Source organism: Pholis gunnellus, assembly GCF_910591455.1.
Source record: "Pholis gunnellus genome assembly, chromosome: 21".
Classification (NCBI taxonomy): domain Eukaryota; kingdom Metazoa; phylum Chordata; class Actinopteri; order Perciformes; family Pholidae; genus Pholis; species Pholis gunnellus.
In genome coordinates, this window is record NC_136548.1 from 6,943,282 (window position 1) to 7,004,229 (window position 60,948).

Here is a 60,948-nt window from a genome sequence, read left to right on the forward strand (position 1 = left end):
AGCCTGGACCAACCTCCTCGATCTGGCCCGCTGCTCTCTGCCTGACTCCCGGCCAGAACACTCCTGGTTGGATCGCTGGTGAGCTCCAGAATTCATGGTCACAAAGAATCTTGCCTGGTTCAAGCCACCATGTGCAAGTTTTTGTCCAGAGGCAAGCTGAACGTTAGGGCCGTCCCGTCTTGTACACGTTGGTCGTCTAGAGATCAACGGATTCCAACTACAGTGCTGTCTACATGTCAGAGTTCCATCAAGTCCTGTGCCCCTTCATCGGCACCACCCACCATGTTCCAAATACGTCTATTTCAATTGATTTTTTAGTGGATGTTGACACAAGAGTGGATATTGTTATAAATAATGTTTTCATACAATTGATTTGACAGTTTCAGCAGTAAGTTAACCATTTTTTTGTTCATTACTTTAAGCTAATTATTTCGACTGTTTATTCATGACGTTTTACTCCATTCTCAGTAGTTGCCATGCAATCTCAGTGGCAGCATGTGACTTCTAGGTGTCACAGCTGAATCAGGTTGGTGGGAGTTGTGCAGGTCTACCAGCTGTTATCTTAGTGGTTATTTAGACAGTACATCAGCATCACAACAATTTCCTTCCACACAAACAAATATGTGGATCTTCTTTGGTCAAACCACATTTCTTTTTTCAAAGTGATTTAACTACTCACACTATCCCCTCACGACTGCAGAAGTACCCCATTGGGTGCATGGGAATCACTGATCTAGCTGAATTGTCTGTTTTGCCATAAATTGCATTTACTTTACTAGATGGAATAAATCAACACGCTCTTCAAAGTCAGCTGTCAGACCTTGGATTGAGTGAAAAGTCCTTGAATACTTCACCATCAAAATGTCCTTTTTCTACCACGAAGGTCGAGAAAGACAAAGATATTCCTTGAGGAGCAAAGAGATAAGACATACACAAAAGGTGCTATAGATATGTGTTGAATGCCTCTGAATGTATCTGCTGCATGTCTGTCCGTGAGTGTGTGCGTCCATCCGTGCTTGTGTGTCTTTTGACAGCAGTCCAAGGTTGTGCAGGTGCGTGTGTGTGTCCTTCCACCCCCGCCTGCTATCCAGGACCTCTTCAAGCCACTAGACTGCCTCCACCACCCCTTCCTCCAGACACACACACACACACACACACACACACACACAGAGTTCTCCCATTCTTCGCCCTATGTCTGCGCGCTGCTGAGGGCTCTTATTTGATTAGCTGCGATTTGCTTTGTGAAGCAGTGGAGCCTTTGGCTCACCGGGGGAGCTGTACACAGCACACACACACACTTTCACGGGCGCATGCAGGGGGTCTCAGACAAAACACACACAAAGACACATATACAGGATACATGCGCATAAATAAAAAGGAGCACAAACATGCAATTATGTACATGAGCTTGACAAAGGAATATCCTGACAATAGCAAAAAAACGATTCTCAATCTCCAAAAGCATGTGGACCTGACACGTGAGGGTCACAGTCTTCACTGTAAACAGCTCCTTTAACAGTGACTAACCAACGTCTGTTTACTGGCCATTACCTCATACCGGCCTTCTCAGGAAATGACCTCTGATTACATAAGGATGACTGCGGCGCGATACCCTATCTACCGAGCCTTAGACGCGCTAACCACCTCCTTCAATAATGAATGCCAGGTCAGTGTGTTGGTGAGGGTGCGTGTCTGTGACACAACACAAACAGTGGCCGCCTTTGTGTCAATGTCAGACTCCCTATGCCTTTGTGTTCTCTTCACTGATCAGGGAAGACGCACACGAGGTGACGGATTAAAAGGAAACCAATGAGAAGTGTGCCAGCAACAGGCTGCCGGTACAGTTTCAACACAGTCTCACGGCAGTTCGTGAAATAGTCACAACATTTTTTAGCTATTGATTTGTGTATTTTTTTGCTTTTGTCACTCAGAAGTATTAATATTCTACATCACTACCTGACTGTTGCATAGTCACATGGTTGCCTTTAATTTCTGTGTCCACCACACAGCGACACAAAAGAAATGTAAAATTGATGTCACTAGATGTCAATCTCGTGACTATTTCACAATCTGCTGTGAGACTGGGCTGGTGGAGCACTAACACACTGATCCAGGATCTCTTGTAGATGTTTCATCGGGATGAGGTTTGTGACTGCAGTAGCATATGTTTCACATCCTTTTCATACTTGTCCAAGCATGTCCTTTGTGCATGGTGTGGAAGCATCTGCATTTGTTATGTCTCTCTACTTATTTATTCAGGTTTTTCCTTTACCCATCTCCATGAAGGTAAGGACAGAAACTCTGGACTCTGCAGTCAAAGGGGATTTATTTGTAGACCGAAATGTAATTACACTATAATTACACATTGTATGATTACATCTGATGATTCATGAGTACTACAAAATGACAACAAAGTGGAATAAATTGCATCAGTTTTGATTTAAAGTTGTCCCTCGTGATTCTGACAATGACTGATGAGATTGATAAGGATGAGATATGCAATAAATTGTCTGCTGAATTTGAAAAACAGTATTTCCTCTTAAACAATGCATGAAAATCTTAAACTTATTTTAATTCTCTACCTTTGTACATGGCAGATTATGACCATTCATGTGTGGTCAAGCTTGTTTAAGATTAAAACGTCACGTTTGAATGTTTTTAACATTTTAAGTCTTGAGACCCAAAAGTAAGTAGAGTGTCATCACAAGAAACAAGACGATCTCTAAATCCAGCAGCAAAGCCAAAGAACATTTCAACATCTGACTAACCAACCATTGTTGTATTTTGGATGTACAAGGAAGGCAAACAAGATGATTTTTACACAACTCCACTGTGGATCAACCTCATCACAACTCACACATGCACACATTGCACTGCTGTAAAGTGACGTCCATTCATCCATCCCTTGTCATCCGCTTAGCAGGCTAAGCAGCGTATTCCAGACATTCCTCTGCCCACCAAAAATCTGACGACATAATTCACCATAATCTGTGGTTCATCACAAGCAGTTATGTTTTGTGCCTTTTCTGTTTTGTTTCCTCTTCACACTGTGTGGAGCATGGTTCCTTAAAAGCAAGTGTAATACGGTCACGCAGTGTGTTCAGAGTAATGTCCTCTCAACGGTTGTTTGTTAAGTATAAGATGGGCTTGAAATAACACACACGGCTTTGTGTAGTCAAAGATAGAAGCTATTCATCTCTCATTCCTGCAACTTCGACAATGTTAGTATTTATTTATGAAGAGAACACAGAAAGAACAAGAAAACGTGCGTGTACCTTTGCCTTGCTCAGAGACCGTCCGTCAGAGAAGACATCGGGAACAGACATCTTTAGGATTCATCTGAAAACCCACCGGCCAAATAAAACCTACAACAGGTCTAAGATGAGAATGCAATGCATACCGATCGGCCGCATCATGTTCACAAAAGAACGCAGAAAGAACATGAAAGAAACCGTGCACATGAATCTTTCAGGATCTTCACCTCGCTCACAGGCCACTACTTTAGGTGCAACAAAATTCAGATGGCGGCTTATGGTTTTGCAGTTTTTTCCCCCCTAAATTCATGATTTTATAATCTCAGATAATACACAAGTCTTCTCTCGTAAATGTACAACTCTAATCTTGAAAATTCTAGGTTCTTTTTCTTCAGAATATCACCCCCCCCCTCCCCCATTTACTTATTTATTTTTTAACCTATAATTGGCCACACTCGTGTCTCCTGCAATGACCATGAGCAGAGACTTCTCCTCCTCATTTCTCGTTCTCTAATCTAGCACTCCCGTCTTTCTACCTCTCGCCCGCACCCCTCCCCCGTCCACCACAAGGGGTTAATTAAAACTGATTGGGTCCTCTGAGACTACACCTGCCTCTGACAGGTGAGGTATCGGGCTCCTATGAGCAGTGTGTATCTGTGTGTGTGTGTGTGTGTGTGACTCTATGCGGATGATATGTGCTTAGCACATCAGTCTGTTAGCACATCATGTGCTCTGCTGCTCTGGGTTCAGAGCGGTCCCATTAGAGCACGATGATAGCTATCAGCGCGCATGTGTCTGTTGGTTTAGACATATGCATCTGCGTGTGGCCTTCAGCAGTTATCTCCGAATTTGCATGTGATTTGCGTTGGTAGACGCCTATGCATTTCATTTGTGCGGGCCCCTTTTCTTTGCAGAGCCACTTAAGGGTCTCACGCTTGATGTGCTGATTAGACTCTGCTGGCTGGAACCAATCGCTGCTCTGCTTTAAGTTCACGCCTGTCTGCCTGTCTGTCACGTTGAGAGCCACCGAAGGAGGAGACATACAGTTTAAACCCTCAGATCATCACCTTCGCCATCTCTGGGATCAGAAACACAACATAAAGTATCATCCGTTAGAGTGTTATTGCATTCCACATGGATGCTGATGGAGCAGAAGCCTGCGCACATCCATGTAAACGGTCAAATGCATGATTGAAATAGTGATGTAAAACATCATGGTCCACAGTACGGCTGTGATTTTATGTGTGTGTGTGTGTGCATTGTGTGTGTGTGTGTGTGTGTGCATACTTGCTGGCAAGTGAGGTGTTTGTGTGTAGAGGCAAGAACCAGTGTTGTATAACAGCAGCTGGCAGGGGAGAGGTGCAGCGTGAACACACACACACACACGCACACGCGCGAGCGCGCACAGAGAGATCCCGCTGCTAGGTTGGCAAGTAGAACAGTCAAATTAGCCACTGGAGAACGAACCGATCCAAGAACTCTGCTGGGAAAAGGTGAAGGGGAAAAAAGTGATAGAACAAGGGGAGAGAAAGAGAGAGAGGGAGATGGAGACGGTGGAAGAGGTGAAGAAAGAACAGCACGGACATGACAGAGAGAAGGAAGATGAGAGGCAGCACCGCCAGGCGAAGCCACGACAGAGTTGTAAACGAGTCTGAAAAAAAGAGAGCGGGGTGGAAATGAGAGACGTAGAGGAGGTAATTGACAGAGGGGAAGACGGGCAAAGTGAGCCAGTAGGAGTAAGATAATGAGGGTAGAGGGGGTGATGGCAGTAAGGACATTTGCATTATGACACTATAAAACACACAGCACAGAGGGACTTAGCTGATGTATAATGCAAGTTATTTTAAGTTAAGTAAGAAAATTATTATTAATAATGTTAAAAAGGTTAGAGACGACACAGATCATGCAAAATATAATGATGTATTCCACACAATGTGTGTATCAAAGATCTAAGAGAATGTCCACAGTCATCAGCAGTAATACCAGAATAACTGGAGATAAAAAAAAAAGCAAGGTGAGAGTAAACAAGTTGTCCCAAATGGTGCAGCGTGCCCTTCATGGCCAATTAGTGGCCCAACCAAATGACACTGTCGTGAACCCTTGAGCCAATCATTGTACTTTTCGCCATGCATATCTGAATTGCATTGCTCATCAAAATTGTATCCAAATTCACAGTGAGTTTGCATGACAAATTTACAAACTGATCCACATTCTCAAAAGTGATCAATTACCTCGCAATAAGTGAGTGTTATTGCAGAGCCAATCTTTTTTTTTGGTATTAACTTCATGCTTTTATCAAAAAGGTACGTGAAGGGTGGTGTTGGAGAGCACTGCACACCCAGCACTCTGAATGGAAAGCAGGTTTCGCCAATAAGGTGGATTTGAAACTAGACTGTATGTAAGAAGTAGACGTAGTCGTGACGTCACCTGTTAGTTTGTGGACTGCTGTTTTGAAGCCTCGAGTTCGGCATTTTGTCTGTCGCTATCTTGGCTTTTGAGCGTCACCATCTTGTTTTTTTTGCAACCAGGAGTGACACAAAAGGGTGGAGCTAAGCGCTGAAAACAATTTACAATTAACAATTAACTCTCATGAACTGAAAACACACTGTGAAAGGGTTAAAGTTCTCGGACCAATAACTCACAGACCGGACAACGTGGTGGTAGCGACCTGTCAATCACAAGGTAGCCCCACCCTAAAGCATACCCTGCTTTATCGCCTATTTGACTCTAAATGGACCATCATTTACTAAATGAACTGCATACTGTATTGAAGAAGACTTGAAACTAGCGATTGAGACCATAAACTCATGTTGACAATGTTTACTGTGGTAATAAATCAAGTCAGGGTCATTTTCTCGTATCTTCCATTCAATCGGACTTCTTTTTGCAAACAGAGGAGTCGCCCCCTGATGAGGTCACGAGGTCCGGAACTCGGCATCTTCTGCCTTAAAATAAATTGATTTTGCTGCAGCAACGATATCAAGATTACCGACCTGCTCATCTGATCACGGTCATTGCTAGTGTGCGTCTTTGTGTGTGTGTGTGTTTGTGCTGAGATGGTCTTGTGGTGACATCAAAATCCGTACTCAACGACTTGACAGGGAGCCAAATTCATGCAAAGCGTGATTCAGGTAACTGGATAGTTTCCCTATAGCGGTTTGCTTGTAGTTCCATGCCATTCTTCCAGAGACCCGTGGCCAGTGATGCCAGCTAGTTAGTTTCACTTTCACCCCTGAACAGCCTACATGCGTTTACTTTCTTCACTGAGACGGACAAAAAAGAAACGACTGTCAGCTTTGGGCAATGAATAGACACTGTACAAGATGTGGAGACTGAGAGAAAAAGAAAGAGAGAAGGTGATGGAGATGAGAGAGGAGGAGATGCAGGTACTGCCCAGTGTGCGCAGGACAAAAACACACCTGATCAAATTCAATCTATGTAATTACCACAGAAATATATATGTTCTTTGGTATATACAGTGGAACCTATGGGCTCAATTTGACAACAGAAACACCTAGCATGATTATAGTGTAATAGTAAAGTATTACTGGATAAACATATTAGTGTAAAACACACATTTTGCTCACAGTCTTGCACTGTTTGAGGCATATTTGAAATCTAAAATGATGCAAACACAAAGATGAAATGAAACCCCGCGTATGGCCATGGTTGGCGCCTGACTTGAAAGCGACATGCCAACAGTCAGGGATGAGCAAGTGTGAATGAAGAGAGAGACAGGTTGCAATTGTGCTGGACGGCCTACTTAACATGACAGAGAAGTCACACAAAGTCCACCGCGAAGCCATGAAAAAGACACAGTAGTTGTTTCTCAGTCTGTATCAAAGCCTTCAATGCATGGTTAGACACTTTGTAGAAAAACGTCCACGAGCAGAAATTACAAAAAATAATTGTCTGGTTCTGTCCTTTTATCTCTTTGTCCTTGGTTACATTCACTGGCCTTCGCGCTCAATGCTGAGGGACGTTCTTAGTTGTAAGCTATCATAGAAAAGTATGTGGAGTCAGCAGAGATTTCGGTATAATTCACTATTAAATTAGAAGAAAAAGAGGAACATTTTCAAAGAAAATGTAGTTTTGACATATTGGACAAAAAGATTTGGATTTAAATTTCTTATTTGTAGATTTGACTAAAACTGAAAGACTGAAATTGGCCGTTTATTGGAGTGTCAAGGTATCCAAATCAGGACAGAGCAGCTAACAATGCACCAAAATCTGAGTTTCCCTCGAAATGTAACGCACAATGCAGTTCTGTTGTTCGGGATCGTCATTTTGACGAGACAGGGCTGACACATGACATGAATCTGAAGGGGTACACTGTGAGTTCTAGTGCGATCACACAATACCTCCGTGTCTTTGATCCCAGAGACACTTGCTTGTGTCTTTTTTTTCCATCTGAATCGACACGCTCACCCCGTGTAGGCCCTGGGAGTAAAGAGAGGCAGAGGAGGAGAAGAAGGCAGGACAGACAGACGGGGGTATTCTCTGTAATGAGCCGGGTTGAGCCTGAGCCAGACTTGGACCAGACCCACGGCAGCTCAGTCCAGCTAATTATGCAAAGGCTGCAGACAGCTCTGGCAGACAGAGGGGGACAGCAAAAAAAAAAAAAAAAAGACGAGAGGCAGAAGATGAAATGGAAGAAGAGAAACAAAGGGGAGGGAAGGAAGATAGAGACGGCGGGACTGACACGTTCAGAGAACGCGAATGAAAGACAGTGATGTGTCAAAAGATGAGGACGGTATAGCGGTGAGGGGAGAGGATGAGAGGGAGCGGGGGAGGGGGCTGAGGTTTGTCCTTTGGCCGATGGTCAATTAGTGGTGGCGAGAGCAACAGGCCACGGCGGTCTGTGTCTGCGGCTGCAGAGAGGCTCTCAGCTTGTTTATTCTTCTGCTGAAGGAGACAGCTGGGACAACCTCTAACACTGAGGCTCATCATGGGAAATATTAACGAGGCAAATGTGAGATGAAATGTTTTCTGTGTTTCATTGAAGGAAACAAAGGATGTCGCTCTAAAATTAGATACCCTGTGCTTAAAAAAACGGATGCATCTATGAATAATATCAGTTGTGCGTGCGTTACGGCAGCATTCTGGATTGAAATTAATTTCTACATTTTGTTAAAGATTTTGGCTTGTTAAACACATAAGAGGGTTAGCGATGTACTATTTTGCCTTCTAGGTCAAGGATTCACAGGTTCTTGCTGTAATAATAAGGTGAGACGTTTTAATAAGTCATCATTTTACAATGCGTTTGACAGTCTCTTAGCTTTCAGGTTCACTGTGACACATTAATTTGAAGCTCCATTTCCTGAAATAGTAAGTTAAGTCATTTATAGTACAACATCAGTCAAGCTTTAGTAATACTCGCGCTTGGCCTCCGCAGACGGCGTTTATACTCTATACTCCGAAATGCCCAAATTAACTGTGAATAATCAAAAAGACAACGAGTGTAACTCAGAGATATGCCCACAGACTGTAAGTGTAACCGGCAAAACGCCATAAACCAACTTCCACAGTGGCGAGGAGGGATTACAAGTATCTGTAAACTCATATCTCATATTCATGGTCTACTTTTTTGCTTTTGTACCAGCCCTGTAAAGAAAAAAAGTCAAGTACATGATTTATAAAGAAACGAAGGTTGAATATCCTGTAAAGAATTTGATTTGGCTGCAAAATATAAACTCAAATGAAGATTTTTAGGACCACCTGTTTCCAAAGCATTTAAAAGCAAATTGTCCTTCTCTGTTCAATCCGTAGACATGTAAATAGTGTGTTTTTATCAGTGAACTATTGGTGACAGTCATGTGATCGTGCTGGCGGCAAGTTGACAAAAATTCAGACGTGCACGACCGAGCGCCGCGAACACTTGTAGGCAGCAACATAATCTGTGAAGTGAATGAATGATTTGAATTGATCAGACCCTCTAATGCAGAGCTATTGGTCTGTCTAGTGCTTCCAGATTGAACGCAAAGTGAATTTTATAGATGGTATACAAGGTCAATGACAAGTACAAGAAGTCATGTGCAGACAGAAAGGCTGCTCTACGTTCATATTTCTATTTTGTTTCAAAACGTATACTTGCGTTTGAGCTCAACATTAGAACCTTCTGTAAAACGTCATGTCTTTCTATGCACACAAAAGGTAAAAAAGTGATGGCTTCACACGCAAAACACACACACACACACACACACACACACACACACACACACACACCTCCATGCCCACTGCAGTTTGCGGGTAGTTGGCCTCTTCCCCGCCGCCTCCCAGAGGAACATAGATGTTAACAGGCTTTGTTGGGTGGGGGGGCTGAGCTGAGGGTGGTTTTTAATAGCTCATGATTACTCTGGAGAGGGGGAGCCCATAATTACAACCACAAATGATTTCACGCCCCTCACCCCCATGATGTGCTCTGTTCCTAATCACAGGGAAGCACAGAAGGGGTGTAGCGGAGGAATCGGAGCTTCGACAAAAGAGGTTTCCCCTTTGTTTGCTGACAGGATATCGTTTCGCCAGGTAAACGCACTGCACCGCTGCAGGTTCGCCAACATTTGGGATCACGGGTGGTGAAAAATACCCTAAATGCATTTAGATATATGATCTATATCCATATAAGTGAAATAATCCCCTTCAATTACACTAAGTACAGCTGTTTAAAAAAAAACACAATTTAAAGAGCACATTTGTTGTTGTGGGGTACATATTGATGAGATGCACTCCTTTAACCAAAGCCAGAATAAAGACCTCATTTCCCAGACATATCACTGTGTACCCGGCGTCACTTGTGATTGTCTCTCATTTTACCCCGCATGTCTCATTCTTTCCGCCCCAAAACGATTCCCCTCGTTTAACTGACTGACATTATCCTTTCACGTCTTCCCGAAAAAGCCTGAGAGGGATTTGTTTGTCATTGCCTCATTAGTGTTTGCTCCTTTTATCTATTAAACGTAGGCTAGGGGGCTTCCAAACAAACCACAGTGAGACAAGCACAGCGGAGCAACAAGGCCTCTTGATGAATTATAGAAAGAAGGTTCGGCAACACTTTCGCAGCAATTTTAAAGACGTTTTTTTTCTGAAAGAAATCATCACGATCTTGACCTTGGGTGTCCTCAGACGTGGCTACAGTCTTTCACACACACACACACACACACACCTTCACATGCTTTGATACTACCGAACAATCAGACTGAGTTAGCATTCTGCCCACACGTCTCTTTTGCCCAGCCCATGCCAGCCAGACACACAAGCGCATAATGGCCAGACTACATGTCCTTAATGGAGCGGCAGACAAACAGAGGAATGCTGCAGAACCGTACGTCTGCCCACATCAGCCGGCCCTCAATAGAGATTGGCCAGGAACGCATAAACCGCCCTCCCTGCAGGAGTAAAATAGTTAAATAGGGCTTCTCTTCTTCTTCTCTTTCATTGTCTGGCTCTTAAGTCTGAAAGAGGAAAAAAAAAAAGCTGGAACGCGAACAAGTGTCTGACACCTACCAACTGCTTTAACTTTTACTTACATTACATTTACAGTTTTATGGGTATTTGCAACAGTAGAATAGTGTTAGTTGTAGGAAAACAACCAATAGTCTGAGGAAGAACCATGTTGCCAGGATGAAGAATCCCTGATGTTTATCCTTTCTCTTTGGTAATAATCCAATTATATGGTGATCCCTTAATCAATACTTGTGGGTCTCACATTTCCTAATAAGCCACCAAGTTTGTGCTTAGACATGCTTATAAGTTGTTAGTAAAGGGATTTTTGGTCAAGATTCCACTGCATTTCAACCCCAGAGTGCATTTTTGATTCCAACAAGGACTGTGGGTTTTGTCCTCAATCTCATACAGTGCTGTTGTATATGGACAGATGGGAAGGACAACAACCACCACCTAAAGTGTCACCTCAACGTTTCCGCTTACCAGCATCACAAAGTAAATTGCTTCCTTAGATACTTACGGGATATGTTAAGAACGAGGGTCAGTGTGTCTCTTTCGACCGCTGAGTCCCTCCCTCTCTCTCTCTGACAGGTTCACAGGCTTTGTGCCGCCCCTCGTAGCACCCTGGTTGAATGAACACAATCCCATTATCGGTGACAGTCAATTAAACACCTAAATGCCAAATTCTGAATGCTTGATGCTGTGACACAGAGGGCAATTGAAGATCGTTGGCCAGAGACTGATTGGCCCGTCTGAGCCCGGGAGGGGAGAATTACGGTGACGGCAGTTTCTGAATGTTTAGTGGCGTATCGAGGCACCTGATAGTTGCCGTTCATACGAAAGTATTTCGTCAAAGCTAGACTTTTCTTGTCCACACTACAACTTGAGAGTTTGTGTCTCACCAGGGACTACAGAGAACGACACAAGTAGAAACGGAGTGAAGAAGAAGACAGAGGAATAAAAGACTGGGAAGAATGAAAAAGGTCATATCAGTGTGTGTTTGCTTTATTGAGAGGGAAGCCTAGTGAACATTTCTTGTCACATTGTGTTGACACAGCATGGAGCGAGGGGGGGGGGGGGGGGAGAAGATGAGGAGGAAGGGGCTGAGCGGAAAAAGAGAAAAAGAGTGAGAGGAGGAGTGTTTATTCTCTTCTCCTTCCCTCCTCTACTCAGTCTTTTCCCTCCCTTTTTGTCCATTCAGTAGTGTATGTGCTAATGTGTGTTAGTGTGTGTGTGTGTGTGTGTGTGTGTGTGTGTGTACGCACTCTCTGGCACACTTGAATCTTTTACTGATTACCTCACACACATGAAGTCTTTCTGGAGGGCTTTTAACGGAGGAGGATTATCAGGCAGCCGGAGCCTTTTAACCCTTTCTCTGCCCTCCCTGCTCCCACCAGGCAGCTGACAAAATGCTCCCCTTGTGTCTCCATCCAGAAAGGTCCAATGTGCAACGCTTTAGACTTGAGACGACCATGCTGAATAGATGGAGTAGACCACTCTTTTAGTGTATATTAGCAGAAGGCAGAAAGTAGCATGCTCCTCCTTTACGGACTTTGAAGGGGAAGTGACATAAAGGAAAGGCCTGTGTACAATATGTTCAAAGTCAATAACAGAGGAAATGAAATGTTAACAAATGCAGGCATTTATTGTCTTTGTATATATGTGTGAATTTTACGCCTCACAAGCTGTTCAGTAAAACTAGATCTGACATTTCTTATATAGGTAACAATAACATTAGTAACCAACGTGCAACCCTTCGAAATATTGCGTAAGTATAATACGACCTGAGTGCATTTGCATTAGCCGGGTTGAAATAGATAATATATAATAATAAACAGATAACAGGCATCCTGAATATCAATGAAACAGCTTTTTGGCGCATAAAACCACAGAATATTTATCCCTGCTTCTATATTGGTAAAACCTTTTCCAACACCTGAGGCAATAATGGCCCATTTCATAGAGTATGTGTATAATTTGCAATCAGTTTTCATAATTTGATATAAAAAACTTTGTAACAGCAATAATAACAGAGGTAGTTTGTCCCATTAGGTTGGTTGGTGTTCAAAATGTTGTTATTCCTTAGTAATAATACCGTTCTGCTTCCATATCACGGGTCGCTATAGCTTGTTTGGGTTTGAGCACAATTTCACTAAGTCAGGGTCACATTTGCTCGTCCTCACCTTGGCTTTGTGTTTTTTTTGGTAAAGGGTGAGGGTACAGCGTATTATGTGCCCGAGCTGAAGTCCCTCAGAGAGACAGACGCACAAGGCCTCTCTGCTAGCCCACGTGTGTGCCATCTCTGAGGTGGTCGGGTGTTTGTCTCGTCTCCCTCCCCTCCTCATGTTTTCCTCTGTTTTATGTGTGTGTCCTGCCCATCCTCTTCCATTCAATCCCCCCCCGTTTACCATGACAATAGCTGCCTGCAGAGACGCTCTCCCATGTATAGCCCTGACCACCGCTGGCTACTGGCAGGGGCCCATTCACTGCTGCAACCCACCCCGGACCATAAAGAGCCTGGCAGGACCGGCTAGGCCCCCCTGTAAACGGGCCAACACCACACTTGTTGTGTCTGCCGTCTACACTACCGGGGAAGGAGGCAGGGTGGTGGAGCTGTTGGGGTTTATGTCAGGGGTGATAGAGGAGGGGTCTGGTTTTATGTACCCAATAGGATAGACCTGCACTTTGAATGGACAGGAAAACTGTTAAGGACAAATTGTTCGGCGTTTAACTCGAGAGGAAGAATAAAGGAAATGGTGGATGACCAGATTGTTTCAAGGCCAGACATGGTAATAGCAGTCTGAGTGCTTGGTACCAGCGTGTACCGTTTGTATTTTGTTTTTTCCTCCAACTGTGGAAGAAATCCATCTACTTTATATATCCTTGGTGCTCTGTACTTATGTGGTCTCAATAAGGACTTTAAAAGGCATTTTTTTTTATTTTTTTCTGCAGTGACAGCACCCACTTTCTAACGCACTTGGTAGCCCAGCGTGTCAAACTATGATTCTCCACTCGCAGTCAAGTTGAGGTTAACGTTTTTTTAAAATTCAAACAAAAACACTTGTTTAGGTTGAGGCAACAAAACCACTTAGTTAGGTCAAGGAAAAAAGATTGTGTCGTGGTTGAATTAGCATGGCCGATAAGTCTAGCGGGAGTCAGTGCTAACTTCAGCAAGCCAAGCTAACTACATTCAACCTTCAACACAGAGTTGAAGCTTCCACTTCCTGAGGTGGAATACAAGCTTAACAGTGTTACATGTCCTTTCAAATGTTTAATGTCGCTAACGGTAGCTACGTAACCAATGCTATGTGAGCTTGTCATGAAACGGGGGGGAAGACATATTGTATCAGCCTTGGTAGACTATACAGGGCTATGGCGTGCTGCACAGATTCTGGAGAGGATTCTGTCTTGTGCTGATGATTGCCAAATTAGGGGGGACAAAAAAACAAAAAAATGCCACAAAATGTCGCCCCCCCCCCTCTCCTTGACGGTGGCTGGAGGTCAGACGGGTTAGCAGCCGATTGTCGCCTCTTTACCAGAAGCCACACATGATTGGCCTCATCTGAAGAGTTGCGTTCTCTCCAAAATCAGCAATTTAGTTGTGGGGCATTCACAAGGCCTCGATGTGATTGGAGGAGAGGTTGTGTTTGTGTGTGTGTGTGTGTGTGCATGCCTCAGACCTTGGGAGGGCTGGCTGTGCAAGCCCAAGCTTGCCCCGGCGCTGCCACAAAGCCTGTCAGAAATGAAAGATGATGGGAGCAGCGAGCCAAGAAGCAAAGGAGGATATTCACCGTTGATTCTTACGAGGACAAACGCACGCCCATCCGTCACACAAAAGCTGATATATGATACAGCCACGCTTATTGGAATCCATCCGTTGCAAAACGTGTGTTTTAATCGCTCCGCTTAGAGAGAGATGAGGAAACAAAGAGCGAGGTTCTTATCTCGAGGAAGAACTGCATCCAACCGTTATTGACGCAGGTGACCCACAGTAAACAGATAAAACAGATGACTAGTACAGGTTGTGTATGTAGCAGTGTGTGTGTGTGTGTGTGTGTTCCATCTACCTCACACAGGTAGAACTCCTATAAAGAAAACTGATTAAACAACAAACTAAAGTGGAGTTTACAGATGTCGCCTGATAAGCAATGAGCTGTTGATTTAACCTTAATCCCTTTAAACGTATTGACAGAAGCTGTTGCAGAGGGAGCGATCTATTGGAGGCGCGGGGGTCACTTGTGGAACTTTCCACCGGTTTCACACAGTAAACGCACGACTTTTCCTCCCAAACCAAGTTCTTTTTTTAAGAGTTAGATGCTTCAGACTGATTCCAGACTTATCGGACGATGAGTGGCTGATTGAAGTACGAGATCAATTTTAAACTCCTGGTGAAATTGAATTTTCCCCAGAGGAGACCAATCCATACTGTGGCCCATCAACATCAGAATATTCAAGAAAGTTTCAGAAATTGAAAGTCAGGGAGAAAATGGCAATTTTGTTGAAGATAATGATGATAATAGCGTTTTGTGCGGGCTCATCTTATGGCGCCTTCCAGAAATGTACATGAGACATTGATTTGGTGTTCAAATTGTATTTTGGACAGAGGAAGCTCTGATTTGTTGCTCTGGAGGAATAATGAAGGACAGAGAGATATGGGACGTTTAAAATGTTTGGAGAACTGAAATTGAGGTTGATCAGCATAGTGAGCAGCACACAAATGCAGGATGAACGCTTTCGCTTTGCATACACTTGTTTAATAATTATCGAAGCAAATATATACGTAATCTGATCCAGTTTCACGGTTGTGTTATTGCAGAAAAACGCTGATGATTGACCAGCAAAAGTTGTCCCTCAGCCATGCTCGGGGAAGTGGAACACCATGTCCTTCAGTGAGACGTGAAGGTATGTCATGCTGCATTCATATGGAGTTTCATATGATTTGTATTCTGTGACTTTTCAAAACCAAGCGGGGGCCATCTATTTTTCATCCTTCATAAAACGTCTTCCATCACTTTTCTTTGTGAACCAAGTGCAACAACATGACACCACCTATATGTCACATGAGGTGAAGAAGGCTATACATTACCCATATGGCACTTGCATTTTTGGGGCAGATCGAAACAAAAAAACGCTCAACTCTAGTTTCAAATTCAACCAACTGCACAGTCATTGTGATTTCACCTTCACTGAGTGTGCATGTCCTTCTCCTCCACCTGTGCTGAGTCATAATGGCCCCATCACACTACCTCGACCGACTGGAAACAGCCAGCAGCGGCTCCTCTGTCCAGGCAGGCCTGGACTTGCCTTGTACAATGATTAGTCCTGCTTGTCTTACACCGGACACAATGGTCCCTTCCTTCCTCGAGGCCGTGCGTCTCTATTGACCCATTGCTAACTAATCGGAACAGAACGAAGCGAAGAGGGACGAACCAAAGCGTTTCATAAAGAATAAGAAGAGGAGCGCAATGTGGGTGAGCCACATTCCACTGACGGCTGTAATGACTGGGTACGATACTGGAAATGCTTAACACTGTACAACTACATGTGTAAGTGGGGTCGTATGTGATCTTATGTTACACATTTAGGTGGACTTGACTGGAGTCTGTTAAAGAAGGCTATCACTGCAAAAATATACGCATTTTAAGTCTTTTTGTAGGTTTATAGTAAAAACAAAAGTCTTAGAAAAAGCAACAACCAGTGCAGTAAATCATTTCAAATGGTTTCCATGGTGGGAAGCCAGTGAGGGATCACATCCTTATGGCTGTTTTGGAGATACGTAAATTGAATTTTTTTTATTTTTTTCATGTACTTTTTTGTAAGGGACCATGTATAATACTAAACATAAATGTTACCATTTGATGTATTGTACCTGAGTTTGAAGCTAATCAGAAGCAGATTCTGCATATGAAGGCAGAGTTGGCTGCATGCAGCTAAACAGTCCGTGTGGAGAGCGAAAGAGGCGGAAAGCATTGGCCGAATCTGACAAGGATTACAAATTAGCTTGTATACCGATGGGTTCCGAGATTGGTTTAAGGATAATTTAAAATACTGATATTGAAATGGCTTTTTATCCAGAATTGTTCATTTTAGTGGTTTAGTGTATCGACTAAATAATTGGGAGCCTAACCAGTGGTTGCGATAGACTCTCGTTGTCCATCTTTTTGATGGACACAGTTGTATGAATTCCATCATAACCATATACAGTATATATATATATATATATATATAGTCTGTTATTCTAATCCAATACACTTTTGTCAAATTCAGCAAATATCTCCTCACGGTCCGCTACCTGTCCATTTGGACTGAGAAAGCTGTGGCAACCTTTGGGCCTTACATTGATCCTTGAGGTATATGCCCATAGTGTGCACGTCATGTTACTGGTCAGTGCGTTTCAGTTTAACATACTAGGGGCACCTGCTCAGAGATTTTTTGCTTTCCTCTCCTTGTGTTTTTCGTTGTTGTTGTTGTTGTTACATTCACTTCTCTGTCCTTTCTGGGTCACACATGTTCTGTGTGAATATCAGACAACAATTCCATAAAAATGAATCCGGTGAGACATAAGCCACACAGACGGGGGGAGGATTGCATGCACAGAGTGAGAGAGAGAAAGAGGGAATTACTAACCATCAGAGAGTTCTGCCAGGGCATCGAAGGAACAGCATTGTTAGAGTGATCACTAATGAGTCGTGTGCGTGTAGGTGCACCTGTGTGTGTGTGTGTGTGTGTGTGTGTGTGTGTGTGTGTGTAATTAGTGACTGGGAGCCAGTGAGTGAAGGATAAGAGCAGGTTTTAGGGCCGGCTGGAGGACACATGGCAAGAAAGAAGAGTATTGTTCTCTGGAGATGACAGAGAAATGTGTTTGTTTGGAGGGAGGGGGGCACTCAGGAAGTAAGTCATATTACAGTACTGTACAAGACACGTCCCATGGCTCTGTTGCCGCAAATCTCCAAAGAGTTCCGTGCAACCTGATGTTGCTGTTGCTGTATGACAAACTCCATAATAGCTGTTTAATGCCCGCAGACAATTAGGTCTAAATAAATTCTGTCATGGCAGCCGAATAAGTTAAAAAGTATCGTCACTTCATTCCCTTTGGTTACTATCCTTTTAATTTCCATTATTGTGTTGTATTTTGTTGTTTATAATCCGCACCATGTAACCATGTTTTTGGGGGTCAGTAATATCTGAACCTGTAAAAATGATGGATGTTTGAGTGCAGAACATGAAGAATAAATAGTGAAAGTATTGGTAAAAAAAGTTTTACCAACTACTTAAATACCTGAAATAAATAAGTATGCCTTAAACACTTCAATGGAAACACGCACAGACACACACACACACACACACACACAGGCAGTCAGTGTCAGTCCAGGTGGTGAATGGGGCCATGTGGTTTCAGTGGGCCTATAACATTACTCTCCATCAACTCTGCCATAGGTGGGATCATCATCAGACAGGTGCATGCTAGGCCTGCCCCCCCCCCCCCCCCCACACACTCTCTTTTACACACAAACACCCCTCCCCCCTTTGGGTCGGCCTCCTTCACCTGATGGCCTGGGTGCTGAGTCTGAGGAGTTTGTGTGTGTGTGTGTATTTAGTGTGTGTGTGTGTGTGTGTGTGTCTTGGTTGTTCCAGGCACAATGAAGAGAGAAGGGTCTGTCAGTGGCCACCTGTTGGCCAGCTGTCAGGGTCCCATTTCAGGGTCGCCTTTCCCCGCAGACACCACAGCAGCTACATCCATCCGTCCATCCACCCATCTACCACGATCCATCCTTTTGCAGAACCGCTCTCTGCTTCAGTGTTTGCCTGCAATTGACATGGGGAACATGAGTTTAACCGTCTCCAAAAAAAACGACAACAACCATCTGTGAAAAGATGAGCCGAGGAGAACGAGGATGAGTGGGGTGGACCGTGGGGTATCTAAGTGTGTCTCGTTTGATGCCGATCAATGGCTCGTAGATACCATCCTCTTCATGTCACATTAACATCTCTATAGCAGCTGTGATGGAGAGTCGGGGGGGGGGGGGGGGGGGGGGGGGGGGGGGCTTGGAAAGGGGATTGGAAAAACCAAATGATGAATGAGTGATGGCAATTTGGAGGCATGACACAGACAGGAGGAGGAGGAGGACATGACAGGATGGAGTAAGATTGGAGAAGGGACAAGTGTGTGTGTGTGTGTGTGTGGGAGGGGGGGTGGAAGGTGGGATTGGAGGGGAGAGATAATTTCCTATGAGGAGGCTGCAGGGGATGGGGGTGGGGGGAGGGGGGTCTAATGGCTTCGGGTGCTGCCTCTATTAGGCCGAGCACCCAGATGACAGAATAAGAAGTCCTGAGATGATTTGTCAGGGTCTGCATGTTGGCAGGGTCATTAATTTGTCACTATTAACTGCTCCAGCAGCTTTTATGGCGACAAAGAAAAGAGGAGGGCGCCAGAGAATATTAGATCACATCGTGCTGTATGTGTAATCTATGACATATAGATCTTGCTTAACGCTGCTATGATTGATATTTCTATTGGAACACTGCATCAAATGACGATGCGAAAGGGGGTCGGGCAAAGTGACAAACCCACCCGAGTGCAGATTCTCTCAGCTGTGCAGAGCATTGTAGCAACTTTACTGCTTTGGTTCACTCTCACTGCTCTAAAATATTTTCGATTATCCCTCTTTTCTTTTGGTAATATTGCCAATATTGGAAATCAGAGTAGAGCAGAGTAGGGGCGAGTCTTCCCCCCCCAGGCATTCTGGGTAGGCGGTCACGCACATGCGCAGAACGGATCGAGCAGCTGGAACGGATCCCGGACGATATTTCCGTCTGGAGCTGGTGGAGACCAAACACGGAGCTTACAGAGTGAATATTGGACTTACATTCATCACTCCAAATAAATGCTACAATTGCTATTTGTGCTTTTGTAACGCCTGGGCCACACTGCCTGCCTGGACAACGTGTGACAGCTACCTCACGTAACTGCTGTTGTTTACATGTGTGTGGTGTCCACAACTCTGCTGCTGCTGCCAGCCCTTCTTTATAGAGTTTGCTTGTCATAATGTTATTTATACAGAAGAGGGTTAAGAAGCACTTTGTAAATAATAATAATAATCGTCAGTTAAAAGCCGGCACTTCAATAATGCATGGAGCTGTGCAACTCATTTTCCATAACACTGTGGAAATATTTCAAAATAAAAGCCTTATGTTAACCAATGAAAGGATTCTGTCCACCGAAAAAAACATTCATTTTGAAATGGAAACAGGAAGTGTTGAGTAATAAATAAAAGTACATACTTGCTTTTTCAAGTCTGTGACATATTCTACAGATATAGACATTGAAACTGTTGTTACTGGTATGATGTGAATATACTGTTAAAAGATGCAAACATTGTGAAAACAATATTCTTATGACTTCATTGTGTCCACAAACTCACATTATCGACTCATTTGATTTGAGAAATATTTGATTGACATGACTTGTATTTAATCGCTGTTGGGGGATACGGGCGGACCTTCTTTGTGTATTCAGTTGTCTGACTGCTCTGTGGGTTGCTATAGTTTTGTCATCTAACATTTCATCTTTGGTTATTTGGTGCAGGTATTAAGCTTTGTATATGCTCATAAGGTGTTTCATATTGCACATGTAATGGTTTTACAGTTTCAACATGTTTCTGGTTAAGGTTTTTTAGAATTAGACTAGTTTTAAGTTGTGATCGGACTGGAAACTGTCAATCCGATCCGGCAACACTGGTGAGATCTTGAATCACACAGAGCCGATGTGCGCCGCTCACACGGGCTGTGTGGCTTGTGTATTGATGGTCACCCAAGGACATGCAATGTCGAAGTTGGTGCAATTTGGACACGCAACACATTCGATATTAATAAACTTTCAATAAAAAAAAGCAATAGCGCTCTGTGCAGCAGCAGGGGAGGGGCTTCAGGGCTCTGCAGGACCGAGTCAAACACAACGGGCCCTTACAGGCCACGGCTCAGTGGCCGCAGTTCACTTTTGCAAAATCTATGACATTCAAACTCCTAATGTAATGCTAGTATATTAGTTTATGTAGTACCATACTCATTCAACCCACAAAGTACCTGGTAATCTTTAAATAGATGGGGTAAACTGGGCTGTTACAGCAGAGCAGATTGATGAACCTCTCATTGAACTCTCCCAAAGAAAGTCAATAAGTGTATTTCCCACAACGTCAAACTTTTCCTTACAAAAAAATCGTTTCTCTTCTTGATTTGTCTCCTCGGTCAGTAAAATGTCAGCTGCAGGCTTAACACACTCTTCAGCACACACGATTGACAAGACTTCATAAAAAAAAGGTCACCGCAAAGAAATTCCGTCTGCCCTCAAATAACCTCATGAGCAAAATGTCAAATAGGTTTGACAATCGACAACACTGGCTGGCCACGGCAAAGGTCTCCATCACTCTCTCCCTCTCTCTCTGCAGTGTTTCTTTAATTACTGTATTCTTATTAAATATTTTGAGTGTGTCTGACCTCTGACCTCCCCGTGTAGAAGGAAGGGGACAAGTATGGCCTTTGAAGACATTACAAAATTAATAAATTACAACTTTATGCAGCACTAAGTGCAAATAAGATACGTTCTGCTGTTCTATCTTTTCTGCAGATCAGTATTGTCTGTGTTTGTGCTCTCAGAGCTCCTCTCCAACATAAGTACCGACTTATCTAGACTCAATTACAGACGAGACTTAATGAATGCCAGAGCAATCATGTGTGCGTGCACGTGTGTGTGCGTGTGCACAAAGAGAAAAGGGAGAGGAGCGCAGAATGAGCACGGCGGCACAGGGAGCACCGACAAGAGTTCTGCACGCTAATAAACCTCCTGCTTGAATTAATGACACTCGGATCCCAAAAGAAAGGCCCAAGCAATGTCGCAGTAATTCAAGCTTTATGCCCCCAAGCAAGCAGTCGTGTCCAACCTGAGAGTTATTGGTGCCGGGTTGCCATCTAGTGGGGAACCACAATACACACCGAGCCTGCTTCCTTTTTCTTATGTCTTTGTTTGACCTGAATCCTCAGGTCATGGAAGGTGAGAGGCAGGGGCAGAGTGACGTAAAGGAGAGGATTGCTAGCGGTTCTTGACACACAATGTGCATGTTTGTTAGTGGCACTTGGTACTGCTGTCCACAGTGCCTTACAAATGCTACAGCAGAGTAGGTCGATAGATTGATCTCTTTTATTTTGGTGTCATGCACATAACGTGCCCAACCCTCATGGGGTTTATAAGACACCAAAAACACGGCTGCAGTGGACACACATTCCATTAAGTTTCATTCAATTCTAAAATGTTTACTTCACCGCTCGATCTGAAACGAAACATTCTGCCTTCTGTCATCCAGTCAAAAGAAATCAACATAAATGTAAGTCATTTTACTAAAGAGAACATCTGGAGTGGAATTAAATCTACCAGTCTCTGAGTACTCTGTACATAGGGATCTTTTTCTTTTGTTTAAGTTATACTTCACATAAAGTTCTGCTCTATAGTTATTCTTTATGAGACAATAGGTTCGTAACTTTTGTTTGTATCAACGGACCATTTTCTCCAATGCATGAGAAACAGTTTGGTCCTAATCTCCTGAATAACACAAAGTAACCTGTTCTGTAAACCGAATGACACGAGTAACCACTGTGCTCCGTTTAGGTTAAACGTAGCATACTGTTAAAAAACAATGCCTTAGCTATTGTTCTCACCAACAAGCTGTTGATTAAAACCACAAGGCCCTGTTATGACCCCGGTCTGCTCATTCACTAAAGTAAAACATGTTTTGCATAATTGACAAGAAAAGACAAAAAGTCACACATTCAGCAACTGCCCTCTGAAAACATCATGGTGCATAATAAGCGGCGTTCAGTAGGATACATGGTTCCAGTGTGATATTTTGGCAGAGAGTTTAAAAGAGGACATTGTTTCACTTTGAAGGTGAGCATCAACAGCAGGTCGTCTCTTTCTTGAAAAGGGAACACATGCACACCTTTTCTTTAATGAAGACAGCGGCTGCCATGAAGGCCCGGGCCTGTAGTCTTTGTTTTTGTTTGAGTCATTCAGCCATTGGAAGAAGCAGTGTAGTTATCAGGACTTACCAGCTCATGGCAAAATCGTGACTTATCAGTCTTATGTCTGTCGCAGGATACAGATGTGTTCTTCAGAGAGTTATTCTTAATAAACTACTGTTGGGTAAAACTACGGAGCCCGTGAGGCGACACGGACCTCATGCTATAAAACGCACGTTTTAACGCTAGCGCCCGACGGCATTTCAGTGCTCAGGTAGCTGTTGTCAACAGCCAACTGCTGTTTGAATTTTGACGCGTGTCTGTTCGCGCTATTACGGTACCGGTGCCTCCGTATTTTACATGGTTGTATCGTCATTCTAAATAGGACTTAATTGGACATTTCAGAAAACCTCCTCAGGATTAGCACAAGAGTTAAAATGATGTTGTAATATTATAATGCAATTTGAGCAGACTTTCCTTAACGCAGTATTGACCTGCTATGATTGATATTCACATGTGTTTTTCTGCTGCTCTGAGCACCACGAGGCCAGTGCCATCTAGTTCCAGTATATTAGAGAGAAGGCAGACATCTCTATGGCTGTTATCTCCCAACACTAGGCAACCAGTAACTGACCAAAAAAGCGATATAATAAAACAGCTGCCATGACTGGTGACAAACTGATGCCACCTCCTGCGTTAGTCACAGCAACAGCAACACCTGCCGGCATCCGGGTGCAAACTGCGTAAGCACCTGGCAGCAGGTCCTGACATGAGACTCCCAGGTGCTGTGTCTGCTTCCAGAACAGATGTTGACCTGATGCTTTGTAGGGTTCCACTATGGCAGATAACAGTGGGTTTTCAGGCTCCAGTGGCGCAATCGGTCAGTGCGCGGTACTTATAAGACAGTATTCAGCAGAGTGATGCCGAGGTTGTGAGTTCGAGCCTCACCTGGAGCACTGAAGTTTTAACCTGGACGTCAGTCACAGCAGATACTCTGAACATGATGACACTCCACATGAACAATAGCATTCACACTTTGTCATTGTTGAGGAAAACCAAACATATGTCAGTCCGCATGTGATGCTCATTACACTCATTGATCACACATGTGGTAATATTAAGCTTTAGACAAATGACATGCTCAGGTGTAAATAAAGATATATGTTTCATGTATTGTAATGAGTATCTTTCCTATGAGAAGGCCATCTTGTGTTGTTGAAGACTCACTGCTGTCCTTCTGAAACACCACTAGATCGTCCAATTTGGTCCAGCTGTGGCCTGCATCACCTCAGGAGCACCTGACACCATGCCTTTGGTCAAGGTGACGGAATAGAGTTAGCGCACGGTGGGCGTAGCATGAGGTGCTACAAGCCACACCTTCTCTCTTCTCACAATTTCCTCTGAAGAAGCTCCAGTGGCGCAATCGGTCAGCGCGCGGTACTTATAAGACAGTATTCAGCAGAGCGATGCCGAGGTTGTGAGTTCGAGCCTCACCTGGAGCACTGAAGTTTTAACCTGGACGTCAGTCACAGAGAGATACTCTGAACATGATGACACTCCACATGAAGTGGACTTCAGACTTTGTCGTTGTTGAGGAAAACCAAACATATATCAGTGACCATGTGATGCTCATTGCACTCACCTGCTTGAATGTTGAATTAAGGTTTATATGTGGCAAATTTTCCATATTGTGAAATTATCGCCTTTTTTCAAATAAGAGCATATTTTTCTAGACACAACTTAACTGAACACACAACAAGCTGCTCAAAATATTAAAACCATATTCTTTTTTATTGAGTCATGGCCCATTTGGCTCAGTCCACATCTTATTTACCAATCTGCTCAAGCTATGAACCACCAGCAGTGGATATACAGCAGCTCATCCTGATGGATATACGCAGCTGCTTGATTCTTGTTCTCATGTCAGAGCATCAGTTAGTTTTACCAGTCAGGTGTAAATGAAGACATATGTTTCATGTATTGTAATGAGTATCTGCTAGACAGGTAAACAGGAGAATGACAATGCATTAAAGAAAAATAGTGGACACATTAACTTCAGTTTCTTGTAAGAAGAAATGCTGCAGTCATGGATATGGATGTGATCGAGTAATAGCATCCCTTTCTGTTCCGTCTGTCTCTGTTCATTGAGGCCATATGTGTGAGTGTCTCAGTATAAGAAGAGAGCCTTTCCTATGAGAAGGCCATCTTGTGCTGTTGAAGACTCACTGCTGCCCTTCTGAAACACCACTAGATTGTCCAATTTGGTCCAGCTGTGGCCTGCATCACCTCAGGAGCACCTGACACCATGCTGCCTCCGACTACGGTCAGGTTGAGGGTCAAGGTGACGGGATAGAGTTAGTGCACGGTGGGCGTAGCATGAGGTGCTACAAACCACACCTTCACTCTTCTCACAAATTTCTCTGAAGAAGCTCCAGTGGCGCAATCGGTCAGCGCGCGGTACTTATAAGGCAGTATTCAGCAGAGTGATGCCGAGGTTGTGAGTTCGAGCCTCACCTGGAGCACAGAAGTTTAACTTTCTGGAGTGTCGGCACAGTCATGAAAAAAAGAGCTTGACAGTTTATCTTGTTGTGTTTATTGTCAGGTAGCTAAAACGCCACCACCTTGAATAAAAACACAAATTCACCTCAGTAAAAGGTGGAGCATTCACAATGGAGCAAATACAAGTGAGTTATTTAGGGATGTAACACACGGTGAGTATAAAAAAAACAACAACAATCCATTCGTGATTGAAATGTGTTAAAGGCTGTGGCGGAAACTAAAGTTTCCAGTGTGGTAAAAAAACAAGTGCCAATTCAGCCACCAAATACTGAAGTAAAAACATATATTAGTTCGTCATAGTTGGTCAGATTGTGTGACTGCTGACACAAACTGATACGTGTCACAAAAAGACATCATGTGTGTGGTTTTGTGTCTATAAGGCACCTTTTATAGTCTCATTTCTTGGCTAAGTTTCAAATCCATTAAATGGACAACACTGTTTGGGCATCAGTAAAAAAGTACAAAACAAAAATCCTCCGCTCATCCATTGCAGCTGTGTCAAGTTCTACTGTTCCTTTTGGCCACTAAGCGGTGTTGTTAAGTCCAGAAAGGTAAATAATTTGGCAGGAAATAATTGTCTTTGAAGCTCTCTTCCAGTGTGACTGGTCATTGATTAGCCCAGCTAGAGGTCAACGACACATGAAATCAATCGTTAGTCCTTTTCAGTCAACTTCACATCGATAGTCTTCTTCCCATGCGTGTGATTAAATGCCTGAAGGCTTTCATGCATAGCCTTTGTTCATGATGGGTCTGCTGCACCTTTCCAAGCAGTGAGACGAATACATCCACGCGACATCCTGAAAGGGCTGCTCATTATTCCAGGAGAAGCGTCGCAAGTTGCACTGCAGCTCAACATCCAACTTTCAAACCTCATCAGCGCACGTCCAGAAACAGTCCAGCTGACGTTTACCTCTCGGTAATGATGTTCAGAGGAGGTGAGCGTTCAGGTCGTACTTCTCGCAGAACTTGTCCGTGATCGGGATGCAGGTCAGGAACTCGCACCAGTCACACTTCACAGGGTAGACGTAGAAGAGGACGGCCAGGGCGGAGAGCAGACCGAGGAAGACCAGCAGGAAGACGCAGATCTGGACCCGCTTCCGGTACGTGTCGGTTTGCCCAAAGCTGAAGAGAAGAAACCTGCGTTATTCGTCTCAGAATGGAGTCAAAAGTCCCATTAAACACATCTGATTAGACTCACCTTCGCTGTCATTGCGCAAAGTAAAAGAACTGAGACAAACAAAATGTAGTAACATTAACTAAGAGAGTGGCAAGCTCATCCAGGACTTTTAAAAACCTCAGGCAAGACTCATAGAAACGTAGACCGATGGTGCTCATGTCTCTTTAAAGATGATGTGATACGCAATGGTTCATATTGCAGAACCTACCTTTCTAAAAGAGTTTTCTAGCTTTCCGGAAAAAAAGACTTTGGGGAATTATTAGGGAATAAGCTCATTGGGTGAGAATATCGATACTATTCTTATGTATTTACATAACATATGAAGTTACAGCCATGCGCTTAGCTCAGCAGAAAGACTGGAGTCAGCAGGAAACTGCTAGCCAAAGGGGGAAAACACTTTTGAGATTTAGAGGTGTAGCTAAACAGTTTATTCCTTCTTTGGAAGGAGCCAGGCTAGCTGTTTCCTACTGCTCCCAGTCTAAAGGCTAACCGGCTATACGGGCTCCAGCTTCATATTTACAGCACAAATATAACAGTGCCATTCATTTCCCCCCGACTAATTCTTTGAGATCTCTCTTCATCTACCTGATGTACGGCAGGAAGGCGAAGGACAGGAAGAATCCCGAGACAAATCCGCAGATGTGGGCAAAGTTGTCGATCCATGGAAGCAGACCGAAGGAGAAGAAGAAGACTGAGATGGCCAGCAGCTTGGCGAATGCTCGCCACGGTCGCTCGAGGATCTGCCAGCTCTGAAACAGCTCCACAAACAGACAGGCCAGGATGCCAAACTGGCTGCCTGCAGGACCCACCTGAGAGAGAGGAAACAGGTCATTGACTAAGCTTTTTTCAGGTCTCAGATGCAGCAGCTTGTTGACATTAGGTTGTGAGGGAGACACTGTACCTCCGCCCTGTAGGGCAGGAAGATGGCCGAGGCCAGGTTGCCAGTGATGCCGCTGAGCACGTAGATGATGGAGATCCTCAGCCAGCCCGCCAGCTTCTCTATGTCCCTCAACACCGTCATCTGGAAAAACACTGACACCAGGCAGTGCAGGATCCTACAGACACAGACGAGACAGACTAAAACCCAACACATCTTACACATCACTGGTTTAACTGATAAAGCAGTTCTATTTCACACTTAAGAGCACCTCTCTTAGTGCTGCTTTGAATACTGAGGCCTGTCGTGATATGAGCAAAAATAATTAAAAAGTTCAGTTCACCCAGCATGAAGAAAGAGAGACAGCCAGAGTCGGGAGAACTGGTCTGGAATCTCCGGGTTGAGGAAAGGCAGCAGACCACACACGTCATCCATGCAAGCCACCTGGAAGAGAGAGTGTGAAAAGAACAGTCAGGACTGAAAGTGCCATCAGTCAGCCCGAAGATCCATTGCTGCCCTGCGGAGCAACACGAGGGGCGAAATAAATCCAAAGTGCTTTCAAATCACATATTTTATAGGCTCCAGTGGCGCAATCGGTCAGCGCGCGGTACTTATAAGACAGTAACCTGCAGAGCAATGCCGAGGTTGTGAGTTCAAGCCTCACCTGGAGCATGTGTAGCAAATGTCTGCAGCAAATCAGAAACCCTTTTATATAGCGGCTGGGATGTAGAAGCCTTTGCTCATAGCCAATATAGCAGCTGTGGTGGAGTTGGTGAATGAAAAGCAGCAGTCAGTCACACTGATCTGAGGATATCAAATGAACATCTGTTTGTCCTACCTGTGAGCAGAGGGTAGCCTCCTCGTGGAAGTAGCCGTGCATGAAGTCACAATACTCTCTTGAAGTGATTTCACATCTACAACATGAAACATCAGCTTCATCAGCAATCACTCGCAGAAAAAGACGACCAACTATCAGGATGTTAAAAGTAGATGAATACATCCTTGTTTTGATTCTGCAATGAAATCATACTTTCTACGCACAGTGTTCTCATGTCAGATTCTTCTGAAGTTAATATGATCTAGTTAGTTAAAAAGGTCCAACATGCTTTAGATTTTCTATGTCATTTAAGAGAGCAATGAGTCAATAAGCGACGCCGTTTTTAAGCAACTACTAATCCTAAATATTTAACATTTAAGCATGAAAATAGCCCACTTTGAAGATAATTAATACGGAGCAGCTTTAATACTAAATTACTGGTGATTTATAAAATCTATGCTAGTGGGACTCCTGTGGCGTTCGGTGCTGTTGCTCCGTACCGTCCTTTGGTTCCGATGCAGCAGGGCCGGCCTGTGATGGTGCAGTCAATGTGGGGGAGGTTGGTGTGATTCCCAGAGTTGTACCGCGTACAAACCTACAGATCACGAGCACAGGAGACATTAAATCTAGCCATCTAGTCGTCATGTGTGCGTAGAAGAAACTCTTTCACTCGCTTTTGCTCTTAAGACAATGGCTAACAAGGAAATGATGGACTTAGATGCTTGAACTGTTAACATGTGAATGGACTCACCGGCCACCTGGAGATGTCATCCGGCCACTCATGAGGTGAAACTGAGGCTGGCTCCAGACAAATTCTACAAAATCAAGAGCAAAAGTGAAAGAGGAATTAATAACAGTGTTCTGTTCATTTACATGACAGTCAGCTGGCTGAACAATGACTGAATGTGTACTCCGCTAACACACGAGAATCGTAAAGGCTTTTGGTGGAGTTACCTGGGGTCCTGATGGCAGACTGCACCATGTTGGCGGAGTGTACCATTCAGATAGGGAGCACTGGGGTGCTGAGGCCACTTCACAAACACTGCCAGGGTGCTCTGCAGCAGAGGACGAGCAGAGGGAGAGAAATCATTGTCAACACCAGAGACCATCGTGTGATGGGATCACACGGCGCCAAATTGGACCAAGGGCCCCTTTCCCACTTTCTACCCTCCTACTTCCAATGACTTTGCTCGGACCCCACCCATCTTTCTTCTTCCCATCAATCTCTAAATCAATTTGGTACATCTTAAATCCAGTGGTTGGTTGGTTCCACTGACCGAACACTCCTCTTGTAACGTCTGCAGGCAGCCGGAGCGATCGTTCCTCACGCAGCAGCCCGACTGCCTCTCTCTCGCTCTCTTCTCCTGGATCAGTGCCTGGATCTCTGGGTCTTGACGCATGCACGGGGAAAACTTGGCTCCCAGGTGGATCAGCGCCTCCTGCAGGGGGTGACATTACAGCCCGGTGAAGTAGTGGATCTAGACCGGTGGTTCCCAAACAGACGCAGTCAGATGGGCTCATGTAATCCTTCATCGACACCACCTGATATGTTCCAACTGTTCATGAGATGGGACTTTAAACCGGATGGTATTCAACACTATTCTTTATTCAAAAGATGATATTGTTTCAATCATTTTGGGGAATAGTGAATGTTTAAAACAGTTTGGTCTGTTTGTATTAGTTCTATAACCGCATTTAATTGCATTGCTAACACTTGGAGTGGCAGAAACTAGATCTTTCAACCATTACTTTTAGCTATTTCAACCATTACCATTAATCCAGCTATCTATATTAAACACCAATTCAGCACTTGACTCAATATGCAGGTTTTTTTTAGATTAGTTGAGCTACTCTGCAATTTTTCCAAGTACCCCTTGAAACTGCAAAAGCACCCCTGAGTAAGTACCACTGGCAGGATCAGAGATCTAAACAAATTGAGCTTAATAGACCGGAGCTTTTCCCATGTTGACCGCCACACTTAGGAGCTGAGTGAAGCACAATTACAAACAAAACATACTTACTGAGCTTGGACCCACCCAGAAGTTTTGTTGTTGCACAAACTTAACGTTTTCATAAACTCCCTTGTTCCTCAACACCTCGAAAAAAGAAGAAGAAAAACCAGTACCGTCATACTAATATTGCTCATTCATAGATTTCCAGGGGAAATCCAAGACAGTATAGCGATCTAATCATAATAAACGCTGTAAAATATCCTTACAGAGTCGACGGTTTCATGTTGTGAGAAGCCCACAGGGGCAATGCCGTAGATGGTGACAGCCAGAATGGTGATGAGCAAATGGACACATGTGATCCAGTAAGTGAAAAAAGGCCTGAGGAGGACAGGAGGACAGTTCAGGCTCTCCGTTATCTGGTGACATTGGCAACAACTCTATTTCATTTCACATCACAGTCATCCTCTCACGGAACGATAGAACCAGCTGTCTTACCTGTGATCGCCCATGTCCTCAATCTGCCTCTTGACAAAGCTGTCAATGCGTTTGCGGTACGTCCGGTTTGTGAGACGGCCGACCATGCCGAGCCCGTAGGGCCTCTTCTCTCTGGCAAAGAGCTTCTTAACGGGAACCACGATCCTTTGTCCCCGCTGCTGATTGCTGTTGACGCTCACCACTTCCTGTTTCAGACGCACCTTAGGTTGGACCAGAGAGCCATCTTTTGCCTTTCGCCATCCTCTCTCCAAGGGCCTGGATTGAGGAAGAGGAAAAGTGGAGAGTTTTTCTCCCCTGCAGCATGTCAGAGGTAATGTGTGCACGTAAATAAAACCGTCAAAACAGAAACCCACAGCATGAGGTGACTCCTCTCCAGTTCGTTCTTATCCAGCGCACTCCCTGTGAGCTCGCTCTCATCCAGCTGTTGGAGGTCGGCCTCCGATGGTGTCTCGAAAACTTCGTCTGCGTAGCTGTACAACTCATCCTGCAGACCGTCCTGCAAAGATAAAAACCGAGTCAGTGCAATGGGTCCTAAAACGGCAAGAGACAATACATAGAAAATAGAATATATATATATTGTGTGCTTAGAGCACGAGAACGTGCTTAAAACCAACACATTCATGTTTTCCCTCCAAAAAAACCCAGACTGGCTCCTCATTGATTGCTTCAAGCTAAAGTGATATTGTTAATTGAAATCCTGGCATTGGGTGGAAGTGTGTCCACTGCTCACTCTGGTGAAGAAGGAAGTGTCCAGATCATCAGTGAAGTCTACGGTGTCGTCTTCAAGGAAACTAGGGGGCATGAAACTCCTCCGGCGACATCGCCCGGCGGTGCTGTCGGCGAATGTCCGGCCCTGACGAACAGAATCACACCCACACACACACATTATTGCTGTCAATAACATCGACTGAAGTGCACAATGATGTTCTGGACCGTCTGTTGAGTGAGAACCAGAAACCCTCAGATACCCTCACTTCCATTCATTCCTTTATATTATATGTGCGAGATCAATCTCACAGTCTGTTTGAGACTAAAGAAAGTAATCTACGGCTGTTTGCCTATAACGGTATGTATTGCTCAGGTACAGCCGGTCCCAATGTGCAACAATACACAAAACAAATACAAGTAATCTTCATTTCAGAACAACGGGAGCTGAAGGTAGTTTTGAAAAGTGAGAAGCACAGATTTTGCAAAGCACAGACTATTCTGGGACAACACTACTGCATGAAGAAAGAATGAACAAACACCTTCATCAAAGCTGCAGCGGCCTTGAGACTCATGACCGCGACAGACTCCCGTTTGCGTCGTCGCGGCAACCAGTTGAGGGCGGAGCGGGAGCTGGAAAAGGAGCAGAGGGAGGCGGTGCCGGGCGTGATGGGAGTTTGCGGGACACTGAAGCCGTCCACCTCTTCCACCATGCGGAAGGCACGGCCCCGAGCCAGCGGGTCTACGATCTGCACACACACACACACACACTGTGTTGGTTCTCCACAGCGTGTTTCTTTTGTACCCGATTGTCAAGCCACGAACAACAATAGACACACAGCGACATACAAATGAAAAGGAGGGATAACACACATCTAAACTAGGGTTAGATTGATGTTCCAGGTTATGGAAAGAAGCTTTTTTTTAGAGACAAAAGTGCTTAATCGGTAGTTTTTAGTGATAGAGAATTGCAGATTGAGGTATTCTAAACCAACACTAAATGAAAGTTTCTTGCAGTTGCTTTAATCAGATTACAGAAATCATTATTAATACTACCAGTGCAACAGTAGTTGTTAATGCCTATTGTCGGGAATTTAAATATACAAAGACATCTGCGCTCTAAAAATGTCCTAATGTGTGAACAAGCCATCAACTGAACCCGAGGCAAGATCGCAAAGCAAAGAGGTAAAGCAAGCGCCGAAGATCTAAAGTGACGTAAAAACTCAAAGTGAAAGAGTGAGGCAGAAAAGGTGACCAATTGTCCCCATCTCTTCCTCCGTGCCTCTAGCGTGGCCCCCGGCGCCGCCCTACCCTCTGCATGCCATAGTGGTGGTGACTGGGGTGGTGGGGTGGGAGGTAGAGGGGAGGAGGGGTCTCAGTGCTGGCCAGGGAGATGTTGTCCTGGCTGTGTAGCTCCATCTCCCTCATCACCTGCGGCTTCAGACCCCCGTACAGGTGGCTGCAGTGCTGCAGGCTCTTCCTCCTCCATCGCTGGGTGCTGTCGCTGTCTTTGCTCACGCCAAACCAGTCAGCCGTACCCCTGGGGGAGAGGAAGGGATTCTGGTTAGCAAATTGAGTGAAACGTGAATATTCTGATGTAGGGATGGCACGTGGGAAATGAAACAAACTTCTGACTTTCACTGGAGCTCTTTTATACAATTCAGGTATCAAAGAATGAAATCATGTCGTACCATTTTACTGCTCCAAGGCAACAACACTGCCGCTAGTTACTTCTGCAAATCAGGACAACGGGCTGAGATGAACTTTCATATTTTTCATATTTTTATACAATTTCTGTTTTCGCCTTCAGAGAATCCTGACACACACACACACACACACACACTAAGTATTCTTCGTCAGATTGAGCCGTACATCCCTCCTGATTAGCAGAACAATATGATGATTACTTGATTGATTGCAGCTGGTTGTTGAGGATTAGTTGACGGCTTAATTGGTTCATTTGTTGATTGCTTTCTTGTCTGTAACGATGAAGAGACAGAGCATCTTTTTTTCTTTGGAACCTTGAACACTAATATAAATATAGCCAAAATGCACAGTTTAATGTGGTTAATAAAAAAATTAGACAACAAGAAAAGAGTTTGAGCTACTTGAGGACTGCGTGGGGCAAATTCACCCATTTCAATCGCACAAATCAGCTTTAAACTTTATTTGGATGACAAATCAAGTTGAACTTGGGCCGCCATCAACGGCGCACAGTGAGCACAATGATGAGGCTGCGGCAGGTCAGCTTCTTAATCCAGTGTCTCTTGTGCAACATATCAGACGGACAAATCCTCATTGATTCAGCTTCCTTTTAGCATTGTGCATGTTTGATTACATGGACGCATGCCCGTCCAGCTTAGAGAGCCTGAATGAAAAATACTGTCTTTTTCTCACACGAACTACTGCTCAGTCGGCGCTGAAGAAGCAGATGTTGCCCGACAGTCCTGCAGTTCATGAACTGACTTTGGCTGTTTTGTGTGTTTCTCATTCCATGAAACAGTGCCTGCGTGACAGGCTGCTTTTTAACCGACGGGGAGGGAGGAGGCCACACGGGGGAAACTGTTTGGAGAGCAGAGCACTCAGTAATAAACACTCAGCCCTCATCGTCGAGAAAGACGCCAGCTGGGGAAGCCTTTTAAGGCTGCACAGGGGCAGGGAGGGGGTGGCGCGGCCCTGATTGTTGTCCTCCCTGAGAGGAATGTTTTGGAAAGATTGAAGTCAGACTGGGCCTCTGACTGGAGAGAAATATGAAAATATAACCTTTGTAAAATACAGATAGCAATCAAGATGAACTTAACATCCACTGCTGACGGTAAAACGCGACGCAAACTCTCTGACATTTTGTTTGTGTGTGTTTGTTTAGATAAGCAGGTATTTGTCTTTGTGCGCACATGCACCGACGAGCGGGAATGTCGTATTCGCCCACACAGAAATCATAAACGAAGAATTCACGACTGGCTGACAGCACAAATCCGTCACCCATCGAAGATTAAATCTAATGTCAAGCCACATCTATTAGCTTGTTTGTCCTCAAGGTAGGGCTGGTGCAAAGGAAGCAGCAATCTACTGTAGCGTAATTATAGGCTTAGACAGCGTTCATTTCATCAGGGGAAACAGCCAAGGGGCAAAACTTATAAGGATAAATATGAACGTTGATGATAGTTATTACGTTTTCGGATTTGATAAATCCCAATACCATCTGAATCATTCTAATGAAACACTGGAGTATATTTTTAGACAATGGTGGAACGCTACTAACAACATTTATTCAAGAACTATCGTTAAAAAAACAAATTTGATGAACTTCCAAATGCATCTTTATACTTCAACTCCAGTTTAATTTCAGAGGCAAACTTAATTCCTCGTTACTTTGCGGATTCAGGTATAACACAACAAAATGAATGCAAAAAAAATATGCATTTTTATCTATTATCCTATCACTACCAATATATGAGGTAGTTAGAATGACATCCACCTTGACCAGCTCCAACACTACTTATAACATATACAGAAATACACAGTATATGTAATGTAACAATGATAGGGGCCAAGGGCTGCTTGTGATCATTTAAGGTACATTTTGCAACATGTAGCTTTACTTGGGCGACATTTTAAATGCGGGACTTTTACTTTTGTACACTGTGGTACTGCTGTTGTGTTAGTGTTGAGCGGTGTCATTCTTCTCATTTAACTCTTGGTAACAAGTAAATAAGCATATTCCCGAAATGTCAAACTATTCCTTTAATTATCCGAATACCTTCCAGACTCATAAAAAAAAAGACATCACAGTTATTACAGTTCAGTAAAACGTAAAACATAAGACTAAAAGCTATTAGATTATGAGCTGCCAGTCTCAGCTAAATCGTATACTTTATTTTAAGAAAACCTTAATCCCTCCACAATGAATGAAGTACATCAACAGGGGCTTTGTTCAACATTTCCATCCACGAGCCAAAGTGCCTCAAAGCGCCGCACACTCACCTGTCCAGAGAGCTCCAGGAGGGGTTTGGGGTCTGGGTCATAACTGAGGGGGGCAGGGACTGAGGAGCTGCATATCCTCCATCGCCAGCATCCCTAACATACTGTCCTCACTTACCCTTAGACCCGCATATTAAACCCTGATCCGCTGAACGCAAACTGATCCTCCAGGGATCACACGTACAATGTTCCATGAGGGGATTTCCTAATATTCAGGCCAGCAGTACCTTGTAACACTCGCTGTTACGCAAAGAGAGGATAATCACCACATGTCCAGACTCTGGGTAACATCCCCCGTCCCTGCCCAGTGAGCTCCCGGTTAATCAAAGGTTAGAGGAAAGCTTGCGTTGATCTCCTCAGTCAGACGGGAATCTGATCCCGATACGATGAGCGCTCTAAAGAGGACTTCCAGTCTTCCACCAGCTGGACTCGCTCACTCAGCGCACTGATGAGCGGGAGGATCTCGGATTTTCTGACCTTGTGTCCCCAGCGCACACAACACAACATGTCTTGTGTGTGTGTGCGAGAGAGTGTGCGAATGTGTCAGTGGCTGGCGGGCCTCCCAGTATCCCTCCTCGAGAGTTTGCGTTAAAAGGATGTGACCTACTGGGCAGAGAAGACAGCGGCTCTGGTCCTTGTCAAGCTGAATACTTCCCTCCTCCTCCTCCCGCATTCAGAGCCCCAACGATCACTATCAGTGAGGCCCTCCACTCTCTTTTCTCTGCCTTGTTTCGCAGGAGTGTGTGTCTAAACACCAGTTCCACACCAGCACTCCACAGGAAATGGGAGATTAGAAGGAGGGAGAGAGAAGAAGGACGGGACATCACACATACTAGGAGGGAGGAGAGACGGAGGGAGGGCACTGGGACATGCCCGAACATGACACACGCATACGCCAGAGCAGCGGCACAGCAAAGGGTTTTCCTTGAACCCCACCTTTGCTTTGCAGCGATATATTTGTGTCAGCACTTGGAGCGTGGGACCGTAAGTTTAAACACCTATCATTACGAGCATCAGTGTGATTGAGATAAAATGATTAACGGTGAAACTGAATGGCTCCTTAAAATGACAATTACTCATAAAGAGATTTCTCTCCTCTTGTCTGCCAGATCAACAAACATCAGGGTGTCCTCCTAGTTACTCTGCAAGCAAACGTTTGCAGCAAATCGCCCACTGACATAACACTTTGTTTGAAGAGTGATGATTTATCCGGTATTTGTGCACTCTTTTGAGGGCGAGGTATCTCAGCTAACCTCCCGCACACACACGCAAACTTTCTCTAAATCCCATTAATTCTCTCATAAACATCAAACGCATTAATTCAGTGTCTCTCTCTCACACACACACACACACACACGTACAAGGCTAGTAAACCTTGGCATGATAAAGTTGAGACATTAAGACGCTCCTTTCAAACACAGTGTTTCTAGGTTTTAGTCTTGGCCCCCGTGTTCAAACATTTGTATTCAATTTAGTGCTTTGATGTGGCCAACATGCTGTGTGAGGCGCACAGATAGCCCATATGAGTAATTGTGTTATTTTGTTTGCCTCAAACCATGTGGTCCTGTGCCACCTGGACTGATACTGATACACCGTGTGTGTGTGTGTGTGTGTGTGTGTGTGTGTGTGTGAGAGCTTATGTGTCATAGACTTTGTTCACGGCCTCACATCTGTGGCACAAAGAGTGGCTAATGGGATTTTTGTGCAAAATAAAACAGTATGCCGTTGGTATGTTCGCTTTTCCTCAACCTGCCTCGTACATCATTAGATAGTTCATTTTTCAACAATGCTGTTTTTCTGCAGTGAATCTTTATTTTATTTGTTCTGAACATTTCTGGTCAAATATGGTCCGCTTTAAAGCTGCATCGTCATATTCTTTGGCCACTTGGGGGCAGCAGAAACAAGCTGTAACTTTATTCTGACATATACTCTGATGGGTCACTACCAGCAGCCCCTTCCAAAATGCACAAAGCCATTTGATTTATGGTTAACAAAAATATTCCTCTTAGCTTTAAGGCTGGAAAAACCCTCTTCTCTTAAAATATTATATATATATATATATATATATATATATATATATATATATATATATCATTGTTTGACCTCCTTATTTAAGCAGGATGATGGTTATACTGAAATATGAATTATTACTTATGAGTGCACCATTCCTTCCATCAAATCAAACTATTCTAGATTGCGTGTATATTATTATCATACACACTTTCTCAAAAATAAACCTCACATTCATTTCTTTGGAAACTTTTGGTTCTTTACTAGAATTTAAATGAAAGTACTGTGGGTTTAAATGACAGGCACACCGCTCAGTTTGCCTCAAAGCATTTGGTCAATATTGCCGTCCAATATACTGTTTTAAATAGAAAACCGGACACCTTTAAACTGCTGTCATCAGCTCTGTCCCTCCCTGCTCCAGCTTTTCCTGTACCTGATGATCTGTTTGGGTATAGATGAACGCCGTCGGGTCAGTATCTTGGGGATGCAGGACCGCCTTCGGGCGGTTGACTCCCTCCTGGGCTCCCTCTGGCCCTTTGGGGGAACTGTGTTGACCCGCTCAAAGCGCACCCTTTTCCCACTTAATGCACAATGCAGTGTGTGGAGAGGAGGACGGGGAAGCCAAAGAACGAAGGAAGAAGGAAGCAACATGAGAGAAAAAGGAGGACAAGAGAGAAGAAAAGAGAGCAAGATTAATTTGTGTTAAATCAGAAAGGAGGCTGCAGCTTAAATTAGTTTCGTTAAAGATTTATTAGTGGAAAAGAAAGTATACGACAGGCTGAAGCCATAAGACATTAGCAGCCGGAGGAAATGAGCAGAGAGGAAAGAAGAGTGTGTGTGTGTGTGTGTGTGTGCGTCTAACCTCTTCATAGACTGTGTGAAGGAAGGCAATCTCTCCAGAGGAGGTCTGAGGTAGTTGTTGGATGTTTCCAAGGCAGCGATGCACGTCTGAGGGTTTTCGCCTGGCATGCTGACACTGCGCAGCCGTTTTACCGGCTGCATCACACAGACAAAACACACACACACACAGATCGATGATGCCCTCTTTGCCAAGTTGTGTGGATTTTATGTTATGTCAAACTAAAGTGTCTGAGAATGAACTTTTATAATAAAAACTTCAAATTTAGACGCCAAATTTGGCTGAGTAGTCTCCTCCACTCGTCTAAACTACGACTCTAAATGCAGAGCTGCTGTTCCGACGTGTTTTTACCTGGTGTGTGGGCGTGTCGTCCGGTGTCAGCCGGATGGTGGGAATGTCCAGTTTGAGCCATGGCGGCTTTTTCCTCTGCAGGCTGCTGTTCCTGCATCCCGGCTCAGCCATGCTCGCTAGGCCTCCCCCAGCCCTACGCCTGCCAGCTGGAAAGCACAAACAAAATAATTGGGTTTGTAGAACAAAACGCGCGCACACAGTCAAAATACGGTCACAGACACATGGCAGGCGAAAGCAACCATCAAAAGCCAAAAACTGACCAGCTTTGTTGAGTAATTACAGACAGCGGACAGACGGTAATCCACATCTCCCCGTTGTGGGCTCAGACGGATCCAGTGTGGAGGCAAAATGCCCGAATAAACAAACTGCTTAATCCGAATGTTTAAAGCTACTAGTCTGCCGTCGTTTTCAGCATCTTCTCTAAATAAGCTGCATCAGAAAAGCAGAGCGTCGCAGGTCTAGGTGGTGTTTCACTGCATGAGCTGATGAATGTGGATTTAGCAGAATGATTCATCTAGAATAATCTCCCAAAGGATGGTCAGACAATCTCCTGTGATGGAGAGCTTAGATTAAAACTACTGTGCTCCAGGTGAGGCTCGAACTCACAACCTCGGCATTACTCGGTGAACTGTCATATAAGTACCGCGCGCTGACCGATTGCGCCACTGGAGCCTTGTTTGATGAAAACTTAGTGCACAACTGCAGCTTCAATGCCACAAGATGGCGTCAGGATTCTCAAAATCAGGTTCTGTCTTCTTACACTCAGACAAACACACACACACACACACACACACACACACACACACACACACACACACACACACAGGGCCTGAATGAGCAGAGAGAGACAGACAGAGCTGCTGTTACTCGCTGATGAGTGTGCTCACATGCTTTTTAAACAGACTTTACATACAAGTACAAGTGGTGTGAGTGCAGGGAGCCTGATAGATCGAACAAGCTGCACGAACAGAGGGAAAGCCACAGAACAGTAAGCCAAAGCCTCCACTCATCCTGTTGTTTCCTGGTCAATGGGTTCATCGGTAAAAGAAGGCATTTGGAGAGTTAAGGGGTTTTCCTGCTTAACCGTTTCAGCGGAAGTATAAACGAGACATCTCTCCATCTCTCTAAAAGCTGGTGAGCGGACCAGTGCAAATGAGGAAGTTTTCAGTGGCCACTTTTAATATGAAATGCCAACACAAACAATAATCATTCCTTTTCCCGTGGGGTTGTGTATTATCTAGCTGCTGAGCTGGTCAGGTGAAGCACAAACTCAGAACCTCAGCACCTTCCTGCTGCTCACTGTGTCATAAATACATATATATCTGTATTTACTAACATTAAGCTTTACCCACAGTTCAATGACTGTAATGACATGTCACATGTAAACTGACATATATGTTTGGTTATCCTCAACAATGACAAAATCTGAATTCTATTGAACATGATGACATCATCATGTTCAGAGTGTCTGCTGTCCAGGTTAAAACTTCAGTGCTCCAGGTGAGGCTCGAACTCACAACCTCGGCATCACTCTGCTGAATACTGTCTTATAAGTACCACGCGCTGACCAATTGCGCCACTGGAGCTTCTTTATGGGAAATTGTGAGAAGAGAGAAGGTGCGGTTTGTAGCACCTCATGCTACACCCACCGTGCACTAACTCTATCCCGTCACCTTGACCCTTAACCTGACTATAGTCGAAGGCGGCATGGTGTCAGGTGCTCCTGAGGGGATGCAGGCCACAGCTGGACCAAATTGGACGATCTAGTGGTGTTTCAGAACGGCAGCAGTGAGTCTTCAACAGCACAAGATGGCCTTCTCATAGGAAAGATACTCATTACAATACATGAAACATATATCTTTATTTACACCTGAGCATGTCATTCTCCTAAAGCTTAATATTAACACAGGTGTGCTCAATGAGTGTAACGAGTATCACATGCGCACTGTCATATTTTCCTCAACAATGACAAAGTGTGAATGCTATTGTTCATGTGGAGTGTCATCATGTTCAGAGTATCTGCTGTGACTGACGTCCCAGGTTAAAACTTCAGTGCTCCAGGTGAGGCTCGAACTCACAACCTCGGCATCACTCTGCTGAATACTGTCTTATAAGTACCACGCGCTGACCTATTGCGCCACTGGAGCTTCTTCAGAGGAAATTGTGAGAAGAGTCAAGGTGTGGCTTGTAGCACTTCATGCTACGCCCACCGTGCGCTAACTCTATCCCGTCACCTTGACCCTTAACCTGACTATAGTCGGTGGCGGCATGGTGTCAGGTGCTCCTGAGGTGATGCAGGCCACAGCTGGACTAAATTGGACAATCTAGGGAAGTTTTGGAAGGGCAGCAGTGAGTCTTCAACAACACAAGATGGCCTTGTCATAGGAAAGATACTCATTACAATACATGAAACATATATATTCATTTACACCTGACTGGTAAAACTAACTGATGCTCTGAACAAGAATCAAGCAGCTGCATATGTCACATGAGGATGAGCTGCTGTGCTCCAGGTGAGGCTCGAACTCACAACCTGATCACTCTGCTGAATACTGTCTTATAAGTACCGCGCACTGACCGATTGCGCCACTGGAGCTTCTTCAGATGAATTTCTGAGAAGAGCCATGGTGTGGCTTGTAGCACCTTCGTCTCTCGCAATCTTCTCTGCTCCAGGTGACGCTAAAACTCACAACTTTAGCATTCCTCTGCTTACTACTGTCTCAGAAGCACAACGCACTGACCGATTGCGCCACCAGAGCCTCTTTGGTGCAGGTGATTTGAGTATTGGTTTGAAAGGTCTGAAGTGCAGCTTCAACGCCACAAGATGGCGTCAGGATTCTCAAAGGCAGGGCTGTCTTATTAGACACACACACACACACACACACACACACACACACACACACACACACGCATGCTGTTACTCGCTGATGAGTGTGCTCACATGCTTTTTAAACAGACTTTACATACAAGTACAAGTGGTGTGAGTGCAGCAGACACAGAGAGCCTGATAGATCGAACGAGCTACACAAACAGAGGGAAAGCCACAGAACAGTAAGCCAAAGCCTCCACTCATCCTGTCGTCAATGGGTTTATGGGTAAGAGAAGGCATTTGGAGAGTTAAGGGGTTTTCCTGCTTAACCGTTTCAGCGGAAGTATAGACGAGACATCTCTCCATCTCTGTAAAAGCTGGTGAGCCGACCAGTGCAAATGAGGCTTCAAATGAGGCTTCCTGCTGCTCACTGTGTCACTGGTGCCACATACTGTAGGAACAACAGCACGTTATCCTGCACTGAACAGCTCCTCACCTCATTGAGCTAAAAGTGCTGGGGCGGAATTCGCCACGCCCCCAAAAACAAAGGCCAATTGACCATCATGTCCATTCTCACACAGCACATAATGCAGCTGACAATGAAAATGGTGGCAAATGTACCACTTGAAATTCATGGTTATTTTTGGTACAATGGGTCGTTTACGCATAAGCAAGCATATCTCTAGGTTATGACTATAACTACTACAGTTTACGCTTAATAACCGGCCAACATATAGCTCATACCAATATATCTTCAATAAGCTAATATCGACTGTCAATTTAAGCAACAGGTCACATAATGAACATTTTAAATACAGTTTATTGAAGGCAAAGCAGGTATCATGGACCAGACAAAGGGGATAATGGTCTGGTGAATAAAAGCCTTGATTGGTAGTTGGTTGGTAGTTGTATAGCGTGTCTTCTTCTCACACACTTGGTCTTGTGGTTCCCCAGTTTTCTGTTTTTTCAAATGACATTTACTCTGAATAAATGTGTCTGTGCTGCAGCTCAGCTAGAGAAAACATTAGTATTCCTCTAGTCTGGTTATAGCGCACGGTCCAAGGGGAAGTCATTGAGTAGTGGAGCGGAGAGACGATTACTGGATAATAGGACATCTGCATGGGGCTCTGGTGAGCCGTAATGACCGACCACCAACCAGGAGCTCCTGTAGACCTCAGCTGTGAATCATTCTGTCATTCATTGCTCTGGGTGTAAATGACAGGCTCTCCCCTCTCTTTCCATAGAGCCATCAGCCGAACAATAATCTCCTCCGCCAAACGCGGCGCTGGAGCCGATACTCAAACATCTGGCATCAGCCGAGTCCAACAACAGATGAAAGATATTGAACACAGAGGCAGCTGGACGACTTCTCGATACGGACAGAACGGGTTGACAGAATCACAGTTGCACTACTTTCTTTTAAAATCCCCCTTTTCGATTCTCTCACTTGAACAATACAATCAGTCTCGGCGCCTATTTTGCACTAAATGATATCATTCTCTTTTCTTGTGTATCGCCTACATTTCCCAGGAAGCCGTGCGGCAACGCCTGCGGAACAGGCGTGAACTTGCAGCTCTCAGGGAATTGTGTGTGTTTGGACAAATATAAAAGTGCGATTACTCAGCTATAGATGGAAGCAGTAGCGCACAGCAAAGAGCACAACGAAGCTGTCAAACACATCATGGCTTGTTCATGACATACTGATCTACTGAGGTTACCCGAGGTGGGGATTTTTGTATTTCTCTCTTCTACGATGGATTTGACTCTGGGAATTTAGATGTAGAGTTTCGTACTGGATCACCTTACTCTTCATGAATGAATCCCAATGACTTTGGTGATCCCTTGACTTTTCCTCTCGCACAAACGTCGTTGTCGTACTCGTTTATGACAGAATACGTGTTAAACTCATGACATTCCCATCGGCTGACTTTGAGTTTAGAGCTAATTATCAAATCTTAGCATGCTAACTCGCTAAGCTAAGATGGCGAACATGGTAAACATTATACCGAAAAAGAAATATGCAAAGTAGCTTTAAACTGTGAGCCCTGACTAAACAAATAGCTTTGAATAGAAAACTTATGAATTATTCTCCTCAATTGTTATTTTTGGGAGACATGTTAAAATATATATATATATATAGTGTTTATACACACGTAGGCCGACACTAAAACGCACAAAGTGACTTTGGGTCCGTTTGCCTCTCAGCTGCCCGTGTCAGCGTGTGTTGTGGTCTCTGTGGGCACATGTGGCAGTCAGTGTGTTCTCTTACGGTCACAGAGGATAAACTCACCCCTGCAAAGAGAAACCCTCAATCAGGACAATCAGGAACCACATCCTTTGCCCATTCTGCAGTGGTGATACCCAGTGTGTGTTGATGTACACACTGACAGCAGCGCAGACGCAGATGTGCTCACACAATGAAGCATGGTGCACATGCAAACCTGCACACACACTCACAGTCTATACAGCAAACACTCACTTGACAACCTTTGCTTCAGCCTCACACGCCACGTTTCTTTTTGCAATTCTCCATCCGGCTAAAGAAGAAGATGCCGTGAGGTTCTCATCTTGATTCCAACATCCTACACCCAGCATCATGATCTCTCTTTTTTTTTTCTCTAGTTGGGTTTTCATGACAGGCAGATTAGGGGCTGTAATCCCCGCGCTGCACACCACATGACATCGCTCCTGCTGTCAGGCCGCAGAGGCTCATACTGGCCCCTGATTGGACGGCGGTATCGCTGCGACGGTGTCATCGGAACCCTGCAGGAAGTTATTCATTTTCAAAGCAGAAGGAGTGAAATTCATCGCCTGATTGGGTGTCAACTGCTGGGCTTTAACGTTTAAGCAATGTCTTTTTATTTATTTATTCTATTTAGTTTGAGATTGATAAAACAAGGATTAGAAAATCACACCGACAATGATGCCAAGTGATGGCTGTTACCTTTTGAGAAGTATCACAGGAAATTGCCTTGTGTGCAGCGCTGCAGCCTCAGGGGATTGTAGCAGAAAAAAGGCGTAATTGGATCTTTTTTTACTTACGGGGGGGGGATTTCCTGACATGCCAGGACAGAATGAAAGGAAGGCATCCCTTTGGCACCCAAGCAAGACTTGTCCCGACACCGCTCCCTGACTCTGGTCTTTGATGCCGAGGCCCACAGTCACTGTGGCAAGAAGACTCACTGCGACTGCATGTGAACAGGCTTTAATATTCAGCGGATGGATGATTGGATCTTTATGTGAAGCAGTCCAAAACTTAATCTCTGCTCCGTCTCCTTTCATTCTCTGAACCTCCCTCCCTTTCCCCCCTCTCTCTCTCTCTCTCTCTCTCTCTCTCTCTCTCTTTCTGTCTTCTCGTGTTCCGGTTCCACCTCAGAGTCATTTTTTTTTTACTTTCATTTCTTTATAAATGCTGATTTAATATACTGCCAGAATTATGGTTTGACAAATCTTAAAGAGTTTTTGCAGGGTAGTGCAACTTTTTCATTCAAATCCACTCATTGTTGTCACCAACAGAATTCTGCTGCTGGTGACACTGCAGCTATTACAGATTGCTCTGTCTGAAGCTATCTCGTCAAATCAGATTCTCACCTGCATATTAGCATCAAGCAACAACGGCTACCAAAATCTGTTCATGACTGAAAAGCCGATGTTGGCTCTATATGAGCCAGAATAAATCACAACAACCTTGCCTACTCTGGCTTCATTTGTGCAGTCTCTGTTTAAAGGTCCAGACTGATATTTATTTTTATTTGGGAGGTGAATGCTGCAGTGGGGGAAGAATCGTCTTCTTTTATGTCTTCCAAGACGAAGGCGCTGTAAAACTGTCAATTACCAGAGCACTTCCGAGTTAATTGGTTGGGGACCGAGCAGCAGATTAATGCTCAGGTAGGTTTGAACTTCATCACGCCAGCGTTTGCTCTGCTCTAACAGGCACTATAACCTGCCCAACAACACCACTGGGTCCATTCTAACTTTAGGGTTTATGCAGGTTTTTTTTTTGCAGGACGCTGCTTTCAGAGGTTGTGGCCATGGGAACTGTCCGAAAATGGCCGGCTCCGGGTGAAAGCTGAAGTCTTGAACTGCACATTGGTACAAGCACCCTGCATGTAGCATGCTATTGTGCACTGTGAGGCTTTGCACTAAAGGATATGAAGGGACAAATATGTAATGTTGTTCGGGGATAGTTTTTATTTTCCTCTTAGGTTTAAATTGATTACAGAAACTCATTTGGAGCATTCAGAAATGAATCAAAAGCTTCTGAAAACGATGCATTCATCTGTTCCACAGTTCCCACATAACCCTGCCGCTGGAAGCCTCTGAAAAAAACTGTACATCTGCATTTTTTTTTTCTCTATCATCCCGTTTGCTGTGATGTAACTAAGCACGAATAGGTCACTTAGATTAAGGGTGAGTTATGTCGTGTGCTTTACCCTCCAACCCCCCCCCCCCCCCCCCCCCCCCCCCATAGGACCACGTATGCTCTGGGCTCTCATCTGCGCCAGATGTTACAGTCATAACACAGTACGTGTTCCGTTCTGTTTCCAGAGTTCTGCTGTAGTGTGGTCTGTGTGTGTGTCTGTGTGTGTGTGTGTGTGTGTGTGTGTGAGAGCTGTACAGATAAACAATAATAACAATAAATGATTAAACATCTGCCACAACAGGAGCGGTATGTCCGTTGTGGCAATCGTCATCTCGGAGAGAAAAACGATAAATGATAAATGGCATCGACAGAGAAAACAGAGGAGCACTAATCTCTTCACCGACCGATATCTCGTCCAAATTCCACTTTGACTTCTTGACTTCCTGAGGCTTTCGCGACTCCACATTATCATAATTTGTTACCATACATACAGTTTCCTGTTATACGTGATGATACATGACGCAACGCTGGTTCCTGATTCAAAACGCTGACATCCATCTGTGTAGTTGAAAGGTTTTGGCGGACTCACGCCGAGGATCTCGACGAGTGGAAGCCATCTGTCTAAAGGGCGCTTTGATTGTCTCGTGGTGTCTGTCTTTCATCACGTTACCGCAGATTAGGAGTGAGAGTGAGTTCATTAGTCAATCATACGCCTCGGCTCCCTGCGGCGCGCCAACACGTGTCCCACCGTCCTACGTGCACAAACGACAAAACCACACGCACAGGAAGCAGCTGCTTGAAGCTACTGTGTGCGTGACATTCTCTTAAACATACCAACAAAGGTGAAACCGAGGTATAACGAATGCAGAAAAGAAATAATGTAGTATTTTGTACAAGCGAGTATCTTTGTCACTGCTCGGGTTTCTTCACAAAAAAGCCTTTGAAGCTTTGACGCTCCCTCGTGACACTTGGTTTCCTCATTCACTTTCCTAAGTGTGTTTTTTTTGGGGGGTTTGTCAGCCTTTCAATCCTTACACCATCTGCTATGCATGGAGAGAACCTCTCAAAAGCTTCAACTCCACTTTTGGAGAAAACCATGCGCCCTCGCCCCGTTCTGTAACGCAATCTCCTGCTGTGCCATAAAACAGTAGAAATTCAAATGCAATCCGGTGGCGTTGCAGGAGCTCCAAGTCTTCTCGTTGACGCTGACATTTGTGATTGTTTGTTGATGTTAAAATGCGACATCGAAAGTGTTACCAAAAGCTGCAAGCTTGCAAAAAAATACGCCGTCTGCTATTCGATGCTGCTCCGCCACTATTGGTGGCACTTCGGTTCAGTCTCAGCTTGATCATCAGTAACTGCCATGCAACATTACGGAAAGATGAGTAGTTTGTGCGAGTTGCTAACGTCTCTTTCTTACCAAAGTACTAGAAACCAGATGCAGAAAGATTAGATCTGCGGTCTCGCTGCAGCATGTGTCCAACTAGATAGCAAACACCTCACAGTCCTGTAAAGTAACCTGAATCCCATTTCACCTTATGGTGCCTGCTGCAGCGTGATCGACATGACCGCTGTGATCATGGAGGTCAGACCGGTTGTACAGTATTGTCAATGCAAAAGCCTGCAAAATATTGTTTGTTTTTTTACATGTCACTTATTTCCTATGGCTGATCTATCCAGCTTACAATGTCAGTGACCTCATCTCATGAATGTTTTTTTTTTTTTTTATTATACTATATTCATCCCAGTAAGGGGGAAATGTGTCTCTGCATTTGTCTCTGCATTTGTCCCATCCCTGTATCAGGGAGCAGTGGGCTGCCCATGACAGGGAGCCGTTATGGGGGTCAGTGTCTTGCTCAAGGACACTTCGACACAGAACACGTCCCAGTTACCAGACAACCCTCTTAGCCCAGTGAGCTAGTCGCCCCCCAATTGTTCCAATTGCATATACAATGACGCAAAATATTGCATCCCCCCCCCGCGACCCTGAACAGGATAAACAGTCAGAGATAATGGATGGATGAGTGAAAGTGTGTGTGCTGCTTTTTCCCTTTCTTACATTATGTATCACTATATGGAATATCTTTTCGACTATTGGTCGGACAATCAGAGACATTGTCATATGTCACATATTGCTCATATGATTTAAGAAAGATGTGTTTTTTTCTCCTCTGGTACAATGTCCTTTGGCCTTGATGAATAAGCGCAAAGCATAAAAAAAAGCTGCTTAACTGTACAGAGATAAACAGTAGCACACACAATCAGAGCAGGTCAGAGGTCAGGCCTACATTCTTTGTCTGCCTCGAAGCGCAATCATCTCTCTCCACTCTACTACTCGGCTGCGTCGGCCGGAGAGATTTAATTGGCGACTTGAAGCCGAGGCAAAAGCCGAGATAAACTTCCGCCACTTTTTCTTTTGCGTAATCAAAAAAGGTCTCAGATCTTTGTCACTGTGAGAAATGTCTCCCGTGAAAGTGATTAAGGGACGATAAAAGGACTGGCACAGGCTGTCGTGTGTTTCCGTTACTCGAGATGGGCGTGTGGTTGTGCGGGAAAGCTGCTTTTGAATCTGATAATACTCAAGACACGAACCACGGCACTTCACCTCACACCCACACATCTTGCAAAGCAGCCTGCACAGGAAGACAAGACGAAAAAAAAGAAGAAGTGGTATGATCTTTGCAGGGCTTGATATAAAAAATTGTTGACAGTCAACCCTGGCGACATTATCAAAAGCTCCCTTTTCGTTACGGTCGCAAATGTTCTACCACAGCGTTAACATGACTGTAAAAGCTGCGGCCAACGGGCCTCACTCGTCTGCAGATGACCTGATGTTTGTCAAGGCAGAGGGAAGAGGAAAATACAACAACAGATGGAGAGGGATGGAAACTTTTATGTCATGTTGGGAGAAGATGAAAGGAGCAAGGAGGAAAAAAAGAAGAAAAGGACATCCATTGCAGCAAAGCATGAGAATAAACAGCATGATACTGTGTGGAGGGAAAAGACAGATGAGTGTGCAAGAGGCACATTTTAAAACGACGGTGATGACAACAATGAGATAAAAGCCACTAAAAAATCTAATAATGTGATGACATCGTCCCGACCGATGGCGTCGTTGCGGAAGCTTAGCGCCAACCCTCCGGTTTCCCCCCATCCAAAAACTCCCTAAAGAAAAAGCCAGCATTGCTATTCATCACTCACACCGTTCCAACAGCTCGTGGCACATGTGACTGCCAATCATGCCACTGGAGAGAGTTTAATGGTTTCTCAGCTACTGTGCCAGGTAGAGGACTTGAGAGGAGGGAGCAGTTTTTCTTTCTCCGCAGAGAGGACGTCTGGTTCCCTTCCGCTAGTCGGGTCTCTTATGAAGTAGAAGCTGGTGACAGAAGCCGCCAGAGACTGCAGGATGGTGTGATGGAAGATGAGGGACGATAGAGAGAGAGAGAGAGAGAGAGAGAGAGGATCTCTTTCTTTTTTTTGGTTTCTGTGTACTGTTCACGTCTTTTTTTATTTTTTTTGGCCCACCCATTATCTTGCTCAATCAAAACAAGAGCGGCCTCAACAAGCATGACACACCTTGTGCTGACACAGCACTAACAGAGTGCACAATGAAAGAGTGAAAGTAGGCTCGTACATGCAGGCTATTTTTACTTCACAGTAGTGCTGCTGAGCGATATGGAGAAAATGAAATACATCGTGGTGACAATCTCTCACAAAAGGAGATTCTTGATGAATAATCATTTATAATGTGGATATGATGGCTAAGTGGGATAAGGCAAATAATAGAACAGCTAGAACAGTCTGTAAAGTTCAGGGAATTGCATCACTTTACTGTAATGCTGCCTTTAAAACTAATTCTCTTTGTTTCTCCTTCTACAGCAGGGTATTGCCTCGAATAACAATGAATGTGTCTGTTTTAAAATATTAGCATTTCTTACTTTATTTGGCATCATCATTATGGCATTTTGTTCTATATTCTCAGCATTAAGGACCATCCTATGTAGTCGAGTAACTGAGGCTAAACTGCCCTGTGGGGACTTACCAGGCCATATAGATTATATTATAGCTAAACTGAAAAAAAACTACAGTCTGTGTGTAATCTGGCCCATTTAATGGACCTCCCGAGAGCATGCAGATACAGTACAACTGGGATGTAGCACTCAATCCTACAGAACGCTGCACGAGACACACCAGCGCTCTTAAATGAAGAGTGCATCGCTGCTGAACTCCGTGTACGACCTGCTGGCCGGCTGCTCTGCCAAGAAACACACACTGAGCTCCAAAACATCCAAGAAAAGGCCAGAACTCCAAAACAATTTTGTAACAAAACAGGACAAACTAAACTTATAATCATGAGGTTTATGTAATTGAGGTACAAGTCCTTTTTTTTAAAACTTTACGAGTATTCTAACATAACTTTCAAGTCAACAGTATAGCAACATTTTTGTAGTTTGTTGACGACAGGCTTCACTCTGAAACAACCAATTCTTATTCAAAATGCAGAAACGATAACAGTAGAGGAGTTGATCGACCAGATGTTGACCACATCTGTAGAATAAGGAACGCTGTAGTCCCATGAGAGAAACAATGTTGGTGAACATGGGACTGACCCAGCTGACGAAGGTAGCTGAAGAACATAGAGGAGCGTTTAGCAGCTAAAACTCAGGAGTTGGTGGAGACCAAAACAATAACTTAGCCCTTCCTCGTCCAATAAAATGTACCAAATTTGCAGTATGTTAATGTTATTTCTAAGAGATGGGTCATACATATTCACACAGCCTGTGTCTATTTATCCACTGGAAGATTCTCAAGGACACAGTACAGAAGAAGAAATGGAAAGCATTTCTCTTTAAAGATTTAAGACGACACTGCACACAGACATCTTCTGATTATCGCACAAAAAAGTTAAAGGTCAAGCAACCACTCCTTGAGTTTAAATATAGCCGTAAACGTCGTTATAATCTCTTCGTTAAGGTTCGACTACGTATTTTATGGGTCTTTGTCCTGTCATGTCTAGTCAGTTAACCCCACTGTGGTGAATTGAAATCTGTCACTTAAGAATGAATGGCTGTTTGATAAAATGAGGAGAATGTATTCAGCAATCATTAAACCACACTGTAAAACAGCCACACACGTGGAAAGAGAGACAGCGTGAAGCGTTGACAGACAGGATGAGAATCAAAGAGAGCAGCTCGGGCCGACCCCCGTACGAAGCCGCTTTGTGTCAGCCGCATGGTGACAGGAAGGTCACCGCCACAATAAGAGTCTACTCAAGTATAGCCTCGCCTGGAGACATGAATAGACCTCCTCAGCAGCCACCCCCCCCCCCACCATCCCTCCTTCCTGCCGTCCGTTGACGCAGCCAGCAAACTCACGCTGAGAGCGCCAATACAACAGCTTCCTCTGTTGGCTGGCCTTTGTATGAGAACCCAATGGTAATTGCCCACAGATGCCACATTAGTGCAAGATAGCGGGGTGAGAGAGAGAATTGGCTCTGAAAAGAATATTTAGAGGGAAAAATGGAGGTCATAATTGTGGCTTCGAAGAAACAGAGAAGAGTCATTCAGGATCGTCATGGAGAAGTCTGGAGCCTCTCTGGAGTCTCTCTGGCCGGAGGGACAGCGTTGTCGTCAAGCGGACAGTCAAGTTTGGAGACCAGTATATGCCACATAATGGGCAGATTAAAATTCCTTTTTGACAGCTTGCTATTCATCCAGACTTTTTGCTACAAGTTCGAGAAAAAGACGATTGGTTCCCGTTCGAGAATATCTCATGACCAACTTCCAAATTGAAGAGGCTGGCATTAATTCCCTTAAAGTCGACAAATACCATGAAAATACCAACAAAGTTTCTTTTGGATGTCCCGACCTTTAACTAATTCCCACTGGACACCGTAGTTTTGAACTGAAACAGGAGTAAAAAGGACATTTGTTGCTGATTAATGCAGATTAATGCAGATTTGTATTTACTGCTCGAGTGAGGGACAGCTCATGTGGGATTGACACAAAAACCGACATCACATGACACGCAGTGCAACAATGTGGTTCACTGACGTCAAGCTTCGCCTATCACATAATACCAGTAGGAACAATTAACATTATTGTTTTGATGAATACATTGTGAAATATGTTGCAGAACAGTAAAATGGTATAAAAACAGTGATTTCCAACCAATAGTACTTGTAATGTTTCTAGGTGACACTTTTACAGTTGACAGGGTCGACATGGGAAGATCAACTTGACCGTGACTAGAGCAACTTATTTAAAAAAAAAAAAATAAATAAATTACAGAAATCCCTGAAAACTCTGCATATTGAGTCGATATAAGCATTGAACTGTACGGTGGGAAAACAACAGATACGAACAGCTCAAGCAGGTGCGTATGTGAGTTAAACCATCTCTGCTAACCACTTTTCTGAAAATGTTTCAATATTATCGCACAGCAATAATAATCTAAATTTTAAAAAAAGTGGACGTGTGCGCACAAGTATCTGTCGACCATGGTCTTCTGAAATGAATGACCTGCTACCGGTCCCTTCTATAACGGGTCTGTGGTGGCTATACGCTCAGCTCCAGGACCAGCTGACTTATTCAGAAGCAGAACATGAACAGTGAACATCAACTCTTCAAGGATTTTCCTGACATTTTCCTCAGACAGTAAAGAAACCCCCTCATGCAGCGTCAACCCAGCTGATGAAAACCTAGTATGTATTTTATGCAAAGTAACCGAATGACAGCACATTTTCCCGTTATTCATCACACCCTTATTTCAATGATCCACTGATGAACTCTCAGCGACCCGTATGCGCAAACTACCACTGTGATCCTTGAGTCTGGTTAACCCTCGACATTGCTATTTCTGTCTCTACCTCGAAAAAAGGGAAATGAAATTCATTGATACATTTCTATTTCTTTTGTTCTGTAGAGTAAAAATAGGATGCAAGAACTTGCTTTGTGTTCTTTTCTCGATCGTCTGAGTTTTAGAAGTGCTCTTGCAGCAGGTTTTGACTCAGCCCGACAATGTGAGGGAGGATGAGAAAAGAAGAGACAGATAGAAAGAAATGAAAGTGAAAGGGAGAGACAGAGACAGAGAGAAACATTCATCTTTTTCTTGATTACGATATCAACGCCACAGAGACAGAATCAAGATTTAAAACGCGATTCTTACCGGCGAAAGTCGTCCGCGACGGCAGACCGGCTAAACCGACCTTTCTTTCCTTCACACCGGTGACTCCCTCAGCAGCCATCTGAAGGCGGCAGGTATCTGCTCCATCTGCGCCCTCTAACTGCAGTGCTGATGTCACCGTCACAGCGACACACTTGTGTGCAACCAGCACCAGATGGTTGCACGGAAATACCACAGACACCTACGTGCGTATGTGCTAAACCTGTGGGGGGATTCATTTATTCTGTGTTGTTTGTGCTGCAATCTAAACCAACAAGCCTGTTGGAACCTGATACACAGTCCCACGAGACACTTAAAAAACAAATCTGAATCTGTCATCATTGTGCCATCTGCAAGTCTGGCCTAATTACGCTTATGCTTATGCTCGTAACAACGCGGCTAAGATGCTAACGTTTAGCGGGTATAATGTTTACCTTGTTCACCAGCTTATGTTAGTGTGTAAGCGCGCAAATGTACACTGATTAGCACTAAAACAACTACAGTACAGCTGAGGCTGATGGGAAAGCCACTAGGGATTTGGTCATGAACCAAAGTATTGGACAAAATCGAAATATGACCTGATGATCGTGCTAAAGGTAATGCTAAGGGGTCACCAAAGTTGTTTCACTTCAACCTGAGGGAAACGCGAATGTCTGAACAAAATTCAAAAGCATTTCATCCAATAGATGACGAGATATTTCAGCAAGCGGTGGAACGACCGGCCACTCTTAAAGCCGCGGCACGAGAGGGATAAAAACCTTTTCAAATGACGCTCACTTGGATCTGCAAAAGTTGTGATGGGTATTTTTCACTATTTTCTGACGTCTGACATGACATCGTTGTAACGGATTAAAAAACACTACAGGAAAGGTCGATGGTGATTTAAATGCCTCAGGTCTGTCAACAAACAGTCCTGGTATAAGCAGTCCGTTTAAAGCCGAGTAAGGCATTGAAGGAAGAGTGCGTCTACTAGCACAGCGTGGCAGTTTGGTACAATCCTCCACATGCTGTTGTCTCCTGCTCCTTGTTGAAGCTGCTTTAGTTGCAATCACTTGTCAAAATTCGATTCAATTCTTTTGACAGCATCCTAAATAACTACTTGTGCAGTGACAAGCAGCGTCACAAAACACAAGCGAGGAAGACAAACAGCACAGAAGGCAAGCCGCCATGAAAAAATGCTGGAGGGCTCCTGGAAAAGAAACAAACCAGTTTTCCACCCCGATGCACGCAGCGGAGGGCTCTCCACATTTAAACATGAAGGTGCATTTCAGAGCAGCGGCACCAGAAATAAACCTAGTGCTAGTGTCATTGCTGCTCCTCCATCCAGCCTGTTCGAACACGCTTTAACGCGGCAGGCTCAGTGTGCCAGCGGGAGACAAAGACATCAAGAAACACACCTGCAGAATGTCACCGCGCTCACAGGCGCTACTGTGTTCACACCTTGTTATACGCAGCAGCGATTTACATCTTGCAGGATGCTGTCAGCTTCCTGTTTAGAGCTCTGTGTGTGTGTGTGTGTGTGTGTGTGTGTGTGTGTGTGTGTCGGCCTCAAACCATGTGAACCACTTTCACTTGTAATTTTGAGTGTTAAAGTCAGGACAAGCAGTTTAAAGTTAAAATGGTTAAGGTTAGTTTTAGGTTCAGGAAAGGGACGACTAAAGGACCATTTCTACTTTTACTGTGTTTTGACTTTTTACTCCTCTTTAAAAAAAACTATTTTCTATATCTTTGATGCTAATTGGAACTACCTGAATGGAATGTTTCATTTAAAAACGCCAAACATTACTCGTTACAGTTCTCAAAGTCAAATGAGAGGATTGAATGTTTGTATCCGTTTGTTTGTTTACGTGACAGTGAACTGAATATCTCTGAGTTTTGGACACAGATTATCAGTCTGTGGGACGAAACAAGACTATATAGAAATTCTATTGTGCACTTTTCACTAGTTTAAATATAAAAAATATATATATAAAAAATAGTCAGTTACTAAGAGCCCCTAAGAGCTATAGATTTATTATTATGTTTAGATAGACACAAGTTTATGATGCTTACACCTTTTGCTCAGCAAGACAATCTTCACAAAGGAACACGTGAGGTAATAAGCGAGGTTATAAACGAACTACGCCACGATCGCATGAGCACAAGTAAACACAACGAGGCCGTAAAGGCACGCTGGTCAGCGTGATGACGTTTCGTAGTCTCATTCATCCACTTGTTAGCACTTGTCAAGACACGTAAAAGCTTCGAAATTCATTATTTATTCAATATTTTAGGTCCTAGAACTAAATATTTAAATCTTGTGTCAACCGAAGACCTTGACATCAAGACGAAGGAACCAGAAGTGCAAAAATACTGACTCACGTTCTGGTTTGAGAACTCATTCCTGCAGGACGTTATAGGATCCAGCAGCACAAGTGGACTGCAGTCAATGAGCGGTCTGCTCCGGCTGCTGCACAGAGCGGCTGTGTGCTTCTTTTAATAAAGGTTCATCAATATTATTAGTCACTAAAAAAAAAAGTCAACGATTGCTGGTCATGTGTCGAAGAAGAGAGTCTGGAAGGTCCTTACAGAGTCTCCAGCTGCATGTCACAGGTTCAAACCCTGCTGATCCTGTTTCACTCAGTACGACCAGTACTCTTCCAGATGTGTGTGTGTGTGTGTGTGTGTGTGTGTGTGTGTGTGTGTGTGTGTGTGTGTGTGTGTGTGTGTGTGTGTGTGTGTGTGTGTGTGTGTGTGTGTGTGTGTGTGAGAGTGTGCGTGCGTGCTCCTGCCATCTGGCCCAAAAGTCTGCTTCCTACCATCTTTCCAAACGGGAAGCCGAAACAAACCGTCGATGACACGGGCCAGTAGTTTAATTGTCTCCGTGGCGTTTCTGCACAGCCAGCAACCAGAACTGCCCCCTCTCATCTCAGCAGCTCTCTCAAATCAATTCATCGCTCTTACAACTTGTGTGCGTGCGCGTCGTGTACTGTACGTGCGTGCAACCTGATGCACTACAGCATTTTGTAGTACAATATATAGAGGGGATTTTGCCTGTGGGTCACGAGATATTGAACGCCTTATGCTCTCTTTCTCTCACACACACATCCCTCCATGATGAAGCTCCCCACGCCTTTCGCTTCCAGCCATAGTAAAGCAAGGCATCAATAAAACAAGGTGAATCATGGGAAGGAGAATGAAACAAGATTTCATCTAAATCTACCCCCTGTCAAAAAGACCCTATTCGCTAAACAGAGGGAGAGTACAGCCTAACACACACACACACACACACACACCTGTTCCTCTCACTTTCAACAATCCTGTTTGACTCCTGTCATGACAACCTAGCCAGAGACTTCACAAGAACATGAATTTGAGCGGCTTGGAAGCCGCTCCAGATGTGTACAGCTGAGTACACGTCACTCATTAACTGACGCTGTCACCCGTGGGTCTCCCCCGCCCATCCTGTGTACTGCAGCGACCTGCATACCTGCACTGAGGACGAGATGCTGGCAGCCCGGCGCTAACCCGCCGTGCAAACAGCGAGGCGGGGACAGACTGACAGCCCGCGTGAGAAGCGACGAGGCTCGGTAAGACACACAGTGGTTCCGCGCTTACCTTCCAACCGAGTCCGGTTCCTGCAGCCCGGCACCGCACCGACGGCTCCACCGGTGAGTTGCTAACGCCGGGTCACTTCATAAGTTGTCCCTGCCTCGCATGACGCGGGCGCGAGGAAGAGTAGTTTCACTATCGAGCGCGAGCTCCAGATGTGAGCGAGGGGCGGTGTTCGCGTCCTGTAAAGATGTCAAATATCAGCTGAGTGAAACTGCTGTTCCGTATGAATTGCACACCGGGTCCTCTGCCGCTGTCCGCCCGCCGCACCGGCTCAGAGTGTCGGTGTGACTGTAGTCTACCGGTCCGCCCACGCTGCTGCTGCTGCTGCTGCCGACCCCGCCGCCGCTTGATGCCAGAACACCGACCGACCGATTGCCTGACTGCCTGTCCGCTGGACCGACCTCACGGCGCCGTCTACCGGTGATACCGAGTAACTGCAGGTAGCTGTTAAAGTGGGCAAACTGTTCCAAGTCTGCAGGTTTGCTGTAGTTATAAGGTTTGACATTAGTAGTTGTAGCAAAGACATCCCATCTTGTCACACTGTTATGTAGGCTACACTTGAAGAATAATATATATATATACATATATTAATATATACATTTTTGTATTTGTTTGTTTGTTTCCATTCACTTGTTAATGTTTGAGTATTTTTTAAATAGCAGCTCAGAAAAAAAAAAGTTTTGTATAAAAACAAGATATAAATATTACAGATGTTTTCTTTTACGCGGGGATGGGTTATGCGTATTCTGTTGGGCTGTCAGAACGATATCTAACCTAAACCTTTAAATATTACTCACTTTTTGCTCTTGAAAGCAAATATGAGTTTGAGAATTTCCTTCATGGCTGGAGTCAAAGCTGAATCCTCAGCTGTTTTACATAATACACTTCTTGAAAGATGTCTCAAAACCTCAAGAATGATAATGTAATCTTAAACTGTCCAAACTGTCTCGCATTAACAAAGACTAGTGGTCTGGGTCTTTTTGTCCACTGCTGGTGTTCATTTATTTCCCACATTCCATTGTTCCCGGTCCGTCACAGGGCTAACACACAGAGAGACAAAACATCTTCACAATAAGATGATTTTTTTTGTTCCTGTTTGCTCTGCATGACAGCATCATAGTAATACTGAACAGATGAGCAGGTGAAAGTTGGGTACTTTCCAGTCAGATGCCTGTAGTAACCGGACTGCTTCTGCACACACACACACACACACATGAACCTATATTGACAGATTATATGTAATTTCTGTCTTTGTCAAGAACCTCTGCAGTGAAAACCTTCCCAATATGAGGGGGTTGACAGCTACGTCTTTGTTGCTTTTGACAGGTGCCTTTTTGTGTTCAATTCGAGGTGTTTTGGTCTGATTGATTGACCGTTTCACAGTTTATAAGACCCAACCAGGAGCCCCAAATATAAGAGAGTGATATTTTGGAAACATCTGATGGGCTTGCTCTATAGGAAGTGCATGAAGACAACATTGTGTATCGATATAGTGTCATTTTGTTCCTTTAGAAAATGCTTCACACAACCTTCGGCTTTAGCCGATACCGTTTCCCCCTGCAGGGTCGGTGTCCTGTTGCTCCAGCCCAGCAGGATCTTCTTACCGTCCCCTCACACACACACACACACACACACACACACACACACACACAGCCAGCAGCAACCTTTCATGGCTCCGTCTGACCACCTTCTCTCATCGCCGCCGCTCACCACAAAAACGTTCAGTCAATGCGACAATGTGGTCGTCAGATGTGAAAAGGAACACAGGATACAGCTCAGCACATAGGATCATATTTGTGGTTATAGATTGGGCTCCATACAAGCCCGGCCAGGTGTTTCTGGGCGCGGTGGGGATGAATTCCCACTTTTGGCGTGGTGATGAATACCTGAGAAAAGTAAAGGATGTAACTTACAGCTTATGGTTATAGAAATGATCAAATTAACGAAAAAGCTCAGAGAGCTTTCAGTTCCTTGTATTTTTAAGCAATTTGTGCACAAAAAAGAAAGACAGACAGAAGAAAAGAGAGCATCATGGGAGCCCGGACGAGTGAACTGGACCTGCATGATGACTCCGAGCTATAGCTGGCTTTTCTCACAAACATTTTGGTCTCAGTATATAATTAAAACCCACACAACTGACGTCCCCTGACATCACTTATAGCTCAACCATTGTCCACAGGAAGTGGTCACAAGAAGAATCAGAAGCTTGACCGTTAGACAGCATTTGACTCATTTTAGAAAACACTTAGAGCAGCATACATTTGTTTTTAGATTCCTTCTACCTGCAGTATTAAGTACAGCTCGGCATGTTATGAGTCCAACGGAAGATACATTTAGTTTCAGTTTTAGTTTTGCTGCAATGTGTCACAAAAAATCATAAAAATAATCTACTAACTTTAAGCATTTATTAACAACTGGATCACATTCTACATGAAGACACAAAAAAGTTTGAGTTGAAGTGGAAAAATAATTTAAGTGAGAATCCGTTGAGCTGCTTCTAATTAAGTGCAAAACAGGATGTCCTGTTTAATCCAACGGAGAAGGAATTGTCAAATTAAAATGAATTAATGCTCAGAATAAAATTAAAATAAAAACAGAATTCATCCTGTGTGAAATGCTTAAGAGGGCAGACGTGTGTGTTGAAAGTCTCCCTGATAATAACAAATACAACTAATGGATCTTTATGTTGAGTTGCTATGTTTCAATGTGTGTGTGTGTGTGTGTGTGTGTGTGTGTGTGTGTGTGTGTGTGTGTGTGTGTGTGTGTGTGTGTGTGTGCGTGTGCGCAGGTGTTTGCAGAGAGAGCACATTTCCTCATGGTACCTCCTGCTGGAGGCCGTTACAGGAAGCTCTACTGGTAAACTGTTGGGAGGACATGAGCCTGAGCTACACCAACAATTACCAATAATGCAGGAAGGAAAGACATTCTAATCTCAGTTAGAGTTTCTTCAGATATTTGGTGCATTTTTTTGTTTCAATCTGAGATTATTTTGTGTCAGTTGCACGTTCAGCGTGTTTAGCATGTTGGTAATTATAGAATTCACAGTTACATCAATATACTCACACGTGCACATATCTGTCTCCATGCGGCTTTGAGGCTTAAACACTATTAACTGCAACACTCTTTGCTCTTTGTTGTGTCGCACGCTGAGTGAGAGTCACATTACGTGCAGGACATACAGAGAGAGACCTGCTTTCCTTTTGTAGAAACTGCTTACAATGCGTGTAGCTGCAGGAAACAAGCTTCAAGGATAATCAACTGGGCCAGGAAACTAAAGGGTTTCATTAAAAAGAGGAATTCATTACCATTTTCAACCTGCCTTTGGGTTTTAATGTCTTTTTTTCCCTTCATAAATGTTGCTTTAGGTTAAACCAGGAAGTAATGTAATCCAGTTACAATAAAAGGACCATGCTAATGTGTGTGCAAGTTAGTTAATTCCAGGCAAATAATACACATTACTGCTGGTCATTTAACAACAAACTATTTCACGTGATTAACTGCAATGTGGTGCAGGCCTTTTTCTATATGAAAGCACACATTTACCTCATGATGACAGGGGAACTTTTGGGGGAGGTAAACTATTACTGCGATGGATTACTGGAAATGTTATGTCTTCAAACTCCTGCTCAAATCAATAAATCAAACTCAACTAAACTAAACTTCAATGCAGAATATACCATTTCTGTTGAGCTTTGATTTTAACATCGGACAAACATCTATTACCAACTCTGAACAAAATGATAAGACGCCGAGGTAATAGAAAGAAATAGTATGACCCAATATTTTTGACCTCATAGCCCCACCTTGTGGAGCAATGAAAGTATTGAAGATCTGTTGCTGGGATGATTGCAGGAGTTGCCATCAGTTCCTCACCAGTCATGGTCAGTGTTTCACTGGTTTGACTTCACCTGTGGCAGATCAGTTTTACATTGATGGCTGACTAAGGTAAAAGACACTGATCGCAAGACTCAACCAACACAATCTAAAGAGTGAACGTACCAGATACAACTTTTAGCTTTTGAGTGCAAACCTGCCCAATGCCATACAGTATAGCTCTAATGCATGATGCTTTTATCATGTTAATCGACTGAATTGTTGTTTCCTTGCGTGGGTTTAATCAAGAGAGTAAACTGAAAAATGTGCGCTAACTTGCAGAGTGATGCCGAGGTTGTGAATTCAAGCCTCTCCTGGAGCAGGGAAGTTTGACCTGAAGCAGGTAAGGCGAATTGACAACACATCAAACCTAATGATCACCCAGATAAATCTGTCAGTATTCATAGACAGACATTCAGCAAGTTGACACTCGCCTCAAAGTGTTTCATGCATGTAAACAATTCCAAACAGGTGTAAACTGACTCCAGGTCAGCATCTCGGATGTGACGTATACCTCTAAATTAACAGAATTACTCTAAAAGGTTTAGTAATATGAGGTAACATGATAGAGCAGAATAGAATATTAATTATGTTGAGTCGCTGGTTAACAGAGCTTCCCTTTTTCAGCCTACCGCATTGAAACAAAAAGCATGACT

The 60,948-nt window shown here is 44.1% G+C and overlaps 1 protein-coding gene across 3 annotated transcripts; it reads right to left on the reverse strand.

Annotated features, from left to right (window-relative positions):
- Positions 1–24,504: 24,504 nt before the first annotated feature.
- Positions 24,505–56,772, reverse strand: rhbdf1b (rhomboid 5 homolog 1b). Of its 3 annotated transcripts, none has more exons than XM_079182601.1 (19): positions 56,423–56,772; positions 38,490–38,635; positions 38,142–38,275; positions 32,600–32,828; positions 31,831–32,037; positions 31,314–31,436; positions 30,937–31,079; positions 30,584–30,838; positions 30,355–30,466; positions 30,158–30,232; positions 29,414–29,575; positions 29,091–29,191; positions 28,888–28,951; positions 28,637–28,731; positions 28,158–28,233; positions 27,663–27,763; positions 27,344–27,497; positions 27,028–27,251; positions 24,505–26,387 (listed from the first exon to the last, which is right to left on the reverse strand). In XM_079182601.1, exons 2-19 carry the CDS (start codon positions 38,598–38,600, stop codon positions 26,192–26,194), a joined length of 2,562 nt encoding a protein of 853 aa, XP_079038727.1. In that variant the 5' UTR covers positions 38,601–38,635; positions 56,423–56,772; the 3' UTR covers positions 24,505–26,191. The 3 variants fall into 3 exon arrangements, with proteins under 3 accessions (XP_079038727.1, XP_079038726.1, XP_079038728.1); XM_079182600.1 differs by lacking the exon at positions 56,423–56,772 and adding an exon at positions 52,829–52,932; XM_079182602.1 differs by lacking the exons at positions 38,142–38,275; positions 38,490–38,635; positions 56,423–56,772 and adding an exon at positions 35,273–35,973.
- Between the last annotated feature and the right edge of the window lie 4,176 nt (positions 56,773–60,948).

Coding starts and splice junctions, on each gene's coding strand:
- rhbdf1b (XM_079182600.1), bottom strand. CDS start 52,907: ATGGCTGCTGAGGGAGTCACCGGTGTGAAGGAAAGAAAGGTCGGTTTA. Junction 31,080..31,313: donor ACACTTCCTTCTTCACCAGA/GTGAGCAGTGGA, acceptor TTATCTTTGCAG/GACGGTCTGCAGGATGAGTT. Junction 30,467..30,583: donor GAGGACATGGGCGATCACAG/GTAAGACAGCTG, acceptor TGTCCTCCTCAG/GCCTTTTTTCACTTACTGGA.